This window comes from Tyto alba, unplaced genomic scaffold (assembly GCF_018691265.1).
Source record: "Tyto alba isolate M040663 unplaced genomic scaffold, T.alba_DEE_v4.0 Super-Scaffold_2, whole genome shotgun sequence".
NCBI lineage: Eukaryota > Metazoa > Chordata > Aves > Strigiformes > Tytonidae > Tyto > Tyto alba.
The window spans coordinates 17,465,932-17,526,599 of NW_024881282.1; the positions used below are offsets into that span (position 1 = coordinate 17,465,932).

Sequence of the window (60,668 nt, forward strand, 5' to 3'; positions counted from 1 at the left end):
AAAGTCTGACTCTTCTCTCAGACATCCCAGGTGCTTCAGTGTAGAACTGGTAAAAGAGGGAATCTGACACATTCATTTATGCAGCAGTCAAGAAATGATGTTAATCAGCCTTGGCAGTCCAGAAATGCTTAACGCCACACCAGACGCTGCCTAATGCTGCCTCTGCTGGGGAAGCAGCAGAGCTCTGGGGGTGCCACAGGGCCTGAGAAAAAGAGATCACTTTGTTCCATGAAGTCCACAGTCGACAGTTCAGGGTTTATGACTGCTTGGTGCATTGAAGCCCTTGGTTAGAACAGCACTTAACTCCGTGCCCAGCTCAGAGCCAGCGGTTAATTCGGAGGCAGCACCTCTGAGCTCTCCCTAGTCAGAACAAGAGTACGCTGAGTAATCAAGCACTACTGCAGACCTGATTCCTAATTTGTCACACAAGGTCATGACACAGCAACACCCTGGACTGTTTCAAGCAGTGCTTGCGTCTCTTACAAGCACACTGTATATCCTTATGGAAAATGGCCTTACAGCAAACACAGCAGCAGCTGCTGAGTGCTCAGCAGGAATCCAGGCATCGACACACGTGGCCATGCAGCTAAAGAGCATAAGAGATGCAGTCCTCCTATTTTCTTCTACATTAATGCAATCCACGATAATTAGAAAAAAACAGGCAGCACAATTTAGTGAGTTAATTACTGCACAGACACCCAGCAGAGGCTGTCCCTGCCCTCTGTCACCAGTGACACACCAACACCTTGCGGCACTGCACTGGGGAGCCATCCAGGCTAGCTCTGGTCCCACAGCCCACCTGGGAACTGGGTGTCCTGCTGCACCCGAACGTGGCATCCCAGTACTGGAACCAGCTCAGGGGCCTCGATGAAGAACTGTGTCATGCAGGGCCCTTCTGAGAACCGGTCCCCAACACGACACACAACTTTTTGGGAAATGCCCCAGTGGGGGGGAGAGCACATTGGGGCACCCCTGCAAAACACAATGCAGTCCTAGTAACTGGTAGGTAGGTTTCTCAGCAGTATATAATGCCAAGTAAAAGGAAAACAACAACCCAAGTTTCACAGCTGATTTGCTTCCTTAAATATTCTTAGCTTGAAAATATATTACTCAGTATTGCCATTTACTGATGATAACTATCAGCATAGCACTCTCCAGCATGTCTTCCCAGAGCCACCCTGGGCCCATGCCATGTCAGCTGTGAGCAGAAGCAAGGACAAGCAAATTCTCCCCTAGGCCAAAGGAAGAGGAGGAAAATAGGTAACAGCAAAAACAGTGATTGGGAAGAGACAAACAAGGGGCAAAAGATGAGCAAAAAGCAGAGTAAGAGAACAGGTACCAGCCCTGCTGAATATCCAACACGTGATCACTGCCCACAGGCTACACTTTAGTGTATGGGAACCTCCAAACTGACTGCAAGAGCCATGATTATCCCCTCTCAGTCCAACAGTGTGGAGAAGACCCACTCTGGGCAAGGGCAGGAAGGAGGCAGTTGTCTGGAAGTGGGAAATTAACAGTTTGCTACGCTGTAAATGCTTTAAGATTTGAGGGGTAGCTCCTGCGATAGAAACTGCACAATCACTCAGTGCTAGTTCTTCACTCTGCAGCACTGTGTCTCCTCTGACACCAAGGACTGCTCACATCACTAGGTCTGGATCAACAAGGGCCAGCTGCCTGCCCACAGAGGCTAAGGAGAAAAGGCGGCTCTCCTCCTGCATAAACTCACCACCTGCTGCAATACCAGCAGAGCCAAACCGCACGCATATGGGAAGGCCAACGCTTCTCAGCTACGTGGTATTTATTGAACATGTGCAAAACAACTCCTGAACATACCCCAAGAAGGCTCATCTGCCATGGACATACCTCCATGTGGCCCAAAGAAATCAGCTGGCACAGGGCTGCTGCTACACAGACAACATGTGCAGCTGAAGAATTAAATCTTCTTCCCCAAGGGCTCTTTGGAAGCAGACAGTGAGCAAGGCACAGGCCAGATGAATTGTGGTGGCAGCAAGCTCCTCTTGTTCCCTTCAGGTTGTCTCCATTATATAATGAGGGGGAAAATGGCAGAGCCTAGGAGAAATGGTGACTAGGAGCAGGTTGCCAGCACAGCCACCTTCAACCTGCAAGTCTGAGGCAGGCAGGAATAGGCCAAGAGCACACAGCTGTCCTGCAAATCCCTCCATGATTCAAGATGGGCACCTCAGTTTAGATGCCATTAGTTACAGCAGCAACAACCTGCCTATACTATAGATCTTTCTACAACTACAGAGGCACCAACAGCCACTCACCCTGCAAAAGCCAGTCCACTACATTTTAATTCTGGAAATGCACTGCAGGTGGCATGCTCCTCTGGCAGCACAGGAGCTGTGTTAAATTGTGCTAGTCATTGCAGGCAATGCCCGCAACAGCTGCTGTGAGTCAGCCAGCCCAGCATCAGCCTCCCTCCAGTTCTTTGCTCTTCTGAAATAAATAAAACCTTTTCCACTGCCAACATTTAGGGGTTAATACTACCCTGCAGAAAATTTGCACCAATATTGCCTTCACTTTAATGTTTTTCCTGGTTTTTTTTTTTTCCAGGGGCATCTGAGCTGTCACCCCACACCATGAGTCCTGGTGCTACAGCCACAGAGCCCTGCACTCACAGGAAGGCTGGTGTTTAGCAGAGCTGGTCAGGGTATTCCAGCTGGACAACCTCACACCTCAGAGGAGCTTTCAAAGAACACTACAATGAAGAGACAGAGAAATCTGGGGCGTGACAGCATGAATTGTGGGTGCTTGAAGGTCAAGGAAGAGAAAAAGGGTTGTGGTATCCCTACCGGTTTTCCAGTTCACCTTGAGGAAATCATTATTACCACAACCAAAAGAGTAAATTCTACACTGAAAGACATCTGTGACCCCTGACAGACACCAGAACAGGCAGGACCAAACTTCAGGCAATATTTAGACCCTTCAGCTAAACTGCTTCACATGCCATTCATTCCCTCCTCCCTGACCCAAAGTTTTATACAGCAAATAGCTTTACCATTCCTGCCCAGAGCTCCATTCCAATTAGCTGTGGACTGCAGGGAGGCCACTACAGCTCCACCAGCATAAACGGGTGTAAGAGAAGGGAGAAACAGGCCCTTTGTCTTTAAAAGCTCGACACTGGCCTTACTGATTTCCATAGCCAGTATTTTCCCACTTACCCTCTTTGCTGTAATTCACAGAAGTAAAATGAACACTCTGCAGAGGTAGTATCTGAGTTCGGCCATTATTTTGTTAACGTATGCACACAGTGCTAGTTACTGTTAACGCAATAAACAATCTTTATTCTGCTATTTTAAGACGTAATAGCTGCAGACGGCATTAAAAATACTTTTCACACTGTAGAAAACAAACACCACCAGTAGTGGAAGAAACACCACAGGCTACAACTTTTCTAGAACCACACACCAGTTTCCCTGATCATAGTAGCTCTTTTGAACCCTCACACAATCCAGGGATCTGCACGCTGCTTCCAATTCCCCTTCACAGAACACATGGTAATAGCGGTGGAAAACAGGGCTGAGTTCCTGTGATCCCTTGGAGCCAGCTGGAAACAACACTGTATCAGTGCTTTCCCCTTTCTTTTTAGTGCCACCTTTCAGGTGCCAGGGAACCAGCAAATCTTGAGAGTGAAAGGAGGTTCGGTTAGTGTGAACAGGCAGTTGGGAGTCTGCCACTGGCTTTGCATCACAGCCTCTGTCCTTTGAGTCATGAAGTTGTTGGTCAGAACATGTTGAGTCTTGGCTGCTACTATCGGACATTTGATCACTAAGTGGTGTCTGGGCCATGCCACTACCAAATTCTTCCTCTTTGTCTTTACTACCATTCTTTTCCTTAAGGTATTTAGACTTCTGGTTTTTGTATTCTTGTTCCATGGCCCAGACATAAATGAGTGCCGTTCCACCAGGTCTTAGAAGCCGGGCTACTTCACGGATAGTAGCCAGTCTCCTCTCCTGCAAAGGAAAAGCAAAAACATAAAGCTAGGTCATAAACAAAAAGACAGGAGAATGGAATGGCAGTAATTCCTCCTTACTGTCCTCACCCAAGATACAATAAAAATCAGATGAATTTTTTTTCACTATTCATTTTCATTCATAAAGTAGTCCATCACTACATGCAAGCCAAGACATTGCGCTAAACACAACGCTCACTGAAACAGAATTTCTTCACTGAAGGGGTTATCAAGTATTGGAACAGGCTGTCCTGTTCCCCTGTCCAGGGAAGTGGTTGAGTCACCAACCCTAGAGGTATTTAAAGGATACTTGGCAGTGTTAGGTTAATGTTTGGACTTGATGATCTTAAAGGTCTTTTCCAACCTAAAAGATTCTATGATTCCCTTTCCTTTTGAAAACAGTGCTGTGCTAAGCAGGATTTCTTGGACATGAGCCCAGCTGGAAATAACACATCCCTCTTCAAGAAGGTTGTTCAGTATCTAAAATCCCAGATTCAAATGTACTGCGCCTGATGATACACACCCTAATTTTGTAGCTGAACAAGTCAGATTTACAGTTTAAACAGCGGTCCTCTGACCACCCAAAGAAAGATACATCAGCCTTCTCCAAAACAGACTTCTTCCTGCTTCTTTATATTGGGCTTGGAAACATTCGCTGTATTTCTGGTATGGAGAGCCCAGCAGGCCCCACTTAGGATTATGGCTCCATGGTCTAGAAGTTTGTTACAATCACACAGTTCCTGCCAGGAGAAGCTTACAGAGCCCAGAGCTACAGCAGACTAGAGGAGCAGCATCCCTGTTGTTTGCAGATGGACAATGAAGGCACAGAGAAAAAAACCCATGAGATCTGTTCAAGATCTGAGCCAGGAAGTAACATATCTCAACTCCCAAAGCAGAGCCCCATTCTCCAGTGTCATTTATTGTAAGCAGATGAAAATGAAACACAAACACCTAGATCAAAGTGCAAGGAAGACCAAGGGAATTTGACAAGCGGAGGGAGAATGTGAAGAGAAAGAAGCAGCAGCACCACAACACATTAACTTTGACAACTGCTTACACCAAATGCAAACCTTCAATTTCCTCCCATGTTGTTACTCCCCTTTGCTTTCATGAGCCCACACTAGCAGATTTTTGTAGTATTAGGAGCTCTGCACAGAAATAAAAAAAGTACAGTGGAGCACTGAGAGGGGTGACTTACTGCTGTTGAGAAATGGTGGATTACAGCAATAGAGATGCAGGCATCACAAGAACCACTGCGAATTGGCACTGACAGAGCATCACAGACAAAAGCCTGGAAATTTTTTTCTCCACAAATATCCACCAGGTTTTTGCTGCGATCACAGCCAACCTATAACAGAAAGTGTTTCATTAAGCTTTTCATAACAGGATAATTACAAGACTGGAAAATGCTTTTCACTTGATCCTTACAGTAATAGAGTCATCACAGTCTCCTACTGAGGTAACACATTTTAGTTTAAAATAAAAACAAGAGCAAGTGTGTGAAAATAACCTGAAGTAAGAGGAATATATGGTTCCCAGCTACAGACAAAAAGAAAAAAAATCCTGATGCTTATGTAAAACAAAGATGGCAGACTGGATATTAGACAGCTCACTGTAGCACCCTCATTTTGAAACAGCTTAAGACAGAACAAGTTTCAACCAAACTTTTCCTCAAAACTGGCTCTTAAGTTATCTTGAAAACAGCAAAATCAGAGGTGACCTAACCTCTGTATTTTCTCTTTCTTTCAATTGCCATTTGTAACCTGACAACATCTGAAGCAGCCAAACACTGAACTCACAAAAGCTGAACCTACAAGTGTAAATGACAATCTGGTGACTCTAGTGGCATCACTGAAGTACGTTGCACAGCTTCACTAATCACCCAGGTTTCTTCATTTCAGTACAAGTAAGGAAGTGCTCAGGTTCAGTCCTCTTCACCCTCAGTATCACAATCCAGAAAAATTTAACAGTTTTCCAAGGTTCTGTACAGTCCAAATGAAGTGACCATTAGGAACCATTGCAGGACACTTCATAAAACATTTATATTTTCCCCTTTGAACCTGGCCCAGTGTCCAGGTCAAAGTTGGTAAGAAAAGGCATCCAGAAGAGGTTTTTTATGTGATTGCATAAAAACAATAAATCCAAACTGATCAATACCCTTCTGAAAGAACAAACAGAGCGAAGCATGCACCACTCTCATTTTCATGTCTGCTGCACATTGAATACTCAAACCAAAGCCCTGCTACCAAGTTGTATATCAGCTTGCATGAGAATATTAAATTTATTTTTGTTTTCAATGATCAGCAACAAGTAGATAGCAGAGAACAGATTCAGAATCCTAAATAATTACTGCTGACAGTTTTTATTGCATTTGACATAGAATACTAAACCATCCCTGATGCAAGAAGAATAGTAAACAACTTGCTCTGGTTAATCAACCCAGTGGAGACAACAGTACTGCTAAAATTAAAAATCTCTTTTGCAATGATTAATGAATATATACTTATTTTCTGTCATAACTTCATTTTACCAGTTCAAATCATTTTGGCTTTCAGTCTACAACCACAGTTTTTAAGAAAACTGTGATTCTGTTCCAGTCATATGTCCTGAAAGCTTCCAGATGAGCTGCTTTCTAGTCAGGTCCCTGACTTTTGGTCCAAAGTAAATGAAATAATTGTGAAAATACCAATCTGACAACCCAAGATAATCCTCCACAAAAACAGTACTATGAATATGTACATATTGTCCTGCCAATTAGCTCTAACAGACCTGAAAAGATCAATCCTAGCATTGCTTTCTTCCCATTTATTCCTTGGTCTCATCTCTGCATTTACTAAAGCACTGAGTGAATAGTGGTATTTACAAATAAAAAAAGGAAACTCTTCTTTACTTGGGAGTAAACATAAATCCTCATCATTTCATACTGGAAGCCAGCTGAAATGTCTTTAAATTACTCTCGTCATGGAATGGATTTAGCTGACAACCTGCATGTAAGAGATTCCACACCTCATTACCCGTGTCTTCAACTACTTTTGCAATTAAGACATTAGCATGCAGTATTTAATAAAACTCAGAGGACCAAATTCACTGCTGGCAGAAGGACAGAGACGAATACTTGCAACTTCCACTGACAACAAGCTTTCCCAGAAAGAATTGCTTTGGCCCTGTACGTCTATAGTAAAAACAGGCTGGATAATGGCACTCAATCCTCCCCTCCCAAAGTGACCTTGAAAGAACTACACTGTATGTTGATGAAATCCAATGAACTGAGAATGAGAACAAAGGCATGACTGCCAGAATGTGAAGTCCTCATTTGCATCTAAATTATATAAAATAATTACGAAGTCAGGCTTACTTGTATTGTCATACTTATTAAAGTGAACCTACATCCGAAGCAGATTCTGTTTCGTAATGAAAATGGAGACCTTGAAATAGATCACTCTGAATGCACAGCTGCTCTGAAATAGATATATTAGGCTAAAACTTTACATGGTTTTAAATGTAAACATTATAATAGGTGCTATGCATATATGCATAAATGCTGAACACAGGGAGTTACCTCAGATATGCCTAAATTCCTGCATTTTCTAGCTTACAAGAAACATGCATTAATTAAAAACCAAAATATGTTGGTTTCAGTTGCTTAGAAAACAATAAGCTAGCAGAAAGCAGCTAGCTTCAGTGGTGCAATGCCAGCTTACAGCTGGAAAATGAGCCTCTCTATGGTTTTTATGAGTATAGAAAATATCTACAGCAAGGGGCAGAGACCCCAAACTCAACTTTTCCCAATTCTGTTACTAACCGATTTCTACATTTTGAGGCATGTGGAAGCTTTGATGTGACAAAGCTTTATTTATAGAAAACAGTTCATAGGAATGTTTTAATTTAGAACAGGTTTATTTTTCTCTTCCTAATTAAATATGCAACTAAAACATTTCAAAAAATCTCAAAATGCTTTCATTTTTGCCAGTTCATATCTCTAATTCTGATGCTCAGCACAGGATACTGTCCTTGCTGACATCTCTTCTAAAAGAGAAGATAAAGGTAGATGAATAAGTCTTAGTTCAGTGTCCAAAACCAACAGAACCTACTACATCTCTTGGTGAGCCAAGTTGTATCCATTTTTAAGGTTCCCTATTTCTTATTATCTGTGAGTCTTCTGAATTATTTCTTATAGCTGTTTTCCCAGTTTTCCAAATCAAATTCCTTGATCAAACCCCCCAATTTCTCATATATATCTCAAATAGCAGGGCTGACTATTCAGCTGAATCCACCTCTTAGCAAGTCCACCTCTCAGCAAGTTGCTCCACACTTTTTCGTATTTCCCCAAAGGAGGTTGGCTTCTCAGTTTTCTCAGATTTTACTCCAGACAGCCATTCCCACATCCCTGCCTTTTTGGCAGGTACCACCAACCCTCTCTTCACTGCTTTCTATGATGTGGACAATGGCTCACAGGAGCTCCAGCGTGGTCACGGACTCCTATGTACTGGAGATCAGAATCCACTTACCTTTTTAAGAGGGATTTCAGGCACTGATTTTCTATCTATCTCGACACACATTATCTGCATCCAACACTTGTTTTAAGCGAGGAAATCTGTATTAGAATGGAGGCCTGTAACTCTGCAACTAGAACCCCAAGCAGAAAACTTACAAAAGAGGCAAAACCATGTTGTCACTGACATACAGCACCCTCTTTCTTTAAGACATGCTGGGTAACACAAACCTTTAGACTAATGGAAGTATCCAAAAAAAACTAAGATAAAAGAGGATCAGGAAAGGGAGAAACAAATGTAACACCTATAATTTGTTGGAGTTAGCAGCAACTCTGTACCAGCTTCCTGGGAACAGGGTAACACAGGCAGATATCCCATCCCACTCCTTTGTGTTCCCAGGCACCTTCACCTCCACCATTTCAGCCAGGAGTAGCTAAACTAAGTTTTATAAAATCTACTTAATGCAGTGGTTTGGAATAGATCGTTAGGGGGCAAAAGACACTAAATAAATAGCTTGCTTTGTAATGGTTGTGCAAATCTGCCAGAGATAAATCCTCTTGCAAGCTTAAATAAAGATACATTAAGACAGGTTGATGTTACCCAACCTTATATATTTTCTTCCTATGTTATCTCATTATAACTAACTCCACCTGGTAGAATTAGTTCATTTAAGTATTTGGAAACCTGATTGATTCAGCACATTAGAAACTGATGAAGAAAACGACATCTAATTCTGAAATCCAGATGCCAAATGGAATTATGTGGCTCCCTGGAGAAACACCTCAGCTATAACTAATAGCATGAGAGCCTCAAGGAACTAAATTACATTTCAGTAAACACACACACAGAAAAAGAGACACCAGCACAGCCATAGCAAGACAGACAAATCTCCTTGCTCCAGTTGGTCTGAGACAGGCCTTTAACATTCCTTTCACGTAGCGTTTTGATTTTCCACTGCATGGTCAGGGCGTCTGTAGAAACGAAGTGCTAAGTCTAAAATGTGAAGTTCATTTCTCAATGACAAAGCATAAGAATCAAGTTGGGCAATTCAGCATTCATTCTGGGTTTGTGCTGCTGTTACCCAGTTCCTCCTGAGCTCTCTTCCCACATCTCCCATCATTCATTGACTCCTATTCATTGAGAGGAAAGGGCAGGAAAGGTTCCTCTGCCTCATCCTCTGACCGCTAAGATACAGTGAACTTGCTCCCAGTACACCTTTACAATTAGCTTTGTCCTTCCTGCTTTTACCTGCTACTACTAAGTCCTTTGGATAGGAATCTGTTCTCAATCAACACGGACCCAGTGCAGCTAAAAACCACCCACCATTATGCAACCATACCGCAGCAAATATTCACTCTCCCTCTTCCCCACACCCTGGCAAAATCAAACTTTTATACAGTTGCCATAGAACCCAGCTGGGGATAGTAATGCACACTGGAAACTGGGAAATAGAGCTAAATCTCATAAACATTGATGAGATACATTGCAATGATGTCAACTGGCTCTGGAATGAAACCCTTGTGGTGATGGGGTGGGTGGGCAAGGCTGAAACATAGCATTCTGTAAAAATAAAAGCCCTGCTTACAGATACGAATATTAAGCTTGAAAGCACTTAGATATAAACTGTTAAAATAGTTCCCTCAAAAGAGTTAGGGTGGGAAGGGGACTGTGTAAAAGCTACCCCAAAACCATTTCTCTTTTTGCATTTATTCAAACAATAAAAATGCTGGGTGAGACAGAGAAAGTAATCTGAAACTTTATTAAATTCAATCTTTCTCCAGACTTTGTCCTAAGTACATCAGACCTGGATTCCATCTCTCACTCAAACATTCTTAATCTGAATTTGTCTGTCATGAAATTGCTGCTGTTTCACTGTGTCAGAATAATGCAGCCATTACAGCACTGTCATTTTTCATTGAACATAGCTGGACTCAGGTGGATTCCACTGTCACACAATGATGTTCAAGTAGATAAGGCTATATGTAATCATCCAAAGAAACTGAAGCAAATACAATAGCACAGGCCACACTGGAGACATTTTCAGACAGTGCCCGAAGAGTAAAACCATCAAGAGAGCTACCTTAGCTTTGATCTACCATTACCACCGCTACTTAAAGGAACCTATCTAAAAATGTACAGTAACCTTTAGAGCACATCACTTGCCTTCAGAAAGTGCTTGCCTCAGGTTTTCAGTATTTCTGAGTCAAAACACTCCAAGCTACATAGCTGTACTAACAGTTCTCTACCCAACCCCTAAATAACTCCTAATTACACAGCACTGCTTTACTGCTTCTTTCCCAACGGGACCTAGGCAAAGAGCTCCAGTGCACTGCGCATAGAAAGTTAACAAGAGCCACAGCAATTATTGTGAAGGAAAGGCTGCAGCAGTTGATTAAGCTTCTGCCTGGATTTTATGCCCCCAAGTCAAGGGGAATAAATGAGGGAGGAAACTGATGTCGGTATCTAGAGAGCGCTCCCCTGATCCCAACGGTGCACCTGAGTTACAAAGCATATTCTGTGACCCCTCACCCTCAGCTCCATGTCCAACCCACAGTAAATGGAAGTAATACAGAATGAGAAACAGCCCTGTATAATCAGACCTTTCTGTTGAGCCCAAATAAGAACCCAGGAAGACAACAAAAAGTGGGAAAGACTGCTCCTTTCTCCCTTAGGTAAAAAGAACAGTTGAACAGGCTGACTCATCCAACACAGTCACCATACCAAGGAGACTAACAGTGATAGCACTTAATAAATTGCTGACACTTATTCTACAGTCCTTCCTATAGAGCAGTACGGCAAGGGAATATAAGTAAAAGTCCTATTAAGAAATATACAAGTACTGATCTCCTATTAATGAACAAATGAGTATTGATTTCCCACAAATCATAATTCACAAAATAAAAAAATCTGATGTCAGTCCCTTCTGCAATCGCAAAGTATTTAAAATAGTACCTTGTTTCAAATAATAGCCATTACCAGTTGCTTTAGACGAAGATGCACCAAAAAATCATCAAGACAGTTCACTCTCTAAAAAGTTGACCGTAAGAAAAATGTTTTGCTGACTCCTGTCTACTGGCACTTTCCTTCAATTTTATGTCTCTTAGAAGAATTTGACCCGATCCTTATGACTTCTGCTCAGCGCTTGGCTTTCTAGCATTTTGTGACCATAAGTTCCATCCAATAAATGGCACCAAATGCGCCCAAAGTATTTTGTTTTCTCAGCAGAAAATGGTTTGCTGCAGTTTAACCTGCTCCCAAACCATCAGGTCCCCTTGGATCACCTCACTGTCTTCACTAGCAGCAACTACTCATATCCATGCTAGGTGATTTAAGTGACACCCACTGATAACCCTTCATCAGCACTGAATGACATCCAACAGTCCTACCTTCTTCTGTGTCCAAACCAGTGTAACACCGTACTGTTCCTCTCACCTACGATAATTTAGTTCTCTTAGTCTTTTTGAGATACCTTGTCAAAAGTTAAAAAAAAAATCTGTACACATGATATACACTGTTTTTCCTTTAACAACACTTTGGCTGACACATAAAAATAAACACAGTAGGAAGAAGGAATCACATCCATCCTCCTGAGACTCTGTGATGGCTTGCAGATGAAAATAATCAAAATGCAAAGTCTAGATTCTAACTCCAACGAAGAACAACTAGTTGTCACCAGTAGAAAATAAAATGTCAAGGGAGGCCAACCGAATGAAGCAATCCCCAATTCTGTTTTTCAACTGTCGTAACTGTCCCTTTAAAAGGTTTCCTCTGTTTCACTGTTATTTTTCACATTTTGGACTTCTCCTGCAGGCACATATGAAATGAGATAACTCCTGAAGTAAGAGAGGAGAGAGGCTGGGTTTCATTTGACTGCCAGTAAGTATGAGATCTTTCTTTCCCTTAGTTGGTTAATTGTGGACTCCAGAAAATAGACTGATGCTGGCAATTTCAGAACACAGCATCTTGCCAAGATTTCACCTTAAAAGTTTGCCACAAACCTACACAACAGCAATTTACCAACTTTGTTCTAGGACCAGGTGACCTTCATGGTGCCCTGATGAACTTTTCTTCTCTCTAGTTAGGTTTGCTAACTTTTCTTATGGGAATCGGGAATGAAAGACTGAAATATTCTGAACGTTAATAATTATTTTCAGGCTACAGCAGTCAGGCATAAACATGCTTACTTACAAATTAGTTGATTGTGTTCTAGCTTATAAGAACTGTAATGGAAATAAATCCATTACTAATATAGACAGGGCTGTAAATAACAATTTAGATTTTATAGCTGACTATAAATAGCAGGACAGAAACTCCTGAAACAGACAAACATGTCTGACTTATTATTAATAATTAATGTTTTGCCTTACATAGAAGTTTTCAAGTCTGATGGATTTCAAAGTGTTTCATGGTACAAGCTCATGAAAGAATCAGACAATTCTGGAACAGGGGAGAATAGACACCATAATGCGTGTATCTCAAAGATTTATCTTGGGTAAGAACAACAGGAAGTTTGACCCTTGCAAAAAAGTCTTTGAAATATTTGCAATCAAAACTCTCTCATTTCTTATTTGTATGTATTTCATGTCCTCCTGCTGGGAAGAAGTAAAACTGGTCTGAGTACAGACTGTGAGACGGGGAACGTGACGAGAAGACCAGTAAGAATGATGTCAGAACTGTCTAAAAGTGAAAGGAAGTGAGAGAAAGGACAGAAATCTGTGCTGAAGTTGAGACTCCCCCATGAATTTTATGTTGGCATATTTACTAGGCCTATGCACAGAGTCAGAGGTGGGACAGCCAAACATGACATCATTCACAAGTGAGCCACACCACCCGGTCAAAAAGAACTGGGGAAGGTATATGCAAAGTAGTGCTGCCCATGGAGATTTCAAGGACACTACATTCTCCACCCACCAGCCAAGTGAAAAACTTGTTGGAAGCATTCAAACTGCCCAGCCATTTTCCCTTTTAATAAGCTTATTCAACAACAACAGCAACAAAAAAGGCTAGAGCATCCATTACAATTTCTCACATCACTGCACCCATTACTATTTTTTTTTTTATTAACATACTTTGACTTGCAAAGCAAAAGTGGCTTTGAAAAAAGGGTATTGTCCATAGTGAATGGATGTGGAAACCTAACACAAATGGTAATTGATCTTAGATCAGGAAACAGCTTTCTGTTCTTGGCACTCTTCCCACAGCTGACATTCCAACATGCTACAAATGCACAGTGGAATAAACACTAGTATCAACGGAAACAAATGACAGCAGCTACTACTTACCATGTACAAATCCTCGTTGATGCCTAGATATTTCCCATTACCACAACCAACATCAGCCACTATTGACCCTTTTGGTAGGGCCCTGAGAAACTCTACAATTTGGGGCCATGGGCTATGCCTGGTACTGCTGAAGTGTGTGGCAATCTCTTCATACACCTTGTGTACATATTCTTGCTCGAGCTTCGAGGCTTCCATCTCACTGTGAGGAAATGAAGGTTGTACCTGTCTTTGCTGTCCTTTCTGGCTGTCACAGACAGATGGGTAAACTAGATACAGCAACAGATACACACAAAAAAAAATTAAAGTAATTTCTTGTTGGCTAAACTTATTTAGCAAAATAAAATTAAAAGTGAAATATTAAAATGCAAAAAATACTTAATTCCTCCTTCTCCTTTTAAAAACTGAAATGCAGGTCAAACTGGGTAAGTGTTTGATGACCTTAAAACAAGCAACCTGCCCACGTGTACCAGAGGCCATTGGCAGTGATCATTCATCCTGATATGTTAATGAAGTTTATGTTTTCAAAACTGAGAGAGTGCCCCTAATACATGGCATTATTGCAATTCAGCCCCTGAAATTCTGTTCTGAGGGCACAAATGGACTTCAACTCCATGTAATCATTGAGACACCTATCTACTATTATCTGTACTGCCCTAAAGCACTTATATGGCTCTATCACTGCAGATCTGACTGCTTCTTCTCTAATGTACTTAGTTTCACAAAATTACACTCCCCTTCAAATAAAAACCAACCAAAACTGACAGGAACCTGAAGAATAGTAGATGCTTCTATTCTGTTACATTATTCCAACAGTTGAGGCCCCAATGAAATGCAAGATTCCAGATTACTTGCCCGGATTTGGAGCAAGCCAAATGACTTTCTGTACAAAGAAACTCCAGCAACCACACAGATGCAACCAGTTCGAACTGTACAGTATGCCTAACCCTGAACCATTCAAGAATGGCTACCAGGACTGCCAAAAGTACCAAATGGGATAAACCAGTTTGCTAAAAACAAAATGCTTACATATTGGTGATAAATAATAATTTTGACTTGAAGATCGCCTCAAGACACTTACTGCAATTGCAAGGGCTTCTCCTCACTTTCCTGAATGTAAACGATGTCCTTCTTTCCCTTCGATTTAGTGTTAAATCTCCAACATCAGCAGTGATTGTTCCAACTTTTTGCCCAAGCTCAGATGCCTGAATTACATCATATTTTCGGGGTGTAATCCTAAAACAAAGTAACACAAAACAAAAGAATAACTCAATTTCCATCAGGAAAAAAAAATCCATCTTTATAAGAAGGTAATTCTTGCATACTGTGACAAGTGTGATTACAACATGCTATTTAATGTACTGCTGCTTCTCAGTTTTCAACTTACTCAATTTCAGAGAAAAAAAGAGGAGCTAGCACAAACTAATGATGTTAATTAAAGAGTTATTTAATTGCAATTAATTACATTTCCCTTCATTCCCTGCCTTTCCTTCCATAAGGTTTGACTGTTCATTTTTCTAGGAAATACTTTTAAAATATATTTATTTTATATTAAAAAAAATTATTTGTTAAAGATAAAATACACTACTAAAAATGGCAGTTATGGGTATAAAAGCATAGAATTAGCTGAGTTCTACCTTAGCAGTCTGAAGTTTCTTGTTACAAATGGGCACCTCTGATGAATTCCGCTTTGCAACAGAATTGCTTTTCCATTTATTGACAAGACAAGATGCAAAAAATGTAGCACTTGAGAGATTTGCTAAAATACCTAAACGGAGAAAGTCTGCTGTAGGTCTTTCTTGACCAAAATCTACCTATCAATCAAGCAAACTGGGAGCAGACCTTCTTGAGCTACTTCTGGATTTGGCGTGGATCCTAATCAAATGAAAAAACATTTTTGCAAGGACAAAATTCCTAAAACTAAAGTGATTTTGAACTTTCTTGGTGTGACAAAAGTTTCAAATAATTTTATGAAAATGCTTACATCGTGAAAAACTATCAAACCCAAGAACTCTTAATAGCTCTACAAATGGAACTCTCGAAGCTGAGAAGAAGAAACTGAGAAAGTAAAATGCACAACACAACATGAGAGAAGAGAAACAGCTGCACCCACATGTAGCTTCCCATCATTTGCACATGGGAAAAAGTGGATACTCTTGGAACAAAATGAGAACTCTTCAGGGAAATAGCGTAGCACTTCAAAGCTGTTACTGTCACACTGAAATGCTTCCTGAACTTAATCATCAAGGAGATTAATGCAGATTCCTCAAGGAAAAAAAAAAAAAATCTCTAAGGAATTGGCCTCTCAGTGAAGCCCCTTCAGAGCTACTGACTTCAAAGTATTTGACTCCCAGCAGAACAAACTCCCAGTGTAAAACTGACTTCTATATTCGTTAGCTGAGTTTAACCCTCACAGGTTGAGCCAAAAGGTGTGTGGGGCGAGGGAAGTGTCTTACACCTTGTAATACAGCAGAGCATTCAGTCTTATCTCAAATTTCTACTGGTACTTTTTTGCAGGTCACATGAAACTGTTGACCGGTGCCTGTACTTAACCAAGAAGAATGATCCGAATGCCAAGCAGGCAGCCTGATCAGCATTGCTGTACCCCACTGTATGCCATCTTTCCTACCGCAGGGAAGCTGATCTCTAATCCAGTCACAGGGAAAAAGAGTGCAGGTCCTTCCTCTCTGGAAATCAAGAAGCATCACATTGATGCTCCATCTAGATGTTGCAAAAAGGAGACATGGAGCAGCCCCAAGAATGGCAATCTCCCAAAGGCAGCCATAGAAAGGATGAGATCTAATAAAGATCTGCCTTGTTCACAGCAGATAATGAACCTGTGATGAAACAATCAGCCGAGGATGCTTAAGACTCCCTGGACAGGAGAACTTCAAATCCTGAGTTGCAGATTTTCTATTTGATTTTCCTTTGTACCTGCAGCAATAAGCTAAGCATAGTAGCTAATAATTTCAGAAATAAGTCTTCTTTTCTAAGGTTCTAGCTTAAACCTGCATAATTTCCTTTTGCCTACAAGCAAGAACTCTAGATAGAGGCTGGGCTAAAAACAGGATTCCCAATGTCAAAAATAAAATGCTGAACATCTTGCTTGATACAGAGGTGTTTTACTATTGCAGTGTCAGAAAAGGTGTTTTGCCAGGTTACCCAACCAAAAATGAACATCAGAAAAAACATCACAAAGGAATCTCATTAGAAAAGCCGTGATTTTACTTTCACGTAAGACACAAAAAGAGCACATATCTTTTGCTCTCATTGATGATGCTGTACAGCTTATTTCTTAACCATATGCTTCTCTTTCAGAGAGAACAGAACAAAAATCCTTTCCCTGTGCATTTTGTTAACAGGGTCAAAATGAAGTCTCTAATTGCCTTGGCATCCAAATAAAACACATTGAAAACATTTCAGAATAATTGCTAAACTGAACCTTTTTGTTCTCTAATTTGACTTCTGAGGAGTAAATAAAAGGCATCACAAACGACGTTATGTATTCAAGTGAATTAATTCCACTTGTTCGCTGGTTGATTAATCTTGTTGATTATAATAGTATGCTCCACTAGCACGATGGAAAGCTTACTCCAGTTGAGTATCTTGACCCACTACAACTTTTAAAAGATACAGAAAAACTATTGTTAGGAAAGGTGAACAAGCACTGGGACAGGAATAACTTATCTATGAGTAGAAAGATCTGGGATCTTGATTTTAAATGTATTTTATGTCATTGTTCCTCAAAAGACAGCCATCATTTGAAGGTACAAATGAGTTAAGTAATAATCTCACTGCAGTTCTTAGTATGGAGGTACCTCAACTTGAATGCCAGCTGGCAAGTGCCCTAGGTGCATCCTTCCCCCTTCCAGGAATTTGGCTGCCCATGGCCAGCTTGGGAAGAGCAGAGCTGGTGGCCTCGGAGAAAGCTGCCATGAATGCAGCCAGAGGCCTCAGCAAGGGCCGCCCCTCCTTCCCCGGGGAGCTGCTTTCAATCAGAGGCTGTCCCCTGGGGCCTGCCCCAGCTACAGCCCCCGACACGTCCCAGCTGTCTGTGCACGGCCACTGCCGTGCTGATCCGCGCCTTGACCCGTGGGCTGACGTCCCAGCCTGGCCACAGCCCAAACCCATGGAGCTGCCGGATGCCCAGGGTTGGGGACTGCCCCCTGGCTCCCCTGGCCAGCAATGTCACCCACACGGAAACTGCACTACGTTCTCAGAGTTGTAGATATTTCCAAACGCTGACAGTATTTGACAGGACAGAGTAAGAAGCTTATAATGCTGGTATCCATGTTCAGTCTTGTATACCAAAAACCAAAGAACTTCACTGCCCTGGGTTTCTATAATGATGCACATCAGAAGTACCAGCTGCTTTTTACAACTATTTAATTTAATGAGAGAATATATAGGTGGCATAAATGCTCTATAAAAATTAACGACATAAAGGTCATTGGGGAGTTCATAGTCACCCTTCATCATAATACAAATTGACCAGTAAAATTAAAAGGCAGAAAATGTTCTGACAATAAAAGGATTTGATGTTTAATTTACACAGAATTTAATTAGTGTCTCCAACTGACTGCTATAACCAGTGACAGCTTGGGTCACACAAGGGAAAAAAACATTTACCATGGGCATTTGTGTCCAATATGAGGGTTTCCATATTCACCTGAAGTGCACTACTGTCACTCTCCGAGCTTGCGGAGGCTTTAGCCTTTTTGCCAATTTCAGAGCTCCTATTGTAAGTGTGTCCCAGCGGTGCATGATTTTAAAAGCCTGTATTTAAACTCTAAAATAAGCAAAGCCTCAAGACATATTTCAAGACATCTCTTTTCCAGGATCCCACACCTGCACAGTACAATGCAGCCTTATCAGTTAAAGCAGTTGGGAAGAGCTCTGGAAGACTCCCCTTTGTCACCCTCATGACCTCTGTACAGGGGAAGTCACTCTCTTAAACCAGACCTTCTCTAAAGCCTTTGGCATATGTGATCCAATGGGAAAAGCTGTGGGCTGAAAAGAGAGAAAGGAAATGGTGAAGCTAATTGCACTACAATCAATCCTTTGCCAGCTCAGAGTCACTGAGGACTTTCACACCACAGGTATAAGTGAAAGCAATTTCCAAGTAAAACTTCACTTGTGACAGCAGCAGGTAACTGCAACTCAGAGACTGGCAATTAGCTTCCTAAAATCTCAATTTTTTTCAATTTAACCTGAGCAGCATCTGAGCACAGGAGTGAATTTGTACATTAATTATAAAACCTGACTTGATTTCTTTCAGAGCAATTTTAAATACAGAATGTCATTAACAAAGTAAATAAACAACTTATATTATTATATTATCAGCAATGCAAGGACTCTTACACATACCCATGTGTCCACAGGTATCTGGATTCTCCAGTCATCACCAATAAACTGCATCGGGGCAGCATAACTGCCACTGCATGGCCATCAGGGTGTTTGAAATCCATCACAATCTAAGAAACAAAATGAACCACCACGAATGAGTACGACTTAGAGAGCTTCATATATATGCCAGGCATTCTCAAGTCCTAATTTTGTCTGCCTCTTCAATGCAATCATCAGAATATTGCCACAAAACAGCTACTTATTTCCTGGGGGTGCAAGGCTGTCTATGCCTCTATCCTTAACATCCCTCCCTTCCAGCACTGTGTTCAAAAATCTGAGGCAGTGTCCTGGGTTTGAGTGAGTGGTGGGGTTTTTTTGGTGGCAGGGGAGGGGGCTATCAGGGCGGCCCCCTGTGAAAAGCTTCTCGAAGCTCCCCCAGCTCCAAGTCAGCTCCACCTCTGCACCAAAACTGAGCCCATCAGCTGCACCTCTGTGATAATGTATTTAAGAAGGGACGTGGTGACGAGCAGTGGGACTGGTGAGGAGGAGTTGCTGCAGCGGCGTGAACACCAAGGTCAGTGGAGGAACGGAGGAAGAAAGGAGGGGGGAGGTGTGCCGGAGCAGAGACCCCCCTGTATCCTGTGGTGAGACGGCAGGGCGGCCCCCCCCCCAACACCTGTGAAGGTCTGCGGTGGAGCAGACACTGATTTATGGCTTGTGAGCGGCCTCATATGGATGACTAAGGTGTCTACACCCAAAAGAGGCTGGGAGCCTGTGGAAGAAGCAGCCCCCTCTGTTGTAGTTCGTCACTGGGAGGATTGCAGCACGCGGGGGTGTCCCACGCTGGAGCAGCTCGGGAAGGGCTGCAGCCCGTGGGAAGGACTCACATCAAAGGAATTTTGAGGAGGACTGTCTCCTGTAAGAGGGAGACCATGCTGGAGCAGGGGGAAAAAGTTCCAGAAGTTCCCCCCACCAAAAATGGAAGAAGAGGCAGCACTGACTGCACCCCCATTCCCTGCCCCATGTGTTGCTGTGGGGAGGAGGTAGAGATATTGGGAGCAGAGCTGAGCTCTGGAAGGGAGGGGTGGGGGAAGGTGTTTTCAAGATGTGGCAATGCTTCTCACTGTCTTACTCTTTTAAGTGTTGTTGTTGTTAGTGTCTGTAATAAATGTATGCTCTTTTTTTCTTCCCCTAAGGAGTCTGCCTTTTGCCTCTGACCATAATGGGTGATTTGCTCCTCCTTGTCCTATCTCAAATCCAAAGTCTGTCTTATTTTCTCCTTCTCAGCGCTGGGGAGGGGGGGGGGGAAGGGGAAGTGAGTGGTTGCGTGGTGCTCAGCTGCTCTCTGAGCTCAAACCACAACAGGCAGTCACCAATATATGTGTATATACAGATAATTAAAACACTTAAAAAAAATTTTTTTTTCATAGTAATAGCTTTCTGTGTGAGAATACAGTAGCACCATTTAATTTCTGTATGTACCTGTGAGGTAGGAAAAGATTACTACCCCTTAACCAAAGGCAACTGCGTAAAAGGAAGTAGACAGCTCATTTGCTGTAACTCAGCCATCTGAGTGTTAGGTACCCGGGCTAAGGCAGTCAGCTACTGTCTTTATGTGAAGCCTATGCAGAGAGAGACAAGTGTCTCCAAAGAGTGATTCATGCTAGTCCAACATGTAGAACTAAGTGATGTGGAATAATCCTATGCCCTTTGGAAATGCCTATCCATTCACAGCAGATTGAGCTAAAACAATTAATTCAGAGTAGATACATAACATTTAGCTAACCCATATTAGGTGAGGGAAATAATTTCCAACCTGCCCACATTCTTGGAGGCTTGCAGCTCAATAAGCACATACAGTCTCCCAAGATCCTGACTAACACGCCAAGTACCAGACCATCCTTTTATTATTTGCCACCTGGCTTCTAGCCATGGCAATATACTGAGGTAACGCTTTCAGTTTTATTCCAATTTCACAGCCCAGATGGCACATTTTGCTTTTGCCTGGGCTAGGAATGTTATCCTTTTACATTTCCCAAATGAGAGAAACTCTTGCGGTGGAAAATAAGGAGCAGGTCATTTAAGGAAGCCAAACGAGTTACGGAAGACAGAAGGCTTACCAAAAAAGAAAAGTGGTCAGAAACTATTCAAGTCAGCGGTTCCAGCTACACTGGCGAATTAGCATCATGAAAGTGCTGCCACCTGATTTGTAACCTACTAAGTATGCAATTTAAAAGCAGACTTACTACAGTACGCCAGATCGAAACAAATTAAGCAGTTCTGCTTCTGCATACAGATGCGTTTAACAAAGAGAAAATAGTGGTGCAATGATCAATCATTCAGCATAAAAACCCAGCAAGACAGAGACTGAATAAGCAAGACTTTTAAACACTACAAATTACCACTTACAACATTTACTATTTAATGTTGTGCACACTGGAGCAAGCTACAATGGCATTTACATTTTTAGGAAAAAAATTATTTACGCTATGGTACCACCCACATAGAGTGACACAGCTTCTCCTGTTGAGCTATCTAAATTTCAGGCAAGAAATGACAAGGGTGACAAACAGTGAGGCTGAAAGGGGAAGAGGGATGTGGAGGAACAGGAACAAAGCCTACCTATAAGCTCTGATTAATGATTATGAAACACTTGAATAGCTACACAAATAGATGAATGGCAGCCGCTTGCTAACATACTCCTTCCCTTGAACTTAGCAATTTCTTCTAGATATCCTCAAAGAAGCACAGGGTGAAGGATAAAACACAGTGGCTTCACAGATCTCTGATAGGGAGGCTGTCCCATAAAACATAATGAGGTGCCAGCTTCTGAAAAAAGATGTAGCTATTTGGCAAGGCAAAGAAACCAAAGGATAACTAATCAGGACCAGCAGGTAAGGAAAGGGAAAGCATGAAAAGAACAGAAGTGAGGAGTGAAGTCATCGGATAAGAGGGGTGAGATAGTATCTCAGTCTGTCTTTTGCCCCTCTGGCTCACTGCTGTTGGGGAACAGGCGTGAGGGGACAAGATAAAGACTGGGTTCTTCAAAAGTATGCCAGAATAAACTTGAACATGAGACTCTGTCCAGATTCCTTCCTGGAGGCTGAGTTACCCCACTGTTCCTCTTTCTGGGTCAGCAGTGGCTACAAAGCTCTATTCTTGCAGATGATGTTCAAGAACAGCACTTTCTCCAGGAGTCAATGAGGAGACCTCTGTGAGGTCCCCTACACTTCCCGACCCCATATCCCTTCAGGGCCCGGAAGAGAACCTCGCTCCCTTTCACTTCTGCGCGCCAGGCTGGGGACTCTATATGAAGCGGTGGGAAACAGTTGCTCCAGCTCCCTGCGTCATGCATCTCCAACTCCTTTTACCCAACCAACTGCATGGCCCCAGTCTCTTCACAGAAGATGCTCCTCAAACACTGTCCTGTTAACAACTGTACACCCAAAAGAGCAGAGGTTCAAAGTGCTCTATAACAGATAGCATGTTGGGAATGAGAGGCTGCAAAACTATCCCTGATAGCTAGATTTTCAGGCAGAATTGGCAGGAAAATAGACAGTAAAAGAGAAGAGCTTATCCTCCTGGCTAAATTTCACCTGTGCTAAGTCAACAAGAAATATGTGAAACAAAATTTGTGATGGTGCAGAATTTGAGGCTGAAAAGCAAGAATTATCTACATAACATCTGGCAACTCGTAGTCCTCACCAGCACAGGATCCCACTCTGCCCCTGCTCCCTACTCTTCCATGGAGGAAAAGCTTTTGTATTATCATCTCACACTGTGTGGCTGTTCCCCTTTCTAAATTAATGTAATCCATGATGATTTGGGGAAGAAAATATAAAAAAAGGATTTGCTTGCAAATGGGCAATGACATTAAGTAATTAGCAGTAATTGGAAGAGTCAAAAATCCAAATCCAAAAACAACTTTTGCTTATGAAGCAGATGGAGATCTTCAGCTAAAATATAATAAAGTTCTGCATTTTTTTCTATGAACAACAAGTTTGACATTGCAATTCAGAGAATGAAATTTAAGGAACCCACTGTGAACATCTGAAGAAAATTAGTGTAATTCCTATGCTTCGTTCCCTTATCTAAAATAACTGCACCTGAATGCTTAGAAAAACCACGCAAGGGTACTTCTATCCTTTGTTTACAGTACCGTAAAAAACATTTTACCCAGAACAGTTTTTGAAGAACTCTGTTCTTATCTCTGACAAGCCTATTACTGACTGAAGGAGATAACATTCCCACACTCCTATATGTGTCTTTATCCTGGCAGAACATTCTAAATTGTCACTGTCACACACACACACGCACACAAAAGATTAACGCATTTGGTCCTCTTTTTAATTTACTAAGGACTCACAATCAATAAAGCAACTCTGTCACTGCTGAATCAATCTGCTTCATGACAGCTTTGCTCCACAGGAGCTATTTCCAATTACTATTTTCATTTTTACCTATTTTATTTTTTCTCTTAGATGGCAGAGTCAATAAAGATCAAATTTCCAGCTAGCCCATGGTGCATCACCCACGGATTACATTCAAAAAATAAAAATAGTGGATGCTTTGATCTTATACAACTTTTACTTTCTTTCTTTGTACTATGGGAAAAGTGGGTCTCTAACTATACCAAAAAACTTAAAAGAAACAAACAGCTAATAATACCTACTCATGGTTTTAAATAAGTTGTCATGATTCCAGGTTATTTTAAGAGACAGTGTTCATGACAAGGCAGCACATGAAGCAGTAAACAGCTTTCAAGGATGGCTAAACATCAGAGCAAAGGGACATCCACATCACGAACATTGTTCCTGTGACATAAAGTACAGTAAAATGCAAAAACCAGAAAAGAATACAACATAAAAGAAAAAACAAATAAAGTATGTTTTTCTTAACTCCTCAGAGAATGCGAAGTCTGCACCGCGTTTCAGTGCAATAGTACTGCACTTCACAAAAGACCAGAAGGATGGAGGTGAATGACCGGTCTATCCAATAAGTAACGATCCAAAGGCAAAACAGAAATAATGCAATGGGGCTACAAGGACAATGTTGATCAGGATTTTGCTGCTACAGTGTTATGACAATGTTGCTTCTCTAAGCTTTGTCTCTGATGCAATCTGTATTTGATTTTAATAGACTACCTCAGACGAAACAGAATCTAAAGCTAAAAAAAGTACCATGTGGAATGATTCTCAAGTCTCTGACATTATTTACTGAATTTTCAGAGAGCAAAGGCACATTATCAGCCCACGTAGCAGTTTCCCACATGTAAAACAGATGAAAAAGAACGTCTACTTCCAAGACAGCTGAGAGGTTTAAAGCCCACACATGGAGCTTGAACAACATAGCAGGGCTCTATGCAGAGACAAGAGCCTGCTGGCTTACATAGGCCTGAGGCAATCGATCAGTAATAGATAGTGCCTTCTCCTGCAAAAAACATGCTAAATTCTAAAATTTGGAATTCAGAAAAATGCTGAATTTTAAGGGGAAAGAGAATATGATTATCTTCTCTGAATAATCCATGCCATAAAAAATTTATCTTCTGTAACCTATGCTTATATTTACATATATTGCTTATACATATATTGCTTATATTTACATCCTATATCACGGTCTCTAACCATACTTCAGAAAATGAGTACAACATTGACAGTCATGATGATGAAATATTTCAGTACTGCCTACCTCAAAAAAATCTCTCAACACATGCGCAGGCCTCCCCCATATCAGATTTATGCCAAAGCATACTATCTCTTGCTAAGCCTGCTTATCCACTTAGGCACAATGGTGGTGCTAGTCAGATGCTCAATATACTTATTAGGTTTTGTTCCTTCAAAAATTGTATTCAATTTTCCAACCATACAAAGCATTACTATCTTCCTGAATTTTGTGTCATTTTAAATATCTGTACATTTCTTCCTCTTAACTGAAGTCTAGCACATGAATGTTTAAAAAAATTGAAGTCTAGCACATGAATGTTTAAAAACCATTTCAATATCCGGACAGTACTTCATTCTTTACCCTCTGAGGTTTCACCTTGTTATGACTTCCTTGATAATCCCAAGGAGGAGAGTTGTATCCACTGAAGAGCATACCAGCATTTCTCCTAGCTACTATATTGACTACACGATACAAACTTTCTTCTTGACTGTACTCCGTTTACAAGACTGAGGTAGTGCACAAGAAGAGGAAAACTACTGCAATCTCCAAGCTAACTCCTGTTGGGTGGAGGAGCTTTCAACCTTCTGCAGGCCTTGCCACAGTTAGCTGGAATATGAGCCACTCATTTTGTACCCAAGGATGCATCTCAAGGTTCACCAGCTCCCAGTTATTAGAAGATACTAGTCACCCCGCTAGCTGGATGCCAGTTCCTTGTGGTGTCCAATGGTGTGGCTGCTCTGCCCAGCCTCGGCAGAGGTTAGGATGCTGGTGGTACTTTTGGCAAAATCACACCAACTTTTGACTGCTGCTGTTCCCACTCCAGGGTCTCTCCCTGCTGCTACAAATTTTTATGCTTCACTCATACGTCTTCGCAAGCTGATTCTTCTTTGTTTCAAAATCTGCTTTATAAATCCAGGGTTACTGTTTTATCTTGATGACTGAACAGCCAGGCTAAAAGAACACAGAAAACCTAACCCATTAAAGACTACCCATCAAATACACCAGTTCCTACTAATTCTAAAAGTATCAAGTTCCTTTTTTATGTTAGGACATTACCTGTGGCCTTTGCACCACCTTCCCAGATCACTACCCATGTTGAATACTAGACTCTTACATAAAAGACTTTCAGTCCCTAGAGTAAAAGGCAATAGTTGCATTACCACTGCTCTACTCTCTCTGCCACCACAGGTATAAATTTCTCCTTTATGGAAAATGCTATCCAATCCCAACATATGATCTCGATGTTCTTTTGTGAATCCAGAGACAAAGACTCAGTCAAGTTTGCAAAAACATCCAGTTTATTCAATTTTGCTAACATTCCACTTTCATCCTTTAGTAAATCACCTCCCTAGCTCTTAGCTTAAACTCTTTTAAGGACACAGAAAGCATGAGGCTAATGCAGTTAGTCTTCATTTAATTTATTTTATTGACTTAGCCTCCTCTGCAATATTTTCCATTCTTTCAGGCGTATGTCTTCCCTCACATCTGTGGGTGCTATTACACTGACATACAAGGAATGGCATCCACCTACACCGGGGTAGAATGTGCCCCACATATATGAAATCACTCATTTTCCTTTCCAAAGGAAAGGAAATTTCCAAGATTTTGTATCCCTTGATCTCTAATGGAGTACAGTTCAGTGGAAAGCACAAGATGACTCTTATACATCCTGATGCTAGTGGCTTCCAGAGGGCTCAATCTGTTCAAGATATAATGCCCAGATGTCACAAGAATGTAGTTGTGCATCCTCAAATACATCTCCTCAGACTTGCACTTAAGGTATTACTCTATGTCCTGAAAGAAAATAATCCTTATTTACATGTTTAATGCTGTACCAAATGTCTACATAGAAACCACTGAACAAGTCCTTATAGCACAGACACAGCTGTTCTGTAATGAGTACAACTTTATATGCAAGTATGATGACATTTACAGGATTCTGGCATGCACATCCTTGTATGTGGTGCTGTGGCATATCTGTAATTCTTTCACACATTAAAAACTTTCAAGTTCTCAAGAGATTTTCAATATCTAAGTAGAAAAGGAAACACTTCAGGGTTCAAAATTAGCATATCACCTTTTTAAATCATTGATAATTCATAAATATCTGTGGAAACGCACACTATAATCAGCAATTTCCATGTTACTGAAGTTGCAAATACACATAGCAGGACTCTATTCAACCCTAATTTTATTTCCATGCCACTTTACCTGTACATTTATCATCTTGTCATCAACCATTATAAACTTTAATTGCAAGTTTTCTACAACAGAAGCAGTGTAAGGGACTGTGAATAGGCCCTCCACTTTACATAAATAATTGACACAGGACGAACCAGGCTTTGACTGAGTAATACTGCCAAACATGGAATAAAACACCTATAGTAATGAGAGTCAGTTACAGGAAAGAGGACCTGAAATACTTACATTCAGGGTGTAAATTCATACCATGTGCTAGTGTGGGACAGATCCACCAGCTGTTGCATAATAGCCCAAGTCCTTAGAGGTTCAAGGGACTTCAAGGCATGAGCAAAACACGCTGCATGTTCATGATATTCTATACTGGATACTTCCCTCACCCTCTACAAACATCGGGATTGTTCATCAGGCCTTACTCTCCTCTGCAGGTCTCAGCTTTCTGCTAGTGATGCTGTAGTACAGGAATCCAAGCTAACTATAAATCACACAGTGGGAATAGTCAATTCAGTTTATGATTAAGACATCTACGTTTGGGCATAGATTTTTAAAAATCCTATTAGGGAACTGAAACCTGTGAAACCAGACACTAGATGTCTAGTTTAGTGTAGGCTGAATCACCCCCTAGGCTGGACTGACTCGATCCCCATTGATTACAGAAGAGCTCAGGCAAGCAGGGCATACCTACTTATAAACACCAAAATTTCAGTGTCTTAATCATGGACTGAATATCACTGATAATAAATTATTTAATAAGGGACCCAGGTATGGATTCAGCAAATGCCTCAACTCTGTTTAAAACAGTACTGCCTTAATTAAAACCTCTTCCTGCACTATTATCACTATAACCTTGCCCCCTACACACTAAGAAAGTAGTATGTAAATAGTCCAGTGCTATATATATGTAATTCAAGAGGATGAAATTATGAGCTTACTCAGTCTGAATTTGAAACAAAGGTCAATTAGTACGTCTTAACTCCACCTGACAACTATCCCAGAGACCATTACCATAACAGAGAACTGCCAGAATACAAGACATACAAACTGTGCCTTCCTGAACTAATTCTTGCATCATACCTCACAAGAGCCGACAAGACACGGTTTCAAATCTATCACTATAGAAACTACCATATGGCCTGTTTCTTAATCCTCTACATCTTCACTGTAAAAGGGAAATCTACTGAAGAACAAAGATCTGGGCATGAATTTACAGAAATGGCTGAAATACATAAAGACAAGTTATTCCCTTGCAGATAAAAGCATATAACTGTCAAAGGAAAAAAACCCCACCAAAGAACAAATGAAAGCCATCTTCTTGGTTAATGATGTCTCCTAGGGTCATAAAGTATAATTCAAAACACAGCATGACACAGAAAGACTTCTTTAAAATCATCTGAAGAAAACTGTTTTATCAATTCACACAATTGCTATGTTTCACCCCATGGAAGTACCACACATCTGACATATGTATTATTACAGAGCAGGTAAAACAATCAAAAAGGAAAAACACATTTTGAAGTTTGGATAGGCAATGTTCCGACACAGCTGATTTTCATCACAAGCAATATGATCTCTTTCTTCTCCCATTCCCTCCATCTGCTTCATTAGACCAATGACTGTCTTCACATAATGCAGCAAAAAGTTATACAAAATGGCTCTATCAGGGCCTCAGATTCTGGCCCTGAATTCACGATGGCTTGCATGAACATGCACTGCAGAGAGATCAAAGAATGATTGCTGTGTACGTTGATATACACAGTAACAGAGGAAGAGGAGGAAGGTGGGGAACAAGAACACCTCACAAGGAATTATGAAGTATCCAGTTTTCACTGCTTTCAGCTGCACCATCAACCTTGGTTCCTTACAACCACTCTTCTGTTGCCCCTGCAAACAGACCAGAGCTTCACCTGCATTGCCCCTGCACTGCACCAAAAGACTGCCTGCCTGCTTGCTTCTCTGCTAAAAGCACACCTCTCCTCCTGCCTTGAATCAGAATCCTTCTGTCAAGTTTATCGGCATCACAGGTTTGACACAGCTATGGCTCCAGCATGCTTTTAACTGCTCTAAATTGCCAGTTCTTCAATGAAAATTTCCAGAGTCAACTCTACTGAAACAAGGGCTCTGTAGAGAAACTCCTCCTGAAACACTCAACATAGCTGGAAAGAGAAACAGAACATTGCAGCATGCAAATTGCTCAGATTTGTAAAGATAGCATAAATGCAGACAGATTTCAAACCCCATTTGCTATGCTTACTGGTATTATGAAAGTCCAGTTCAAAGCTTATAGACTACTTGTGATTATTATTATTGACTGACTACTTGTCATTTCTACATGAAATTTGCCACGGTCTTAGAATAGGCTCCTATGACAATAGAGATGACATCACTGGCTAATGAAATTAGATTTCTTTATTGAATTCCCGAACTGAAGTACACTTGAAATGCAACAGCTAAAGATAACGACTTTTTAATGCCCCAGAGTTCAGCCTGTTTGCTGTTAATTTGTGGCAGACACCAGAATTTCATTTCATGCATCAAGCACTGATCTTCTAAAAATAAGATGGGGAATAGAAATAACTTCCACTGATAAACCTCTTGCAGAAATTAAAAATTATTTTCAAAAATAAAGAAATAAGTAACTGCTCAAACAACAATACAGAGGTTTCAAAAAAATTAATTGAACTATATTTCAAGAATGACAATCCAAAACCTGACTCAAAAATAGTTTCATCTGTAAAAATATTAACTGAAATGTAAATTTAAATGCTCTGTTAGTTTTCTTCTATAACAATGATTGCATTTTTCACAGGAACAAATAGCAACTTCATATTTAAACAGTTAATTCATCTCACCACCACTGAAGAGTAGTTCATGTATCATAGTGAAGGGTACATGGAGGGAGCAAAGTGGAACAGTAAGAAAAGAAAAAAAAAAAAAAAAAGGTTTTAGTTTAAAAAGAACAATACGGTGCATCATAATCTAATTACTTTAAAGATTTTTTTCTACCTACATATTTCCTACCACATGAAAACCAATTAGAAAACTCTAGCAATGGCAAGACACTTTTTTTAGAGTATGTTTGCTTCCACCAAAAAATTCAATATCGGTATTTGTGTGTCACAGTAAAGCCATAACAGCCAGATGTCTGAGAATTGGAAATGAAATGATGCTGCCTGAGCATACAAAATAAGCACACTATAGAAACAGCAAATAGCCTGGAGACAACAGGTTCTGTTCAAACAGAATCAAGTTGGTAAAGAAATTATGCAGAAGTTTTCTTTCATTATTTAGCAGCTATGACCACTGTCAGAAAATCATAAGCCCTCCTGCAGACTTCAAACATCTCAAAAAGTGTTTCACACACAGGACTTTGGTGTGATTGTAAGAAAACTAACTGGAACTACATGACATTTTTCACAGCATCTCTATGTATTTTTCCATGTGATATTGAGTGGATTTAATTTTCAAATTCCACATAATTGCAATGTCTTTTGTCTCTTTCCACATTCACCTCAGATGTACTGCTGATGCAATTGCCCAGAGGACTTCAGAAGACAACACGAACATTCTTCCCACGTACCTTGCTCAACAGCAACAACTCAAAGAAAACACAGGATGCTGACTGGGAAGAAGTTGTAGGAACAGGAAAAGCCACAGCTCTGCCTTCCCTCTCAGCAGCCAAAATAATTGACCACGTGTAAGAAACATGCTACACACGCTACACATGAGTAAACTGCTACACAGAATAGAATAAGGCAACTTCCCACTCTAGCAGACCCAGGAGAAATACCTCAGCACAGTCACAGTATATTCTGCAGATCAGAGATCCCACAGAAATCAAACTACAGGCTGCCCTTCCTTCCTCAGCACTGAAGTAAGATTCTAGTTAATTTAGGATTTATCAGGCCTTGCAAAGTGGGGAGCAGCTTTACAGAAAGGCAAAGGAGATGACAAGTTTCTCTCTTCTGTGGAGAGGAAGAAAAGTTGGTATGAATCCAACAAAAGGGAGACAGAAGACAAAGCTTCGCAGAGCTATTTGACCAGTATTGGCCCACTGGTAGCAAATGCCAGACCTCAGAGACTCACCACAGGGACAATTCATACAAAAAGGCACCTGGAAACTGTAATATCTCACCAGTATTAAAGAGGAAGAAAAAAAGAATAATTTTACATACAAAACTATAAAATGCAGGCTCTGTAGAATTTTACCTTTGATTTTCTTCCTCCCAATTAGCTGAGGAAGTAGTGGAGAAGGTAAGATCTCCATGCTGCTGTCTCATTTCTCAACAAATTACTGCCACACAGCTTCTAGCGAAATCATGTGAGTACTATCGTTCTGGGGACAATTCTGTCTGAATGCTCTTCTTATAGCACCTCAGTGAAAATCAAGATTGGTTAGCAGATTCCTACAGCACCTGAGAAACAAATTGTTGTCTGCATTAGTTGCATACAGTGGGTGCCTTGCTGCTGTTACCTCTGGCTAAAACAGGAGTTAGCCTATAAACAACCAAGGCTGGGGAAGGAGGCGATTAGGTACTGCAGGACAGGTTCCCTCTGAACACTTTACATGAAAGCTGGGCTTTCAAGTTCCTTACAAAGGTTAAAATAACTGATCAGGTGGAAGTATCAGCAGGACATGTTGATACCTGAACAGAATCCTGTATGCAAACAGGGAAGGGACATCCAGCACAAATAAAAACTCAGAACAATATGCTTACTGAATATTTACCATCCCCAGAAGAGACAGTAGGACTATTATATGTATTCCCATGAAGGGCTGAAGGCTTTGTTGCTTATCTCAGAGGGCACAATTCAACAATTACATCAACAGAAAGTTCTCCCTTGATTTTGATGGGTCATGCATCTGATCCAAGCTCAGTGACAGGACATTATGGTATGACATGGACGGAAACACACACAGAGGACATATTTATACACAGTAAATGCAGTCAGAAGAGGCAGATTTATGAAGCCTGATGCACTTGACTTGTGATCCTCAGGACACTTTTCACACAAAGAAGCTCTTCAGTAGGTTTTAAAAATGAAATACCACTTTAAATGTAACAAACCAACTAAATTTGGTAGACAGTTATAGATATAGTCCCTTTGGGTTTCCAGCTAAATGACACAGACACTACTGCAAATCACTATTCTTCAAGAACTGATAAAATTCATGACTGTAAGAAGGGTACAGCTCAAGAAATGGGTCTTACAGACCTGAAACACACACTATCGAGCTTCAAGAATCCCACCAGACTCACTTGAACAAATTTCTGAACTCAGAATGTTTTCCATTTCGGTTAAGAGACATTTTGGTTCTGCCAATCCAATCTCCCTTTAAATATTGACCTCTAATATTATTATTTCACCTACTACAATCATGCTGCTAGCATGAACAGAGTGAAAACTTTGGTAATGGCCCCTACCAGGGTAATTCCTGAAATAGGTAAGATGCTTTCTGCCTTTCCTTAAAAAAAAACCTAAAGCAATGTAAATGTAAACAGTAAATTAAACTGAATTATCAACTAACCGAGATAAGCCAAATAAGAGCGGGACACAAAGTTAACACAATATCCAGTGCCTGCCTACTTTGTTAGAGCTCATAGGAGACAAGAAACAGGTGCTAACTGTCAAAGTCCGTACAATCTAGACTTTTGAAAGGCTTCTGATAAAATCTCTCAAGCAGCTATTACAGAAACAGCTGCTGCTATAGCAGCTACAGGTTTCTGTTTGTTCACCAAGACAGATTAGAAATCGATCAACAGATAAGAAGCAAAAGTGCTAGGAAAATGATCAATTATCAGCCTGAGAGATAAGCAATAGTGTTGTGCCTCATTCTATCAGTTCCAGGACAGCCATCAGTCACACATAATTCAAAAGGTCTGGTGGAGTTTTTCTTTGTAACACTGCTCTGCTTTCAAGGCTTGAGTGAGTCATGGCTTTTCTTTATAGCTCAAGGCACTTAGTATCTGCAGGCTAAGACATGATGAATATGTGTTCAGATGAACAGAAGTTAGGCAGAGGTCAAGGATGATCCACACACGGCCCCACTATTTAACCCTGAACCACAAATCTGACTCAAAACCCTGAAGCTTCCCTTTTGCAGACATTAGGTCAGGGGCTTAGCCAGAGCATCACAGCAGTTCTGTGTTTATACCAGCCTCCTGCCAGGCAAGGCACAGGGATAGGAAGCTGAGTAAGGCACTCAAGGAGGAAAAGAGAATGACAAGCCTGGGGTTTCCACATCAGGGCTGGATATTAGGAAAATGGGACAGAAAAACATAAATCATATTATGGTGCCAACACAACACATCCTTCAGGAAAACTGTGACTGTGTTTCACCCTCTGGCATGGGGCAGTGGGTGTCCCCGAGCAGACCTGGGCAGAGACGATAAGGAGGGCCTGCAGGGTGTCGCTAGCTGCTTATTGGGGGTAAGGTCTGCAGCCAGAAAGGGAAAATTCTTTAACGGTTCGATACACTCATAGCATACTTAGCTCATTATAGAAATGCTACCTCTGTATTTTTAAAATTCTAATGAATCAAGGCTTACATGACAGCAAGTAAAAAGGCAAATTAGGAAAAGTGGAAAAACAGAAATCTCAATATTGATCGAGCTCCTGCTATAAACCTGCAAAAGGAAATTTGACACAGGCTTTAATTAGGATTTTTTGAGACAGCTGCAAACTTGGCCAGGCTCCTAAGATGAAATACTGTAAAATTATGTAACTTTAGAGACACCAAATGGAGGCACTGAAAATAACACCTAACTCAAAACCAGAAAATTCTCAACAGAAACGACTGTTCCTTGTTTTGCAGTACTTCATTCAAATTCATGGACATAGGACAGAGAGTTTGCCATTAAGATTAATAACAATCACTCTGAACTAAATTTACCCGATTGACTTTCTTCTCCTACTGTGATAACTTCTGAATTAAAGTAAGTTGCATTCAATAACACAACACTGAAGCTGATGTTCCTTATATTTTCAGTGTATCAGCTCCTATAAATAAAGGGTGAATGTGTTGATTTATGAAATGCCATTGTAAGCCCACAGGACATTCTGGAAGTCTCACTTTATTCTAGTTTCCCAGGACATGCCAAAGAAATAGGCCAAAACAGGGAAGTGATTAGCCTGAGACCCTCACTTTTTATGGAGTATTATGGAACAAGACACATCACATGTCTCTGCTTTGCCCTCTAACTGTTTAGTGGTTTCTGTACTTCTGCCTAGCTTATAAAGTAATACTGAGATCTTTCTCCTTCAAATCAAGTTTAATCTGTCTTGTAAACTCCCCAAAATACAGTGTACTGCACCAACTAAAACAGAATTGAGCCACTTGGTTTCCCTGTGCCTCTTGATAAAACTGTTCCATGTGACTGAGACAAGAAAGAGAATCTCACACCTACATTTCCACCTCACTTGACACAAGCATAAGAACTTGGACTGCTGTAGGTTACCTGATGTAAGACACAGTGTTGTGAAGAATCACACCCTTATTTTCTTCTCAAGATTGTTTGTTCATATTCAAAATGAACATATATGCCACATGCCAATAAGTATTCCTTTTTCAATATAAATCAACTTTGTAGAAACTAATTAGACTTACAGTGATTTCTCTAACAAAATACTACAAAGTGCTTTGTAACTGGATAAACTCATTCACCGCTAAGGGAAAGACTGATTGTCAAGAATGTGATTTAGGTTGTGAGGCATCACTGAAGATAGCAGTGAGCACAAAATGCAGTTGCAGAGATGTCACTAGTGAAGTACCCTAGGGGTTGATACTGGGCCTAACACTGTTTCACATCTTCATTAATGTCCTGGATGATGGGGCACAGTGCACCTTCAGCAAATTTACAGACAATACAAGACCAGGAGGAGCAGCTGACACACCAGACAGCTGTGCTACCATTCAGAGGAACTTGGACAGGCTGGAGAAATGGTACCAACAAGAACTTCATGAAGTTCAAAGGGGAGTGCAAAGTCCTGAACCTGGTCAGGATTATCTCTGTGCTGATCAGCTAGAAAGCAGCTCTACCAAAAAGGACCTTGGGGTTCTGGTGGACAAGAAGTTGAACATGAGCCACCAATGTACTCTTGCAGATAAAAAGGCCAGTGGCCTCCTGGGTTACATTAGGAAGAGCACTGCCAGCAGGTAAAGGGAGGTGATCCTTCCTCTCTACTCAGCACTGGTGAGGATGCATCTAGAGTACTGTGTCTAGTACTGGAACTGGACTGGGCTTCCCACTACAAGAAAGATATGGATTTACTGGAGCAAGTCTAGCACAGGGCCATGAAGATGATTAAGGACTATCTTTATATGAAGAGATGCTGAAAGCTGGGACGATCAGCTCGGAGAAGATATGGCTCAGGCTCAGATAAGATGGCTCTTATCAATGTGTATAAATACCTTATGGGAGGGAATGAAGAAGAGGAAGCCAGACTCTTCCTAGTAGTGTCCACCAACAGGGTAAGAGACAATGGGCACAATTTAAAACCCATGTGATTCCATCTGAACACAAGAAAACAGGTTTTTTTTACTGTGACAGAGGTCAAACACTAGAACAGGTTGCCCAGAGAGGTGCTGGAATCTCGATCTGCAGAGATACTCAAAACACAAATGGACACAGTCTTGGACAACCTGCTGCAACTGACACTGCTTGAGCAGATCTGTGAACATGATATAAGAAGTCTGAGAACTGATGCTGTTAACTAAAGCACCAGGCTAGGAAGGCACTTGTGTTTAGTCCCCTGCTCTGCTGCCACAGACTTCTCTTTCATAAGCCAAAGCATTTATTTTAGTTACCAGTTACTAGAATCTGCCTAAGTCAGATCCTGGAAGGACAAACATACAAACAAACGAAAAAGCAGCTCTTTCCCTGATTTAGTAAAAGAATAAACTAAATAAAGCATTTCACTTTCTTCTCTTCCTCTGAAGTATCTATTAGCCAACTTCTGAAATAGAATATAGAACCAGCTGGGCTGCAAGGTTATTTCTTTATGGCACTTTTTATTTAAATGTATGCATTGACTGTTGAGGAGAGTAAAGAAAGGACAATACATAAGACTTTGTTTACGTATGTTTTCCATTACATTGCAGCCTAATCAGGTGAAAAAAAAAAAAAAAGTCACACTACAGAGAGAAGAATAGAGAGAAGAAGAGACAGACAGCAAAGTTTGCTACTGTACATGCAACTCCAATTATTTATTAACAGAGTGTGTAAATATTGTACATGGTAAGCTTTAATGGGAATAGTGTAGGGGGCTTCGCTTCTAAAATAGCTAACTCACATACTACTGCAACTGGTATTTACATCTGTAAATCAGATGAAGAGTTAAGTGCACAAAAACACATTAAAGAAATCATAGAAAGTTGTAAAAGTAGCAGAAAGAAAAGCCATTAAATAATGCAGCATTTCATGGGCCACTGACTTGTTTTACTACATGTGTGCTTTGATTGTCTGCACCTGAAAAGTGCATTAATAGCCCATTAGGAAAAGGCACTGAAACTTGGGAGCTACCTAACAGACTGTATCCAATGCCTATGCCTGAAATACCTAGAAATGGCCCAATTCTGGCTGTTTGCCTGATTGAAATGTAGACATTCCAATTTTTAACAGCATCATAATGCTTCAGGCAGTCCACTTCCCAGAAAGGTTTGTACTTCTCAGGTGATTAAAATCACTCTGCTTTTGGCTATCTCTGAAACCATCACAAAGGTGTGCTGTAATATAACTGTCTAGAAATGCACTCTGCCTATGGTGCCTTATCAAGGAAGTAAACAGAGAATCTGTGCCAGAGTTGGCCTTTTAATTGAAATGGAAAGGGTAAGAAAGCCTGGGGCTGCAGACTGAGGCAGAATATGTGAAATTACAGCACTGATATAGTTTTTATAAAGTGAACTAAAGTAACCTTTTTTTTTATTTACAAGATCAACATAAGAACAGCTGTAAATTGGGGTCATCTACTGTTGCTGTACTGCTCTGAATGCTCAGCATGTATTAGAAAAACTAAACTTAGGATGGGTAAACTGCACAGAAGATCAATTAGAGCCCTTCTAGAGAAACCAAATGAAAGAAATGGACATTCCCATGTGCTACCTACCATGGAGGTGTTGGCACTGTTAAAAGACAACATTGCAGTTGAACAGAGGAGAATACACTATCTCTGAGGCAAAGCTAAGTACCGAAGCCACATGAGAGAGTAGCTCCTCGACTGGAAGATTCCAAAACAAAAGCAGCAAGAACTCTACTGCCACTGTGCATACCACCTTCACAACTAATCCCAGATATTGCTACTCTAGAGTGGATACTTTTGTAAATGGTGGACAAATACATCCATAGTCAGGCTGAGAGGACTTATAACACTACCATCCCCATGTTCAAGCAACCAAGATCACATATGTGCCACTGCCACACACGTTAATGAAAAAGCTATCCTTCCTTGGACTCACCCCTAGTCCCAGGAGCTCCACAACTTGCAAGAAAAGTGGAGGTTGATGCCAAAGCCCAGGCTAAAGATTCAAAAAACGTTAGTGCTCAGAATATCCAGCCTTGTTCCTCTCTCTCTCTGCCTAAAGAGTAAGGCAATCCAAGAGCAATAACCAAAGTTCTTGTTTTGTAACAGGAGAATGCTATCAGTAATACAGGTACAATTCCATAAGCACACACATCTGTCATCTGCACACCACTGCCAGAAAAAACAAGTAGCAGATTATATCATTCTTATACAGCATTCATAGCTTTTCAGTTGAAAGATTCAAAATTCAAACCTTTATTACCCACTGCAATAACATGTTCTTAGCCTTGTTAAGCTTCTAGTAATCCAGTACTATGGAAATACACAGCAATAAATGTAACTCTTCTATCACAAAAAGCCCAAGCTTTGGAAGCAGGCCTTCCAGATGTGTTGTATATCCTCTCAAGAAATGCAGAGAAGATGGGAAGGTGTGGTGGGTTGACCCTGGCTGGACACCAGGTGCCCACCAAAGCCGCTCTATCACTCCCCTCCTCAGCTCAACAGGGGAGAGGAAAGTATGACGAAAGACTCGTGGGTCAAGATAACAACAGGGAGAGATCACTCACCAGTTACTGTCATGGGAAAACAGACTTGACTTCAGGAAATTAATTTAACTTATTAGCAATCAAATCAGGGTAGGATAATGAGAAATAAACCCAAATCTTAAAAATATCTTCCCCTCACCTCTCCCTTCTTCCCATGCTCAGCTCTGCTCACAATTTTGTATAACTCTTCCCCCTCAGCAGCACAGGGGGACAGGGATAGGGGGTTGTGGTCTGTTCATGAACCGTTGTTTCTGCTACTCCTTCCTCCTCATCTCCCCTGCTCCAGCATGGGATCCCTCTCACGGGAGACAGTCCTCAACAAACTTCTGCAATGTGTGTCCTTCCCAGAGGCTGCAGTTCTTCACGAACTGCTCCAGCATGGGATCCTCTCTCTACGGGTCCACAGGTCCTGCCAAGAGCCTGACCTTGTGTGGGCTTCCCACGGGGTCACAGCCTCTTTCAGGTGCATCCACCTGCTCCAGCATGGGGTCCTCCACGGGCTGCAGGTGGGGATCTGCTCCACCGTGGGCCTCCATGGGCTGCAGGGGCACAGCCTGCCTCACCATGGTCATCACCATGAGCTGCAGGGGAATCTCTTCTCCAGCACCTGGAGCATCTCCTGCGCCTCCTTCTTCACTGACCTTGTTGTTGGCAGTGTTGCTCTCACATATTCTCACTCCTCTCTCCACCTGCAATTGCTGTTGTACAGTTGGGGTTTTTTTTGCCCCCCCCCCCCTTCTTAAATATTTTATCCCAGAGGTGCTACCACTATTGCTGATGGGCTCAGCCTTGGCCAGTGGCACATCCATCTTGGAGCTGGCTGGCATTGGCTCTATCAGAGACAGGGAAAGCTTCTAGCAGCTTCTCACAGAAGCCACCCCCTATAGCCCCCCACTACCAAAACCTTGCCACACACACTCAGTACAGAAGGCCAAGTAACAAAGACTTGCTGCAGTAGTGCTTAAGGCAGAGAAGGTAAAACTAAATTTATAAAATATGCATGGGCACAGATGCAGCAGATGAATCCAAATAGAGTAAAAGAAAAGACACTAATTAGAGCACTGAGACCAGCTGATACTGACTGTTTTCAGCCCTACTCTTGATATGTTGCACGACTTTGTGCTAGTCCACTGTTCTTCCATTTCCCTTACCACTCTTTGTTTACATCATCTGTGTATGTTGGAAGCTCATGAGATCAGAGTCTACCTCTGCCTGCACCACGACTAGCTCAGTAGGGTTCAGACTTTGACTGGAGCTTCTACAGGTAATACATCTACACTAGCCTACTGTAAATGTACTGAATATAAAAATAATAGGATAATAGGAGGCTTATGCAGACTGGAGGGAACAGGGGATGACACAGGGAAAAATGGAAGTAGAAACATAAATAGAAGTGACATGCTTTCTAAGATTAACACAGAATGAAGGAAGGTCAATGGAGAACTGGATGCTAAGATTTAAAACCAGGGTATCACTGGTATCACTGGCAAACCGTCCAGTGACAAAAATCTCATTGCAGTTACTTATTTAATTACCATCTCACACTACCTTACATGCTCGATTTTAAACTCAGATGAGTGCAAACACACACCATGGAAAATCAAATTAACTTCTATTAAACAGTATAAAACCAAAATTTCTCAGTAAAGCTTCATCAAGACACATATAAACATTAAATTTACCTCAGCTCCTAAACTGAGAGAGATTATTTCATCCTCAAACGCAGAATGTGTATCAATATGAGGAGGAATTCCTGCATGAGAAAAACGGTAACAGTCAGTACAATAATAATACAGTGCCAACTCTGTTAGCAAGCTCTATTTCCATGGAAGTCCATATAAAAAACTGGTATGCATGGTTGAACAGACAGAATTTACCATAAATGAGAGAGTTGCCTTCCAAAAGAATTCAGGACAATTGTCTGATTTACATGCCCAGATTAGATGCACACAGTTAACATAAATGTCCTGTATAATCTGTGGGAATATCTAGAAGACAGTTCGGGGCACCCAAAGGCTTCACTCGCCCTATGAAGACTTCAAATGCTCTCCTTGCTGCAGGGAGCACCTGAAATCACAGTGTTCTACTCTTAGACAGTTTAGCACTTAGCACTAACAGTTACGCTACGTTAGGTGATTTTGCACCTTAGTTCATACATGATCATGTATTTCTCCCTCATATTCTTCACAGAGAAGGAATATCCCAAATATTCCCTCTATTGCTAAGCAAATGACTGTGCTAGGGGTCTCAGCTTCAGAATTAGGACCTACTACCACACACTCAGGCACTGTCAGAGTGAAACCCTGCCTCTGCTTTGCAGTTCCCAGAACTCCACACACCATTGCCTGGCTAACCCCGGGGTAGTACATCTCTTGGTGTGTGTATGAGTAAACACACATAGGTGAGAATTGCCAAAGGGACAGCAATTTTTATGGGGTTTTTAAAATTTTTCTTTCAGATCTGCTAATTGGCAAGAAACTGCCATTCCCCACAGCTTGTGCCACACATTTTAACACCAAGTGTTGAAACAGCTGTATGCATGCCACAGCAAGATCTCATCGCATGGTGGGGAACTGTAATCATGCAGTGGAGCAAGACCAGCAGCCAGATTGAGAGAACTGAAAGTACACCTTCCTTTGACACTATAGCAGGCCCAGACAGATACTGTAACTCCTACATGATCCAAACCAAGACAGTTACATTTGCTTATTAAAAATTCTACCCACATTCATTTTGGACACTATCAAATTTCTGAGCTAAAAACGTTTTTTTCCTTACAGTGTCAGCCAGCCCTGTCAGATTTTACCTCCAGATTCTGAATTCCGTTAGTTTCAGTGAAACCAATACAGGAGTTTCATGAGGTCAACATTTAAGCTTGTAGAAAATCATCAAGACTTGAAAAACAAAGACACATTATCTGTTTGTGCTTGCTCGTAACTTTGCCTATGTATAAATCAGTGAAACTCTGCCTTCAGATCTACACTGAAGTCTATGCAATTCATTGTGCAACAAAAGAACATCGACTGCTCTCTTCAGCATCACTCAGACAATTCAATCAAGACCACACTGACTTACCTACCTGCTATTTATACTCCATATATGCAGCAGGTGATAAGTGACAGTCATCTAAGCATTCAAAATGGATGGTAACTTTCAAGTATAAATCTACAACTTTAAACATTGTTAGGACCCTGAATGAAAAAAATGCCCTCAAAAAGGAGTTCATTTAATGTGTCTTTAAGTGTGGTCCCTACACCTTAGATACCCAAAGTCATCAGTCATTTCTTAAAATCTCAAATGTAATTTCCAGTGACAATCTGGCTCAGAACACAGATGCTAAGCATATTAATCTGGCTGCACTCTGTGCTCATTCATATCCTAACAATTTGCTCTTAAAGGGTATTTTGCTTTGGGTTTAGTTTTTTTTTTAAAAACTGCTTCTATTCTTGATAGAAATCTACAATTCTAACTAATCTCCTCTGATGTCCCAGCCAGAAGTACATGACTCTATCAATTTAACAGATTGTCAGATACATAAACAAATAGGATCAGCTTTTCAGACCCTTGTTTGGCAGACACTGTATTAGCTGTCAGACATTAATTCTGAAAGAAAACTGTTGTCCTTTCTTCCTAAGGACAAACAAGATATCCACTCTAGAAAGCAAGCCAAATACTTAGCCTTGATGATTGACCTTAGCAAAAAGCACAGCATGTGATTTATTCCCTAGAGGTCTGATTAGAAGCAAATTTCTCTTCAGATGTCTCCAGTTTGGGAAAGATTACAGAAATAGAGTAATTTCTTATTCCTCAGATAAGGGAACACTGCTTGCATCATACTTAAAAGTCCATATATCACATATACTAACTTTATATCATAGGTACTAACACCAAGAGCAGTTTCCTGGAGGCTGTATGCACAGTACAGGCAACAAGAAGAGTTTGGAGTGAAAAAATCCACTTAACTACAAAACCAAATATGACTATTTATTCCTATATCTTTTTATGGTTAGTTTCCATGTTATGGCCTTGAACTCTGAAATCTCTTCAATTTCCGTGACAGTGGCATCAAAAACTGTACTTCTAAATGCAAGCTCCCAGTCTCAGAAACCAGAATGAAGACTTCAGTTTTGATTCAAGGCATCTCTGGTCACAGAGGAAATACACCAAGCATGTGCTTAAATCCTATCACTACACCATGTCACACTTAGATGCTACTCTCCTGATTTTCAGTTAATTGGTACACGTTTGTCTGGGATAGAGTTAATTTTCTTCACAATAGCTTGTATGGTACTATGCTTTGGGTTTGTGATGAAAACAGTGTTGATAACACAGGGATGTTTTAGTTCACAGCATCAAGGTCCTTTCTGGTTCTCACGGTTGCCTGCCAGAGAGTCGGTTGCAGATGCACAAGAAGTTGGGAGGGGACAGAGCTGGGACAGCTAACCAAAGAGATATTCCATCCCATATGACATTGTGCTCAGCAATAAAACTAAGGGTGAAGTTTAACGGGGATGCCATTAGTCAGAGGACTGAATGGGCACTGGTTGGCTGGTACTGAGCAGTTGTTTTGGGGTTTTTCTTTTTCCTTATTTCCTTTTTTAAAAAAACTTACTAAAACGTCTTTATCTCAACCCATGAGTTTTCTCACTTTTATCTTTCCAATTCTCTCCCCTATTTCAGTGAATGGGAGTGAGCAAGTGTGGTGCTCAGTTGCCTGCCAGAGTTAAACCACAACGTAAAGATCTCAAAATTTTTGAAGAACAAATAAACTTACCTTGTCCAGGTTCATACTGATTTATAGTCAGTTGATCAGGTTTATGTTTGATATATCCTTGCTTCAAGCACTTCTCCAAGAATATGTCACAAATTTCAGGAAGACCTAGTTATAGAAAAAAACCTAAGCAAGACAGAATAGCTTTTTGCATTTTTATCCTTTCTATTTACAATAAACATAATAATAATAAACAGCTGTATAGATACATGAGTCCATCTTCAATAATGATCACTCTGCATTTGCTGTAACACACACATCAAAATTGGGGGCCTGATGTGCAAGTCAGACATATTTATAACATCTCGCAATTAGAAAGGCCATTCCTCCAAGACATCCACGTTCAGAAGCGGATCACCCCTTACAAATGCAAACTGCACTATCTCTACAAATCAATAAAAGCGCATCAAATCAGAGGCAAAATGTCCACCAACTACAGTAAAAAGGTCGCAGTCAAGAAGCAAAATTATTATGCAGAAAGTCAGAAGCTCTGTAGAGACGTCTCTAAAAAACTTACCCCCTAAAAATCAGTTACTGAATTAGATTAAATATCACCAAAAAAAATCTGCTAAAATTAAATTGGTCTTGAAACAGGAATGAAAGTTACAGTCCTTCACTGAATCTTTGGTTTGCTATTTTACCTGAGGATTTTGCTGTAAAATTGTGTTGGAGGTAACACCTACAAATATGTTAATAATAGCCCTTCCATGAATCTATTAATTTTTATTTTTCAATTGTTCTCCCCCAATGAAGTGTTTACACCTTCCTCACACACAAAATACTTCAGTTGTGAGACTAGAAAACAGCTCAAATTACTATGTTTTTATGATTATATAGCTTCACTTGTACAAACAGCAATGTAACCAGAACCCTTCTGTTGGACGTTACATCCATGCCAGTACACGCGCATCACCTTAAACACTGTCAAGTTTAATAGGAATTTAACTCCCCTATTTTACTATTTTTAAATCTAAGACTATAAGATGACTCACTCGCTTTGCTCTGACTCACAGCTCTAAACTCCAAATAAGTTATTCAAACCTTCCCAAAAGTGCTTTCAGTCCAAAGGGAATTTTATTTTGGTGCGCATCCATCAAGCTTCAAGCTAGTCGAGATAAATATACACAATATACATCACAGCCCTCAAACAAACGAATATATAATCTGTAACACAATTGTTTTATGAAACAAAATCTAAAAAAGAATGACAATTACAAACCCAAAAGCCTTATCTGACTGGACCTCGACAAAAGGCAGCAACTCTTGCTACAAGTGATTGGAAAAAAAGCTTCAAGCACTCAAGTAATTTGTAATGAACCTCACTCAAAAAGCACTGTTCAGTGTGTGTTTAAGATACAGTGAAAGCTTTCTTTTTATTAGAATCTCACCTCTCCTTTAATTAGAACCTCAGATCCATATCTCAGTGAAGCTTAAAGGCCTTATATAATGCTTCAAACATCAGTGAAAATTCAGCATGATTTAGTAGGGAAGTTCTCACCTCCAGGTAAAGGTTTGTCTTTATCAACATTGTTGTTATCATAGCAAAACTCATATCCAAAATGTTTTACTCTTCTATGCTTTAAAGTCTTCTGGGCTGTAAAAACACACAAGTTTGAAGTAAGATTAGACTATATAAAACAGTGTAGGCAATTTGCTATGCTTCCCTATTCCATCTGACCTGTTAAACCAGTTAAAACAATGTCGTCCTTCATGGCACACGCTTCTGCCTTATTACCTTTTGTATTTCATCAAGCATCTCATTCACTGCCATCTGAAGTCAAACTGATGGTGGTTCTGTATATGCAATAAGTAGAGAGTACCAATTTTCTTGAGCCATGTTTAATACATCTTTGTTCTTGCCTTGATCTCTGAACTTGCACTTGATTAATATCCTGTGGATACAGCAGGCTCATTCACTTCCACCAGTCACCAAGTTACATGTTACCTAAGGTCAATATAACCCTTTGCGGTGTTCCAAGGAACAAAATTTACCTAGAAACTTTGAAGTGAATTCCAAGAACAATTCATTAATTAAGAGATTTAACTCCACAGAGCCCCAGTGAAAGCACAAAAGCATCCAGAACGTGTGTCTCACTGACTTTTTGATTTAAGAGAAGACACAGCTTCTCGGCTGGACATCACATTCCAAGGGTAACCACCACAGAATAGTCTTGTGCTTGGCAAAAGACACTTAAAAAAGACTTCAGTTGTTTCTGGATGTAGGAACATTATTCAAGTATATCCATACCAGAATATCAATTCAGGCCACTTGCACACAGAAATTTATCACTTGCAATATAAGAACTAATTTCTAAAATGCTAAGAACAGATACACCATGAACTCAAACAATACATTTACCAAGATGTAGACTTCTTGTCAACTGAAATGTTAGGAAAAAACAGCATAAAAGTATGGGAGGTCTGGATTTCTATGGTTTTGCCCACCATTTCGAGTATCTTCATCTCCTATCCAGTCAATACTTTCCAACATCCTCCTTTCTTCCTCTGGAGAAATAATCTTTTCAATGACCATTAGGCCTGGAGGCAAGGTTGTAAGAACAGCATTCTGACAGAAAACTAAAGTGTATGGAAAAAGAAAATATTGTCACTGTTTAGAGAAAACAAAACTATGTGTTCCCTATTCCATCTGAGCTGTTAAATCTATGTATGAGAATACACTATAGCTGTGGAAATATTTTAATGATACAATGAAGCCCACACTGGGGTTTTATTTGGTGAATGAATGATGCCTTTTTGACATAACAAAACAGGATCAGGCCCAAATTTTGCATAATACAAAGCACTTTCTAAAAATTTTACTGCATAAGACCAAAAAGACTCCACACTATTCAAACGTAAGACCACTTGTGATTTTCCTGTCAAAATAATGGTAAAAGAATTTCCCAATCACTTCAGAATTTTACCTGCATTTCCTTTTAATTTTCTAGAACTTTGGTGATTTACCCAATTTACTCTCTGTCCAGAGAAGCAATCTGTAATCAAATATGGAGGAGTATAATGCAATACACCTAGGTGAACACAAAATGTTGGTGATGTAGGGACATTCAGCTTTCTATCCTGATATCTTAAAAGAGCTATGAGAATATATTCACTGGCAGAATGTACATACCAAGACCAGGAACCCTTTTCACTAGACACTATAAAAGCTCATAGAAAGAGCAGCAGTTCTTTTACTAAATAGATTATGACAGCCATAAAAAAAGCCTGGAGAGAAGGGGGGAAAAAGCCAGAAATCTTATTGTTCCTATTTTCATTCTTGGAGTTGAGATTGAGATTGCAAGACTAAGGTCACACAAGAAATCCAATAAACTGTCCAGAGATCTCCTGGGCCCCAATTTAGCTCCTTAATCACAAAACCTTCATGTGCAGTATTGAATGGCCTGGAAACTACCTGAATACTCTTTCCATTTGCCTCCAGGCAAGGTAGTTCAAATTAGAGTATCCTATCATGAAATACCAGGAGCAACAATTATTCTAGGTCCTGAATCTTAGATTCTGGCTTTCATTCTGTGTGTCTACTTACAAAGACTAGTGTGCTTTTAGCTATATTTACAACCTAGGAAGTAAAAGCAAAAGGAAGCAGTATGCAGGAAGTAGGACAGCAAAAAAGTTATACCTTTTTCCACAAAATTAATATATAGAACAATGTTTTGGCCAAAGTCTTGTAGTGTTACTTCTTTTCCATTAAGAGCATCAAAGGCTTTCTTGGCTTCTTCTGTTGACCCATATTTCACAAATGAGTATGGTTTATTTGGTGGCATTAAGAGTGTTTCCACCAATCCATATTCTTCCACTATTCTGAGAAGTTGGTGTCTACTCATCCCATTACCAAGACCAGCATTAGCAATAACCAGGCTCTAATTGAAGAGGAATTTAAAAAAAATGGAGAATTAGTGATTACTGTTGGTTCATTTAAAACTAACACAGCAGCTCTATAAAGACAAATTAAGTCCATGAGTACTCTTTTATGTATTCCACACAAGATATTTACGTTTCAATGAGCTTGGTATATTCAGGTAAGGCAACCTTTATTCACCCAGCACATATTCTGGCAGAAAGGCTTACAACCTTTATCAGAGACACCTCCTCAATTAATGCATGTAGTTACTGTTACAAGAACAGTTAAGCTTTGAACCTGTCTGTGTGCGTCAAGTGTATTGTGGGCAAACAGTGACACTGGTACACATAATTTTGGAGGTTTCTAAAATGGAATTTTTCTGGAGACCTTTTACCACTAACAAAAACAAAGAGAAAAACCTTTAAAGACTGGTTTATTTTTTCTAAAGAAAGCTATTCTCATCTTTGCCAAGGAGTCTTTCCAAGCACAGAGAGACTGTTATTCCCAGTTCCGCCTCATGTTCCCTGTACATCAGGTTCACCAAAAAAAGCAGCAGTCTCTAGAAACAGAGCATCTAGTTCTGCTCCTGAACTCTTATCTGAAAATTCTCCCTTGTTTTTATTAGCAAAAGGGATTTATGTCCCATACTTAGTTAACACAGATTCCTTCATGCACAATGCCTAATTGCTTAATTCTACACCTTCCTAGTGATTTATGTCCAGAATTATCAAGGTGTATGCAGTTTGTGAGGACTCCTACTGGTCTGACAAACATTAGAAGAAACAACAAAATAACTTTTCAAATTACTATTATTCAAGAAATATCCTTTGAAAATACACAGGTCTTTTCAAAATAAATCAACAAGTTCTTTTGACATCTAAATAGCTATATGCCATAACTGGATGTTCAATCTAATCATGGTGGTTGAAGGAAGTTTAAGTCCCTTTTTAAGGCCAAATGAAGATGCAGTCTTGATGTCTTGATTGAGCTCTAGTGACTCCAAACAGCTAGCAACAACTTACTCAGATTGACTCTATGTAATACCTTTCCAGAAAGCTTTCAGACAATCTTTTCCTTAAAGTCTATAAATGTTCTATGACCTTTTCTGAAGGCAGCTGGTAAAGTGTTCAATTGTTCCAAATGACAGCATTTCACTTCTTTAAAAGACAGAAAGTTAGCTTTAAAACTGAAGAGAAGAATTATTAAAAAAAAAAAAAATATATGGCGAGTACTGCTATGATTATACCTATTGCAATGGTTCTGTTAACACTTGTTCTTAGCACTGAATCAGGCTGTCCATTACTAATCACATTTTTCAAAGGTGACCACACTATTAATTATTGTTATTTTCTAGAATGTTATTAATGGAGAGGCCCATGTGTGTAAAGGAAATGCAGAGACGCAAACCAGTGCTTTCACCGGCTGTAGGCACTTCATCTACAAAGACCATCACTACACAGCAGCAGCATGTATAGCAACTGATCATGTTATCCTCACTGAACAACTTCAATGCAGACTCTTGCACAAAGCCTGAAAGCATTTTCTGTATTCTTGACACAAGTTTATCACTAGCACTATGATTTTGTTTCATACATCACTTATTCAAATGTTCTATCATCGATAAGGATCTTGCTGGCCAGTTACTCTTTGGGTAGATCAGGTGGATAATTTGGTATCTGGGGCAGTGTCAATGGGAACAAGTCCCAGATTATGGACCCATTTCCAAGCAACACTAGAGAAACACAGTCCCTGATCCAAAGACCTTACAATATATACAAGATTGCTGGGTCATTTTAGCATATGTCCACATGGTGTGACTAAACCCAATTTTGTTACAAAAAAAAGTAGAAAGATCTAACCAATATTTCCAAATCTGAATGGGAAGAATTTGCAGGATCAAGATGAACAAGGCTAGAGTAAATGATACTGCTCTATGGTGTTTCAAGCCATTAGCATCGCCTCATAACTGACAGAGGGAAATTATAAAATCTAACTTCTTCCCTTTCTGTCTGCATGTTCCTGTCACTTCTTGCTACACCAGTATCTGAGAGGTCACCATCTGATCTGCTGTAACTCTCTACTGTGGCAGAAAAGTGCAAATCAAAAAGCTGAGTAGTTTTCCATTAGGTTAGGAATAAAGTGGCTTATGGTAAAGTTCACTGAGCATCATAAGAAAGCAGAATTCCCACCTTCCCTTTTGTGAAAGGGAAGAGAAAGTTGTCCCCTTTTCAAGAGCTGCAAGTCAGTCAATCAGTTCAACTCCCACAGAACCACAGCCTAAATCAATTTAGGTGAAGAAACTATGTGGAAAAGATTTCTAAGATAGACATGTTTTTAACAGAGAGTTTAGATGAGACAAATTATACTTGATAGAGATGAACAGAGGAAAGATACAAAAGCTAAAATCCAGAAAATAAATTAAAAAAAAAAATCACACAGAGAAGTTTATCTACTTCAACAAGGCAACATTACCCATGCTTCCTTCTCCTCCTCAACTCAAGGAACTACTGTTTCAGATTAAAAAGAAAAAAAAAAATCTTATCCAAAGGCCATCAAAAGTCTCTCCACAGACCTTAAACTGATGAATTACAGTTCTGCTTTGAAATCAGAGGCACAGAAAACCCTCAATCTCGGGAAGTGCTTTTTGGAGAATGGCATTTTAGACACAGCTTATGTGAGAATACACAGAACAGAGATAAGCAGCATTTTCACAGTACCATCAAAATCAGAACTACCAGTCACCTGTGTGGCATGGGAGATGCATTCAATGCCCTCGTGTCTCATCAATGTATGCTGAGCTCTGGCCTGTTTCCTCAATACCTTCTTCTTAATTTTACGGACTTTCAAATGATCTTCACTGGTTTTAACTTCCATGCTGGTAATCTGGGAAGCAGAAGAAATAACACATAACAAGTGTCTTGTTTGAAAAATTAAACACTTCAGTCTGCTCTAGAGTGATAGACTCCCGATCTCATATGTCATCTCTAGGATAGTAATAGGACTTCAGAGAATTCCAGATTTTATTAATTATTTGGGACTGACAGAACTGAGTCTGCAAAGTATGTTCTTCCTCAGTCAACAGCACAGTTTTCCCCATCTCTGAAGTTCCTAGTAAAAGAGAGTTTTATAACAGAGGACCCCTCCCAACAATAAAGCTTTATAAAGACTTCCATGATGCTAAATTTAATTTTCCAGTTTTTCTCCACCTCTTCACTCCCTTATTAACAGTATCATTACATCCATTTGCAGTTTTTAACCTGTCTGCCCCTCCTGTTTTCACATAGGAGTTTCTGTTAATTTCCTTCTCTCCAGAGCAGAACAAGAGAAAAAAATCTATGTGGAACTGCCATGAGATTTGTATCAGCTTAGCTTAGCAAGTTATTCGTGCCTCACTGAATGTCTGAGTTAGAGATTAACTGTTCTCACTCAGCCCCTTTTCCTAATTGCCACTTTGAAGTGAATATGACATTTGGCAAAAATTGCTTTTTCTGAGAGTAGAAAAATGTGTTCAGTATTTGGATGTCCAAGAACTAATAAACAGGATACTCCACACCTCATTTAGCACATCTCCCAGGGGCAAACTTCAGGCAAATCACATTCTCATCATGAGAAGGAATTGAATTTAGTGGTAACAGAGCTTTTACCTACCAGAGAGTTACTTAAGGGTCACTGGCCTTCTCCAGGTTTTGTTGCATCTTTTGTTACTTCTGGTCTACTGCTATACTGAAAACATACAGTACCTTCCTACGTCCCTCTGAGCCTACTTCCTTTTCCTTTCTCCCTTCTCACCTTCAAACCCAATGGATGAATCCAGACCTCACATAAGACTATGACAAAGCTCCCAGACATTGGTGTGGCTAGACCTTGCCTTTCTCTTTTTCTCTCCCTATAGCATAATACCTTACCCGTATTTCAGGGGTTTCTTCTCTTCTTTCCCCAAAATCCTCCTAACAATACAGCTGGATAATTCCACTGCAGAGTTGTCTCTTCCATTCTTTTGCTATCATTGATCTGATAACAATCCTACCTCATCTTCACCTCCAGAAATGTTTTAAGGAAAAAAAAACAAAACAAAACAAAACAACTATGCCAATCACCTCTGTATCTACTTATTTAAATATGTCAACTGCTCCAACAGTCTGTCATCCACCTGCATACCTTCTGGCTTGCAAGACTGCATAGCTACTTCCCAATACCTAAACTGCAGACACAGTCATGATAACATGATGATGTCCCATAGGAAAATTGTAAAGGTAAAAAATACAAATTCATATTAGTTTTTGATGCAACTTTGTATTGAATGACTTAGCAAATATTTTCTTTTAAACAAAGGCAAGTATGCTAGTAAAACTGTTGTTAAAATATTAGAGCTGCATAGGAGCTGTAAGTATATATTCCCCGCGGCTGCTGTAGCATTACCATCAACATGCGCAACTATTAATTGCACCTAAAGAGAAAAATCTTTAAAGCGAATCAGAATCACAAAAGCACCCCATGGAAATAACAGATTCTATTCTTCCAAAAAGGAGCAGGATAAATGCTGCCAAAGACTTTTGTCACTCCTTACCATTTGTTGGTTCTTCCTCCTACCCTTGCTCTTCCACTCCCAAACCCAATTTTACAGCAGTCTCAAACAAATTACAACACTCATCAAAGTAAATGAATTGGCAACAACAATTTCAAGCAAACCTAGCAAAGTTACTGGCGTGGTAGATTCCAACAATTCTACCCTGAAATGGTTTCAGATGCCTGCTATCATTTGAGATGGTGCATGCATGGCCGTAACAGTCTGAACTCTGACCTCTTGGCCAAACAGCATTATTCAAGTTTTTACACATATCCTGACCACATAAAGATCATATTTATATCTAAGCCTGACCAAAAAAAACTAATTACTCAGCACCTAGATCCATCTTACCACCATTAGATTCTTGCCAGCTCCTAAGGTCTCCTACTTCGAGCTAATTCAAGCATAACCATGCCAGTGTGCAATGGAGGCAAAATGTATGAGAAGGAAATCTCACTAGTGACAACAGGGCACAATTTCATAAAAAGGAGTAGACTACTGAAATAATTATATCAGGTGACTTCAGAAACATAAACTGTAGAGGCTGAAAAGATTGATGGGTTGTAGAACCAATCTGCATTTCTGTAAAATTATTTATTACTAATTTGTTAGCAACGGTCTCCTATTTCCCTTCAAAGCAACAGTGCTCACACTAAGGGCTTTTGCCTGTTTTATACTCAAATTGTCTCCCTTCCCTTCCTGAATCTGTTGGTACTTTCTTAAATAACCATTTTCCCTTCTTTATAGCAGGCCTGCACACTGGCCACAGTTCATTCTTTGACAAAAACACACTTGCTTCTGAAGACAAATAGTTCAAAGTAGTTTTCTTGAGGATTCTTCACTTTATCTCCAAATAGACTTAAACACACAGAGAGCAACAGTCCTCTTAACTTCTGTTAGTTAAATAATGATCAAGAAATCTCAAACTTGCTTAGACCAAAAAAAAAAAAAAGTGAGACACAAAAAAAAAAAAAAAAAAAAAAAAAAAAGATAAATGGAAGCAAAGGTACACGAGAGGAAAAAAAAAGTCTCACGAAGACACATGAAAAGTTTACATCCAGTACATTCCCCTAAGTGCATCTAATAGGTTATCCTTACCATGATTCATCTAATTTGCAGGCTTGTTCAGCAAGCTTACCATGACCAAGCTGTCCAATTAACAGATTTGGTCCAAAAGGCTGCCCAATTTTATTTGCCATACACAGGTAAACAGAGGCCAATAGCTTTACAGACTGTCCATGTACAGGTTCTTACCTTCTGGGAAGGGGACAAGCAGTTTCAAACTACTTCACAGGCAAGTATAGGAGATACATCTTTGATTTGGTGAGGTGGGGTTACAGAAAACAGGTAAATATATGGAATGAGTTTATTCTTTGAAACCATGCAAATCTGGTTCAGATAGAAGAGCATGGAGGCTATGTACATCACCCGTACCAGCGAGATCACTGCCATGCAGCCTCTGAAGAACCAACCCAGACAGAAGAAAAGGATATCAAACCAAAAGGCTCAGGCCTCTCCCATAACACCTACACCTCTGCACACTAGAAGACTCCATCTGGCCTCTGGGAAAGCAACTGAGTTTAGTCAGGACCTCACAAACTCCCACATTCTCCAGGCAAAAAAGCATGAAGTCACAGCCCAACTTTTGGCAAAACAGCATAGAAACTGAAGTTGGAAGACTACTTTCCATGCTTTCATAACCTCTGAACTAAACAACAGAACAAGGGACAGATGAGGTGCAACTCAGCTGCCTAAACAACAGAACTTAAAACTGGTTAAGATGCCCTACCCCACACTGCCCGGCCTTTCACCTGCTGCTCAAACTGAAGACCTTCCCTCCATGCTGTGCCATGCTTGACAGTATCACCCAGATGCCTCCAGCCCCTGAAGGCATCTCAAACAGCACTACTTGCATTGCTGAGACAGCAGAACCTTCCCTTGGTCTCTGTCTGAACTGTGCCTAAACTCTGCCTTTTATGTTGCATCATTACCCGAGGCTCAATTCTGCAGGCACAGAAACCAACAGTCTGCCTTGATTTCTGAGTTACAGAATCTCACTCAACTGCATATAAGCATGAAACTTTATCTGGTAGCATCTCACACTCCCTTTACAAGGACAGCATGACCACAGAAGAAAAAGCATGCAGCAGTGGATTATTCATTACTATTACCACCTCCTTTCACAAGTATTTAAAAAAGTAGCTCCTGAAAATACACTGAAACAGTCTCCCCCTGAAATAGCTCAGGTTATAGCATGCCATGCAACTGGCCTAAAATTACTACAAAGGTTAATGTAAAGCTTTAGCGTATGGGGAACATTATTTGTAGTAGAAGCCACTCCTGAAAATGAAAGTGCATCACTACTGGAGCGAAGCTAAACGGCAGCTGTCAGTAGAGGGAGCACCACGCTCAGATATGAAGTCTGGCAGTTTATTATTCAGCTTTGGCCTGGTTTTGTGCCGCAGACACGTAAACAAACGTATACAGACGCTGCATACACAAAGACATCAAAACTCGTGGAAAAAAACCCGAAATTCAGGCGCCCTGATGAGAAGTTAGGAGCTGCAGCATTGGCCAAACACGTATGAAGGTGCCAGGACATCCCTGCGGCTATCCCCACTCCATCCCTGCTAATGACAACCAGCACTTACACCTCCCACGGACACCCCTCAGATTCACTGATTCTGGGCATTCGTTAAAAATAATAACGATAATAACAATAGAAACGTGCGGATGCTGTTCTGCCCTGAGTAAACACAGAGCGGGGGGGGGGGGTGGCTGCAAAAACTATGAGGCAGACGCAGGGGTTGACTTGGCCTTGTCCCCCCTCACATCACCTCGCCCTGACAGGGCCAAGGCCAAGGCCAGGGCCAGGGCCAGGCCGCCGCAGGCTCGGCTCGCCCGCACACGGCAACGGGGAGGGAAGCCTGCGGCAGGGGCTGCCCGCACTCCCGGGGCTGCCCGCACTCCCGCTGCCCCCGCGGTGCCCCGCCTGCTCCCCCTCCGCCAGCCGGCAGCCCGGCGGGCGCGGCACGTTACCTGGCTGGAGGCGGCCATGTTGGGGCAGGCCGCTCGCCCGCCTCCGCCGCTCCGTCATGGCGGCGCCCCGCCTCCCGCGCGCCCCGAGCGGGTGGGCGGCCGCTGCAGGCGGAGCGGAGAGGGTTTTTACCGAGACAAAAATCCGGCTCGGTGTCACACGGCGGGGGAAGCCGAACTGCTCCGACGCCAAGCGGTGCTCTGCACCAAGTTTTCCTGACGGCCAGGGCGGGGTTTTGCCGCGGCTTGCGGCTGCGGTCAGAGGGTTGCTCGGCGGAGGAACGTGCGTCTGTGCCCGGGTGGGTCCGGGGCCTGTGCTCACAACGCTGAGGGGAACTGCCCGTGTAGCGAGGGAAAGGCGGTGAAAGAGGCTCTATTCAGCCTGCCTTGGACACACTTGCTTACTGTTCCATCTCCTTATTTCTGCTCACTCTGTGTGTCCCAGCTTCACTTGCCAGCAGGCCTCCCCCTTGCCGCCTTTTGTAAGTAAAACCAGCTCCTTGTCGTCCTCCTTCCCATCAATAAAGTCTTTCACTGAGTCTGCAACAGAAGTTTGAATGTTTGAACCCCACCTGCAGTGGGGCACCATCCCTTGGCCCCACACCAGGCTCCACTCCTTCACTGAGAGCAATTTGGGACAGAGCCTCCTCCAGCACAGGGGATCCAAGAACAGCTGAAGGGAGCCGCATCCACACAGCGGATTGAAGACAGCTTCCCTGGGGCTGAGGCGCTTCTCCAAAGAGACCATCACCTAGAGAGGCCACCACCACAGGCAGCACTGATCGCAGTGCGTTTGGCACACCCCACACTAGGGACAGAGGAAGACAAAACCACGCCAGTGCAGCCAAGGCCACCTGAAGACCAAGCCTCTGGTTGTACATACGTAGGTCCCCTCAACTCTTGCCAGCTTCCTAGCAAACCCACTAAGGCTGCTTAGTAAACCCGTGCTACCAAGCAACCTGCGCCTTGCTGAAAGGAAGCATCTTCACAGCTCACTGGCTCCCTGTGCAAGAAAGCGATCCCTTAAATCAGAGATAAAACATAGAAGTTCTCTTCCCTTCTTTTTTCTCTACCATCATAAACTAACTGAGCTTCACACTATACCCCTAGACTGATACAGCCCTTTTCCCCCTTCTTTATCTAAAATACTGATGTTCAGCCTTACCTACTTTTTCTGTCTCTACCTGACTTTACCTATTCTACTTTTCACTCTATCTTATTACCTAAAAACTTTTTTTTTCCCTCTCTATTTAAATACCAAGCTGATTTTTTTTTTCCCTCCCTCAGCTTCCTGTGGGTATTTAACCTTTCTCAAGATCCATTACATGTTGGATTCCCAGGTGGGTGGTATGTAAGGCGGCAGATAAGCCTGTAAACCTGTAGTCAGAAGCCAGCTCCTCAACTTTGTCCCAGATCCACACTCTGGAGGAGTCTACCCATGCTCTTAGATAAGGCCGTGCTTACCCAGGGAAAAAAAAATCTTTCCCTTGGAACATATACCATGCCCTGCGCTAGGGATACAGCTATCCCATGTGCAGGAGGCACAAGCACACTAAGGATGTGACGCTGATGGGACACATCCACCAGACTGTGAAGGTAGCATTTGGTCAGAACGGTGGTCCCACTTCTGTCCTTCCAGCAGTCTGTGGCATTATATCACTCTCCATCTTTGACCCACACAGTGGGTAGCAAGGTACTGGATAGCACAGATAGTTTGCTTAAGTATTTTAACCTGTAAAGTATGACTATTAACTGATTACCTAGTAAGAGTATAGCAGAGAACTTGCTAACCTTTGCAAACACTAAGCATCAGCATCATCTGGTCTTTTTGTAAGTCAGAATGAATGGGGAAAAGAACAACCAGGCAATGTCAGCACCTGCTGTCTCTATTAAAATATTCTCTGAGGCCCTCAGCCCAGGAAACTACCAGACTTGGAAGCTACCAGAAGGATGATCCTAATGAAATCGGTTTGTAATTCCTTATCAATTTCTTCTGACAAGTGGAAAATACCTGCCCAAAGGTTGTTTCTGTTAAGTGTCCATGTTCCTGTTCAAATCCCTGGTTGTGTGGGCTCTCCATTCTTCTACTTGGCTGTCCATGTGTGGTTTATCCCACTGGGATGCACTGTTGGTAGATAAGAAGTAGAACACAGTCTTAGTGGAATGTTACATCTCAGAGCACAAACCACGAGGTTCTGGCAGCTACCTGACCTTGTGATCACCAGTCATTGTTTGGCTTTATTCTGCATTATTATTTTGGAAATTGCTTTCTGGAGGAGGATAGACTCACTGTGCATTTTCTTCTTGAAATATCTCTGTATCATCAGCATTGGTCAAGAATTTGTGATGCATATTGTAATAACATTTCCTTTGTAAATGCATCGAGATTTTACTTCTATAAACAACATTCTCATGTAGAAAAATTCCACCAATTAAAAGGAAAACAGTTAAAAGCTGGTTATGTGGTTTTTAATAGAAGCTTATTTTGGTCAAAGCAGAATTGTTATTCCCTTTATAATTTAAGCCTTGAAGTACCGTGCAGTCCTTTCTCATACTAGATAACATGGGTACAGCCTCCTCCTACAGATACCACAGTGCTTATTGACCACAAATGAAAATACATCTCCATATAGTTAACAACATTGTCACTGACTAACCCACAAAATAGTTCACAGGAGTGGGGATGCAAATACATTTACATTTGATGTTGATATAATCTCTGAATAAAAGTGCTTCAGGATAAATGTCAATATTTCTTTAAAAAAATCCACATTTTAAAGTTCAGCAGATATTCTAGTTGGAAATTAAGTTTTCAGTTTTCTTAAGCAAAAAAAAAAAAAGTTTCAGAAAATCTTGGTTCTGGCTCTTTTGTTTTTGGTTTTTTTTTTTTAATTAAAAACCAAGAAACATGTCTTCTAAAGCAGAGTATCATGCTTCCATTTACTCATGGGTGAGAAATAAAATGCTGCTGACTTCCCAGGAGCAAATTACAATACTCAGTACGCCTTTAGCTATTTTACCTTTGCCACATTCCCAGGGAAAGTCAAGTTGTCTATTCCTTCTAATTTCCCATCCACTTCATATGAAGTAAGTAAACACTTCTGTTTCCCTCAACAAATTAGAGGTTACTGGTCCATACAAGGAAAGACAATCTTACTCCCTCCTATACCAATGCAAGCCAAGCCATGCTTTAGCCTAATGTGATCACACTGGATTTCCATCAGTTTCAAAGCCAGCTAAAAGAAAATCTCAGGAATGTAGTGGGATTTGCTCAATCAAATCTCTTGATTTAAGAAGCTACAGTTTAAGAATCATAACAAATAGGATATGTTTCAGAATAGCAGTTTGTTACAGAAATAAAAAACCTCTTAGCATGAAATCCAGCTCAAAATCACCCACGACTACTGCTGTAGCAGAGTACCGTAGTAAATGATGAGACACAGGATGAATTGTTTTAGGATAGTATTCATGTAATAGTTAAGGACTTTAACAAATATCTGTTGACCTAGATTCAAAATGTGCTACTGCTGCTGCTTGCGATAGTAAAATTCTCCATAACAAACCTCTGCAATGCCAAAGGCTTATATTTTTCAGGAAGATAGTAAGCCTGGCTCTGTGCTGCATGTCATTTTGATTCTGCATTTGTGCTGTTCAATGCTAGATTTCATATTTCTTTCTAAAAAAGAAAAACAGCCAAAAAACCAACTTTAAGAATTTTTTAGCACTTGCATAAGACCAAAAAGAGAAGTGAGAAATCTTGGACCTTATAAAATCAATGTTGTGCCAGTTATTACAATGACGGCAGGTTTTATCCTTATTTTCAACTACTAGCAAACAAAAATCTTTTATTCTCAAGAGACTTAAAAAATGAAGTAATATCAGTATGCTTTCTGATTTCTAAGCATTAGGCTACATCCTCTTCATATGCCCAAGCTTTCTTTCCACAACCATAAGACTTCAGAGTATATTTTTTTCCTTTTATTTAATAAAAGCTGAAATTTTCCTGAAATCTCTGGAGTCAGGGTACTGGAACTTTAAGAAATACATTAAATAACGTAAATCTCATTATAAAATTGTAAGATTTGGCAACACTGGTTTTCTGATACCAATGCACAAGTATTGGCACATTGACTTCCATCATTAAGAGGTATCATACTCTCCTGAATCAAGTTTCTTAGTGTCCTGGGTTTGAGTGAATGGTGGGATTTGGTATTTTTGGTAGCAGGGGAGGGGACTATAGGGGTGGCCCCCCGTGAGAAGCTTCTCAAAGCTCCCCCAGCTCCAAGTCAGCCTCATCTCTGCACCAAAACTGAACCAATCGAATGCTCCTCTGCGATAACGTGTTTAAGAAGGGTCGTGGTGACGGGCAGTGGGACTGGTGAGGAGGAGTTGCTGCAGCTGCGTGAACACCAAGGTCAGTGGAGGAACGGAGGAAGAAAGGAGGGGGGAGGTGTGCCAGAGCAGAGACCCCCCTGTATCCTGTGGGGAGACAGCAGGGCGGCCCCCCCCCAACACCTGTGAAGGTCTTACAGTGGAGCAGACACTGATTTATGGCCTGAGGGGCCTCGTATGGATGACTAAGGTGTCTATGCCAGGAGGAGACTGGGACCCTGTGGGAAGAAGCCACCCCTGCTGCTGTAATTCAGTGCTGGGAGGATTGCAGCATGCGGGGGTGTCTCACGCCAGAGCAGCTCGGGAAGGGCTGCAGCCGTGGGGAGGGACTCTGGTTGAAGGAAGTTGGTGTCCCACATCGGAGCAGCGAGGGAAACACCGCGGCCCATGGGAGGGACTCATGTCGAAGAAAGTTTGTGGAGGACTGTCTCCTGTGAGAGAGGGACAACACTGGAGCAGGGGGAAGAAGTTCCAGAAGTTCCTAACCCTCCCCGAAGATGGAAGAAGTGGCAGCACTGACTGCACCCCCCCATTCCCTGCCCCTGTGCTGCTGTGGGGAGGAGGTAGAGATATCAGAAGCAGAGCTGAGCCCAGGAAAAAGGGAGGGATGGGGGGAAGGTGTTCTCAAGATGTGGAAATGCTTCTCACTGTCCTACTCTGTCTGTTAAGTGTTGTTGTTAGTGTCTGTAATAAATGTATGTTCTTTTTTTCTTCCCCTAACGAGTCTGCCTTTTGCCTCTGACCATAATGGGTGAGTTGCCCCTCCTTGCCCTATCTCAAATCCAATGTCTGACTTATTTTCCCCTTGTCAGCACTGGGTGGGAAGGGGGGAGTGAGTGGCTGTGTGGTGTTCAGGTAACCTCTGAGCTCAAACCACGACACTTAGGCACAACAACACAGCTCTTTCTTAGCTGGCAGATTTCAGTTTTGTGCTGGGACAGCTATAGTTCTTGTCATTCAGAGAACCAAACCGATCCGTGAATGTTTAAGATTGGGCAGAGGTTAGCTAAATTGAGCACTTCTGCTATGCTATGAGATTGTATTAATGAAATGTAAGCCTGTGTTATCAGAGGCAGGGTGGAACAGCTTTAACTTCTGTTGTCAGACACACTGCAAAGGTGTGTCCACATTGTTGGGACACCATTGATATCATTAGAACTAGGAGCACAATTCTGTAGGCTGCAATAAACAGAAAATCCTTGATCCCTTCCTGGAGAGTCCTCAGAAAAATCCTGTGAACTTTCAGGCATAGGACAGAAATTACTGCACTTACGGTGTGCATGCTGCAAGTCAGAAGACCTTTCATTATAGGTCCCTCCAGTCCAAAGCTCCAGCTCTAGAGAGGATCCTGCAACACATGCACAGAGGTGTCAACATAGAGAGAATTTCCTCATTTGATTAAAGAAGAATCTAAGAGATGTAAATTCCCTAGGCACAATTACTACAAAGCATAATATCCTTGAAGATCAACTAAAAGCTCCCAATGAAGCTCCTGATATGCTGTCTCCTCCCAGCTTTTTCTACTCTCATAAAACCACTCAGTGGATGGTCCCCAGCCTTTCAAGTCCCACATGCACCAATACTAAGCAAATCATATACTGCAAACAATTATTTTGCCCTCAGTTTTCATTTTCTAAATTTTCTATGGCCATAAGCAATCTTGGAGACTTGAGGCTTTAAATCTCTCCAACTCCATGCCTTCTCTGCTCTAACAATACTACTGACATTTCCACTCTCTAGGACAGACAGTCTCATGCAGTTTGGAGCAATGGGCCACTGTCAGGTTCTCAGCAGGCACCATGCACCTGTATCATCACATCCTTCTTTGAAAATACTAAAAAACTACAATACTACATGATAGGTCCATGAACTGTCTACCAGAGGCTTGGAGATGATTAAATCCATAAATCACTGCTGAAAACACTTTTAAAAAAAAATCCTGAACCCACTGTTGGTTCTCTGCTGAACGGTAACTGCTGCTTTCACTGTCCAGGTGACTCTTTCTCTGCAATTAGGGCAAAGT

At 41.1% G+C, this 60,668-nt stretch overlaps 1 protein-coding gene across 3 annotated transcripts; it reads right to left on the bottom strand.

Moving 5' to 3' along the window:
* Positions 1–3,281: 3,281 nt before the first annotated feature.
* ALKBH8 (alkB homolog 8, tRNA methyltransferase) lies at positions 3,282–54,474 on the bottom strand. 3 transcript variants are annotated; one of them, XM_042793244.1, is made up of 12 exons: positions 54,257–54,474; positions 49,393–49,533; positions 46,429–46,669; positions 45,237–45,368; positions 44,290–44,385; positions 42,795–42,899; positions 39,703–39,773; positions 19,116–19,222; positions 14,830–14,984; positions 13,752–14,017; positions 5,175–5,324; positions 3,282–3,977 (listed from the first exon to the last, which is right to left on the bottom strand). In XM_042793244.1, the coding sequence occupies exons 1-12, from the start codon at positions 54,272–54,274 to the stop codon at positions 3,408–3,410; spliced, it is 2,052 nt and encodes a 683-aa protein (XP_042649178.1). In that variant the 5' UTR covers positions 54,275–54,474; the 3' UTR covers positions 3,282–3,407. The 3 variants fall into 3 exon arrangements, with proteins under 3 accessions (XP_042649178.1, XP_032847018.2, XP_042649180.1); XM_032991127.2 differs by lacking the exon at positions 54,257–54,474 and adding an exon at positions 52,472–52,889; XM_042793246.1 differs by lacking the exon at positions 54,257–54,474 and adding an exon at positions 50,556–50,567.
* Between the last annotated feature and the right edge of the window lie 6,194 nt (positions 54,475–60,668).

What these genes read in the sequence shown, in the direction of transcription:
- ALKBH8 (XM_042793244.1), bottom strand. An exon ending in GCATCTCCCATGCCACACAG is followed by an intron (nt 46,670 to 49,392) that starts GTGACTGGTAGT and finishes CTCTTCAATTAG; the next exon opens with AGCCTGGTTATTGCTAATGC. An exon ending in GAGAAGCCCTTGCAATTGCA is followed by an intron (nt 14,018 to 14,829) that starts GTAAGTGTCTTG and finishes TGCTGTATCTAG; the next exon opens with TTTACCCATCTGTCTGTGAC.